Genomic DNA, 72089 nt, shown 5'->3' on the forward strand with positions numbered 1-72089 from the left:
CATTCTCCCTGCAAAACAAGTTCAACTCTTCTCCACAAAACTCTAAACCATTGTTAGTTCTCAAGTGTTTAATGTGTTTAGAGGTTTGTTTTTCAATCAAGGTTTTCCATTCTTTAAATCTTCCAAACACTTCATCTTTGGTTTTTAGAAAATAAACCCAACTCTTTCTTGAGTAATCATCAACAAAAGAAAGGAATCCCTCGTTTTGAAAGAATTTGCAGCCCTTTCACACTAATATGAGATATCCTCTTGTGCCATAGCTCATCTTCTGTGGGTTCTTCATCTGTGGCCATCAAGGTTGAATGTGCCATTTGCACATCTTTAATGATATACAAGTCATTAACTTTAGTAGCCACCAACACCACTTTTGAGTCTTTAATTATCTCAAAGGTGCCTCCAACTCCTCTGTATTCACAACCAATGGAGTCAAAAATCCCCAATGATAGGAGATTTCTCTTCAATGTAGGAACATGCCTCACATTTCTGATTAAGTTCACTGAACCATCTTGTAACTTCAAAGAAATAGACCCAATTCCAACCTTTCTGCATGTATTATTATTTTCCATGTAGATCAGTCCTCCATTCCACTTCTTGTAGGAACAAAACCACCCTTTAGATGGTGTCATATGGACTGAACAGCCAGAATCTATCACCCAGTCTTGAGTGCCCATAGAATTCTACTCACCACACTCTTTAGTTGCTACCAAGGCATCTAAATACACAAGGGAATTTTCCCCATAGCTGCCTCTGTCTGTTTTCCTCCTGTTGGTTCAGCTTCCTCTTCAAGGCATAACAGTCTTTCTTCATGTGTCCAAGTTTGTGGCAAAAATGACACTTGATTTTAGACTTGTCACCTCCATTTTGCTTGCCCTTTCCATTGTTCTTTGTTTTCCCCTTTGAAAATAAACCTTCTCCTCCTTGCTGCTCTTTCTTGCTCATCTATAACTCTAGTTCTCTGACTCTTATTGCTGAAATTATTGCTTCTGTAGTGATTTTTTCTCTTCCATACTTCATGGCTATTTTGACATCTTTAAATGATTCTGGTAGAGAGTTAAGTAAGATAAAAGCCTCATTTTCTTCCCCAATGTTGTCTCCTATTGATCTGAATTCTGATGATAGTCTCTTGAATTCGTTCAAATTGTCAGTGAGGGATTTTGCAACATCCATCTTATATGTGAAGAATCTTTCCCTCAAGAAAGCTTTATTAGGCAAGTCTTTTTTGAGATAAATCTCGTTTAACTTGTTCTAGAGATCATAAGCAGTTGGCTGGTCAACTATCTGCCTTAAAACATTATCTGTAACATTCAAGACAATAGTTCCATAGGCAGTTACCTCTATTGTCTTTTTTTCTGCATCTGTGAGTGTTTCAGGGTATTTTGCTAGGTCTGTGATGGCTAGAAGTGCCTTCTGTTGTCTCAATACTACCTTGATCTTCGCTTTCCACAATTCAAAGTTTTTCTTTCCATCAAACTTCTCGATTTCATACCTAATTGTAGTCATTCTTAAACTTCAAGATTGACTTGTCTGAATCTTTGTATGTAAGAATTCAAATCTTGGATTTGTCTTAAGTTGTTCTCTGAGTTCTGATACCATTTGTTGCCCCAAATAACTATGATTCTTTTGATTGTAGGCTCAAACTACTCAACATTAACGGTCAACTTCACTTCAAGACTCAGGGAAGATTGTATACTTTAAGCTTCAAAACTCTTCAATCGTTTACCTGAATGCAGCTCAATCGTGTAGACGAAGCTCTGAGGAACTAGACAATAATTCAATTATGTAAACGATATTAAGAAGCACTAGACGATTTTGTAGACGATAGTTGAATGGAACTAAATGAACGTATAGACGACAGTTGAGAAACTAAACGATCATATAGAAAATGCAATGCGCAGCTAGATGATCGTCTAAACGATACAAGAGGAACTAAGTGATCGTGTACATGATACTTAAGTAAAAGCTAAATGATCGTAGAGAAAGAAAGAAAGAACACAAGTATTTAAGTGGTTCAGCCAAAGGCCTATGTCCACTGTGCAAATTGGGAGGGTCTCTTATGTTACTTCTTTAAACTTCTTTACAAAATGAATGTCTTGCTCTCTCTCGTTCTCGTTATTCTCTTATTCGTTTTCTTTTTATATAGACGCTCATTTTCAACGAAGAAGCTCTAGTGGTTACAACAAAGAAAATAGAAAGAGACGACAACAATCAACTGACTGCAACTTCTTTGACTCGGTTCTTTCTATAACAATATCTTATAGAGTCATTTCAGCTTAATTTAAGTTGACGATATCATAATATCCTTAAAAATATGAAGATGGTCATTGTCTTAATACATGTTTATAATGAAAGCTTGAATTTAAAGCCCTAGACCAATTAATAAAAGAAGTAAGAACTACTCATGTTTCAAATCATGTGAAAGAGGGTAGAGAAATCAATGATTAACATGGAGTTTACATATCAGGTAACTAAAGTGAAATATTGAGGTGGCATACTAGATAAAGGTAGCAACGAGATTGCTTACATATTAGGTAACTAAAGTGAAATATTAGTGGGATAGTGCTGGAGGTGTTGGTGGGACGTAAATTTGAAATTTATGCTTAATTTGACATTATGCAATTTAGAGTGTGATTTCAATGTATACTTGTATGAAATGGATATTTTTGAAAGGTAGGGTTTTGCAAAGAGACTTTAGGAACTGGTCATACAAGGACTGCTTCTTCTTTATGTGGCTTACCATTCTCTTTTAGGTTTGTTTACTTTTGTTTTTATTGATTATTGTTGTTGTGATGATGATTTTTTCCTAATTGCTATCCCATTAGTGCAATTGGTTTCCTCTGTACTCACTTTTGTGACATCAGTTACTTTCGGTTTGTGTTAATACAGAAAGGTGAAAACAACTTCAAAGTTATTACAAATCTGTTACATTCAAGCTACCTTTATATACACTTTATAACTAATTATAAGAATAAGAGAGAAATATTGTACAGAGTGTGCAAGAAAGCTTGAGACTTATCTTGTAGCGATCTTGTAATATTCCCTAATAAAAACTCCCGTCAACTTTTCCGTGGACATAGGCTATCCTTGGCCGAATCACGTAAACCATCGTGTTCATCTTCTTCTCCGATCGTCTTGTTCTATCGTGTACCTTTTAGCCATCGATCGTGTAGCATTTAGCCATCGATCATGTAGCTTTTAGCCATCAATCGTTTACCTCGGTGCCTCTATCATGTAGACCGTCGTTGTCTTGAACCTCATCGTCTAGACGACCTTCAGTAAAGCCTTCATCGTCTAGACAACTTCCTACTTTACCTTCAATCGGCTAGACGATTGCAGCCTCATCGTCCAGGCGATTTCCGGCAGCATCTCCCACCGGTTCTCTCTTTTCTTTTCTCTCTTATTTCTCTGCAACAAAGAAAAGAAAATAATAGACATTAGAGTTCTACAATCAACAGTAGTGCCTTTCTCTAATCTTAGCCATCAAGGTGCAGGATGGAGATTTCTCATCATACGGAATGTGCTTTTAGCACATTGTTTTGTGTTTGTGTGATTATCAAAGGTGGTATCCGGTATTCAGAATAGGGCCTGAGTTTTATTAAGCCCAAAAACATAAATGTAGTGTGTATATTCAGCCCATATTTCCTTCTCAAGCTTAACAGTTTGAAGTTAGGCTTGTGGCATATGGAAATTTTGATAATCATTGTTTTTCTTTATCCATTTGAAAGTTTCTCTCATTCGCAAAATATTTTCCTGAACTCTAGATAGCTTGGGAATATAATTTTTGGGTTCTGTACTAGAGTCATATTGACAACTTTCGCATTATAACCAAGTAAGGTTAAAAATATACTCTAGTAACACAGATGGAAGATTTCATTTTCAAGCCATTGTCCTGCATGATGAGAATAGGAATGTATAATTTCAATGTGAATGCATTTGTTGAACTCGTGTGCACATGAATTATAGAACATTTACTAACTAGGATTTCAAATTCTTTTTATATTTTAGATGCTTTAGTGTATGCTTATTCTTTCCTTTTGCTTCGGTACCATACTGAAATTCAACCTTTTTCTTGACATGTTTTCAAGAAAGTGCAGTATTTTTAATTTGATTCTTACCAAAAGAACAAGGATCATCCACATTATCTATGTGTGTTTAGATTCTTTTATCTCTATTTGGCCTTTTTATCTACTTCTCTTTGAGACCCAGTTTCTATATTATGTTTTAATTATTTTCTAGATCTTCAATGTCAGAAATTCATAAATTCAAGATTCAAATCTGGAGCTATCCCACTATCTTGCTGTAATATAAAAAATAATGTGTACAATGTACTTGCCCATTTTATTTTCTATATTTGTTCATATATTTTGGTTTTCTTGTCAACAGTTTGAGAAATTGTGGCGAGCCGACCAAGAGCTGAAAAGAGGGTGTTAAAGCTGGAATTCTATTTGCAAGAAGTTCACAGAAACTTCAGAGTAAACACACATTTGATAAAAATAGAGAGTTGAGTTGAGTTAAGTTGAGTTGATAACTATTATCACATTGTCTGTGTTTAGTGCGCAAACTTGAATTGAATTGGTAATTATTGTTTGTGTTTGGATGCAGAGTTGAATTGGGTACCTGATGTTGTTTTTGTAAATGAAATTGATTTTGTCTTTTTTTGTTTTTGTTTTTTTTTCTATTGTTGATTTTCAACTATACACATATTTTTCTAACTTTTCTAAGATAAAAACAAAAAACTTTCAATTCTTTTTCATTCTCAAAACATAACAAATTCTCTACAAAGTATTCATATACAAAACACAAAATTTTGAACTCAGTTTTTTAAACACTCAAATAGAAGTGAAAAATCCAACTTAATCATTAATTACCGTAAAAAATTTTAAAAAAATTGAAAGGATTAGTGTCATCAAATGAAACTATTGACATTGTTTTAGATAGACGGGATGACACTTAAATGTTAATCTTAAAAAAATCAAAATCTTACAATGTAAATTATAAAACAAACTATTAGATAGTCTTTTTTTACCAATTTGTGGAATATGGATTTACCTTTACCTATAACCTATGAAATGATTTTAGAAATATTGATGTCTATTTTTTCTACTATTATGTTGTATCAGTGTACAAACTATCTTTTTTCTTTTAAAAAAAAAAAAGCGAGTCATAATTTTATATTCCACTAATCATTAGAATTATGTAATATTTGAAAACATCATGGGATAAGTTGTTTAAAACATATCATTGAACCTTTGTTTAGTGAAACAATAATAGGACGCCGTATATAATATTTTTTAGATCTAAGAAAAAAATGAAATAGAAGAAGAATAACTAGATCTAAAAGAGCAGCCATAGAAAGAAAATTAAAAAAGCAAAAGGAAAATAAAACCCATACGAGCCAGACAAAGAAAAGGAGAGAAAATGAGAAAGACGAATTGGACAGCGAAAGAAGAGAGAAGATGAGAGAAGGGGAGTAAATGTGAAGAGAGCATGAGAGAGAGAAACGACTAAGTAATTGAGGGAATTGGGAGATTAATGAAAACATGTGGGAAAACGGGTGAGAGTGAGAGTGATAAAATGGTGGAAAATTAAACCCACTATTTTATTTTTATCAATTGTCGTCGAAGTTGGGCACACGAAGGTGGTAAGCAGAGTATGTCACCGAAGTTGCTTGTGCAAAGGTATTCGTTGGAGTTAGTCGCTAGAGTTGTCATCGAAGGTGGTTGGTGGAGCCTGGAGTCCTTCGGCGAAGTTGGTCGTGTGAATGTAGAAAGTTTTTTTTACTAATATGGTTGTCGGAGTGTCGTCGGAGGTGGTTGTCAAAGCTCGGAGTTAGTCGTTGGAGTTGGCCACCTGAAGGTGGTCCTCGGAGTATGTTGCTAAAGTGTGGTAGCAGTAATCACCAACTGAGACCGATAGGTGAAACTATTAAAAACATTGGAGGGAGAGAGAATTGGGGAGAGTTGGGGTGAGTTGGTAAAATAACCAACTCAATCCTACCAACATTTAAAGTTGGTTATCAAACATTGAGTTGATAAAAAATACCAACTCAGCTCAATTCTCCTGGGTTGTCAAACACCCCAAACTTGAATTAGATGGTTTATTAGCTGTAGTGTAGAAAAGACTTACACTAAACTTGTTTCCTCACCCTTTTTGAAGCCACCTGCCTCTCATGACCCAAACCATAAGACCAATGCTGGAAAACTGGCTTCCTCACCCTCTTCCAAAGATAATGTTTAAGTTTCTATTGTTGATTTAGGGCCTTATAGATGAAACTAAACTGCATTTGGTTCATTACAGGAGAGCGACAGGTGAAAGCCATAAAGGAGCTTAGAGATTATTTGGCAGGAAAACAAGGAGGAGATTCCTAAAAACAAAACTATTATGTTTCATGGGTGAATATCAAAGTAATTGTAGGTACGTTTCCTTTCTTTTCTTACACAATTTCATAATGCCTTTTACTAAAAGCAACCTTGAAATTTTTTTATGCATTTTGGCTTGGTTTTAAATCTAATATCTTATTCTGACTTATTTGGTTAGTTTTTCAATAGATTATTCTATTGTGCTAAGTGATCTACTCTTTATAAGTTTCATGCATGACTTCTCTTCAACATATACTTAATGCATTTTCTTACTAAATTTTTGAGCTTGATATTGCTAGTAGATGAAGGATGCCAACTCTATGTATTTAATTCAACCAGGGCAAGCTGGAAAACTACGTATGTAAGGTATTGATTTCAATTTGAGTTTTTTTTTCCATATCTACCTTTTTCGATTAATTGCTTGATGTTTGCTTGTTTTATGAAAAATTAAGAATAGTTATCTAGACGCTCTTGTTTCTTTCTAAACAATTGGAACTCAAATTTAAAGTTAACGTACTTAATTAGGTTATTTATCATTTGTGGATTTTTTTTATCAAATTTAATCTTTATAATCTCTAGATTTTACCTTTTATAGTGGTAAGAAGTTTTGGACTTCCACTTTTTTCTTCTCAGCCAATATGTTATTTTAATCTTTGTTACATTGGTGTTTGGATGTTCTTTTTAGTTTTGTGTGTGTATGTAGAATGTCAATTTTTTGAACCCTTGATATTATAACTTTCTTGAATCAAAAGGGAAGCTTGTGATATCTCTATTTTTTAACTTTGTATATGATATATGTTTAGTTGATTGTTGTACTTTTTCTCATATTTGTGTTCTACATTTTTAGTTTTGCATCATGATCATTGTACTCTATATTTTAGGGGAAAAAATTGTCCATTTGATGAATGAGTTTTAAGGTGAATTTGATGGTAAATTTGTTTTTCTTTTTGCAGCAAGCAAGGATAAGAGATTTATCAGATTTTTGGACGTGAATATTAAAGGATGCATCCATTTAAAAAGTTGAAGACTAAAGGATACTTATTTGTCTTAAGGAAACTAGAAAATGAAGGTTTTTTTTTTTTTTTTTTTAGGTTCATTTGTCACAATATAATTTGAATAACGTGGTGAGCCTACAAAAAAATATGGTTATTTATGTATGTGGAGTGTTTTATTGATTGAAGCATTTGATAACAAACAATGTTTATAGTATTGAATATTTATTTTGATGTAAATGTACTTGAATATAATATTAAACGTTTATATGATACCATTGATTTTATAGTTACATTTCTAATAATTTATTATGGGTATAAAGTGTTACATAAATGACATACAACTTGATCAAAATCGACTAGTGATTAATAATGTAATATGATTTTTATAGCATTTTTATTTTACTATGATAAAAATTGCTATCAAAATTCAATAATAGTATTTTTCTATTGCGATGAAAAAGTTTTCATAACATTAAAATTATGCAATCAAAAATGAACTTTTTATAGCTTTTTTTATAGTAAACCGCTATAGAAAGTCAGAGACTTTTAGTAATATCGGCTATAACAGCATCTTAAAAATGCTATATAAAGTCTTTTATAACATTTTTTTTATCGCTATAAAAGACATTTTATAGCTTTTTTTATAGCAAACCGCTATAGAAAGTCAGAGACTTTTAGTAATATCGACTATAACAGCATCTTAAAAATGCTATATAAAGTTTTTTATAACATTTTTTATTGCTATAAATAACGCTATAAAAGACATTTTACAGTCTTTTTTGCCAATGCTATGAAAAGTTTTCATAACATTAAATATATGCTAAAAGTTGATATTCTATAGTATTTTTTATAGCGTTAAAAAAACTCTATGGAAAGTAGATGATTTTCAATAACATGTACTACCACAGTATTCTAAAATCGCTGTGAAAAGTCAATGATAGCATTTTTTTTATGCTATCGTATGTGATATTTGTGGTAGGAATTCAACTTAGATTTTGGGGTGTTATCTCCAAACTCCTACTAGAGGATGTCGTCTTTGGACTCCGACTCAACAAGATCCTCATATTTGAACGTTCAAAGTACTAAATAATAGATGAAAGCTCATGATTTCTAGCCAAGATTGTGGCCGGAAGTCTTGATTTTTCCCACCGCAATCTCAGCCAAAAATCGGAACTTTGACTGAACATCATGATTTTCAATCACAACCTCAATGTGAAATCGTGAATTCTAGCTAAAATCTCGAGCAGAATTCATTATCTCCTAAACTTCTACCTTTTTCTATAATGTTTTTTAATATTCTTTCTTTTATACATTATTTATATAATTCTTTTGTTAAAAAAGAAAAAGAAAAAAACCTATTATCTGAATTAAATTAAAAATATATATGACTTTTATGTTTAGTATCTTAAAAGACCGAATATCCTATCTCCCATCGCTCCATATGTCTTGGTGCATGTTGTTCGTTTGTCCAATGTCAAAATATTCATATGTCTACATATGTTTAATGTCCAAATGGTTCCTCCTATTTGTTAAATTTTCTATAAACAGTGGGTTTTTGTGGATTTTGTAGATTTATCGTGAGAAATAATCCAATTTTATCCACCTTTATTTTCTTAACTTTATTTATTTAATTTAAAATATTATAATTTATCAATGTTCGTATTCTCATGGTGCCTCCTTTTGCTCTTCAATTTTTAGAAAATACGCTATAAGCATGAACCCCTGTCATTTCTCCTACTAAAGGTAATCTTAAAGGTAGGTCATTTTTTTCCTCTTCGTTATAATTAGTAAATTAAACGTTGTTTTTTTTTTGTTTGATATATATTAAATTTCTAATATAAATACAATTTTTTGTGTTATTGTTAGTATGACAAATCTTGCAAAATTAGAATTTGCAATCCTTAACATTAATGCTAATTATTTGTCATGGGTGATGATGCCACAATAGACCTAGATGTTATGAATTTTCATGAAATCATTAAAGAAGAGAATACGACATCCAGTCAGAAAAAGGCAAAAGTCATGATTTTCGTTTGTCATCATTTCCCCGCAATAAATTAACAAACCCCCGTATCCTGTGAAAGAGTTTGAAAGAAAGATATGATCATCGGAAATTTATTCTTCCTAAAGCTCATTATGAATGGATACACTTGAGGCTCCAACATTTCAAATTAGTAAATGATTACAACTTTGCATTATTTAAAATCAATTCAAAATTGTTGTTATGCTGAGAGAAAATTACTAATGCATATATGTTAGAGAAAATATTTTTGTACCTTTTATGTTTTAAATATACTTCTGCAATAGCAATAAGGAGAGAAATGTATTAAAAAGTATTTTAAACTCATTTCATGTCTTCTCATGGATGAAAAAAATAACAAGTTATTGATGAAAAATCATGAATCTCGTCTAACTAGAGCAAATTTCTTGAAGTGAATGTTATGAAATTTAACAATCATGGTCAAGGTCGAGGTTGAGGTGAAGGTTGTGACCACGGTAGAGGAATAAATAATTATTTTTTTGTGATGGTAGTTATAAATCATCCAAATTTCAAGAGAATTACCACATGAAATAATGATTATAAAGGAAAATCTCCACAAGATCAGAGTTCAAGAAGTATTGGGCATAAATGATTCCAATGCGAAATGACTGCGTATTGGACACATATCTATCATACGTCAAAATACTTAATTGACCTCTATCAAGCTTCCCTTGAGAAAAAATGGGAAAATGTGGAAGCAAATTTTGTCTACTAGGATAATGATATATTTGAGCCATCTAGTATGATAAATATGGATGTAGCAAACTTCTTCGAATCTCTTGAAGAGAAAATCGGTACAATTGATGGAATAACAAGTGTTGCTTTTGAGTTTAAGAATATGCAGAATTAATGTTGTTTTTTTAGAATCTATCTTTCATGTTCTTTATAGATAAAGTTAATTAAATTTTAATATTCTAAGTTTTGTTTCTCTTCTTGTAATTATTTTGTTTAATGAAGAAGCATGGAAAATTTTCATATATGTTGGGAGACTAAAAAATGAGCGATAAAGATTAATGTCTAGCAAACTATACAACAACGCACACAATACTTACAAGTAAAAAATATTTTTCCAAATTAACCATGCTGGAAACAAAAGTCAATACAATATTAAGTTCTGCAAACTTATTTGAAGGTTTTGGAAAAGCAAATGTTATTGGGACAATTGCAACTTTAATTAAAAAAAATAAATTAAAAATTGGGTGTGTGTCCCTAGGTTTTGCTTTTTTTGCAAACATGGCAAAAAACTTCCACCTAGAAATTTGATTATTATCTGATTTCTATGTGATTGTTATGTGATTGCTATCTAATTTGTATGTGATTGCTATGTGATTGTTATTGGGGTTGATGCCTTAAATCTCGTAGGGTCCTATAGTTTGTAAATACCTGTATGAACAAACTCTTAGTGATGTAATAATATGGGATATTTTATTCACTACAGTCTATGAAATATAAGATATTTTAGTTACATTAACCACAAACCAATAAACTAAGATCCCTGGTTGTTATTGTAACTTAAGCATGTATGTGGACATATACAAGTGGATCGTGCTTTAAGTGATAACCTAAATGGTCTGTAGTATATGGATAAAAGAGGGAAACCTTATCCTAGTGACACTACGAGTGTGGCCTACTTTGTAGGTATTACAAGTGTTGTAAAGTGCTACAAATGGTCTAATCCTAACCATTTATGTATTAGACATGCGAGCGGGGATGTTCTATACAAAGGAGTTTGTATAAGACCTGACCACGAAATGTTTAGTCTTGTTATATAACGTCGTTCATGATAGAGACTTTCATTTTACTAGGATGACCATAGATAACATGATCTTAATCCTGAATGAGTTGTGAACTCCTGCCTATGAGAGCGGTCCTTTGATTTGCATAGGTGCGAGTGGCCAGATTTCCAACTCAAACCTACCACTTTGGGGATTCGTCTGATTGGGGAGCTGGGAACTCAGCTACACAAGACGAATTTCACTCCTTCCCATGAAGTAGGGGTAAGTAGATAAATTGCTCTCTTAAGGGCTGATTCCGAGGCTTGAACAATGTGGCACCACACCTTCTCTTGGCCCGAGAAGGGTTTACTCATAGTGAGACTATGACATATTATTCATTAGAGGAATCAATGGTAATTAAGGGGTTAAATGTAACTAAAGGGACAAAACGGTAAATTGGCCCAAATATACTTACGAGCAATTTGTGAAGGGTCATCGTACTATTGATTGGTTATATCCAATGGACACAAAAATATATATGTAGTGCGAAGAGTGCAGCTGTCGGTCTTTAGTGGAATGCCCAGTGTCACGGTCATGCTTGTCCAGGGCCTGTTGCCCATGGCCGCATGCCCGATCCAACCCCCTTCTAGCATACTTTCATATCTTGTATTGTATTAGCTTAGTTAGCTTGTTTTCTTTACATTTTCATTATAAGTGACCACTCGCCTTTGGCATATACAAGGGTGTCAGTTGGCTTTTTGTTCAGAATGCACTATATGAGGATAAGACTAATCATCACTTCCCCATACCCGGAATAGTACTCTATAAAGCTGTTGTTGTTGCTTATTAATTTCTAGCCTACTACAATCTTTATTTCTTTATTCACACTCACAAAAACTTCTTACGAAAACCTTTTCTTCAAACCCGTTTTCTAAAACCGTTTTCCCTAAAACGGGGGTGGAGGTTGCGAGAGACACTCGGTGTGCCACCGGCAGTTCGTATTCGAGTTGGCTGACTTGTTCATGAGCGGGAATAAGTGCCGCACAATCGCTAAGAGAAGCTTCCGAAAGATCGATTGTAACAGTTGGTATCAGAGCCAAGTCGGCTCATAGAAGGAAGATCAGTGATCATGTCGGCGACGAAGAACCTGAACAAGTCCCATGTGGATAGGTTGGTAGAGATGGAAGAGCAAATACTCTACCTGAGAGAGGTCCCGGATAATGTTCGTTTCCTAGAGAATCGGCTACAAGAAGTTGCTGAGAAAGCCGATGGAATTGATGCGGTAGTGGGCCGCCTAGACGGATTACCCGTCAGAGAATTGATGATGAGGGTAGAGACCCTCGAGACCAAAATAGCACGGTCTGGCAGCTTTGAACGTGGCGATAGATCATCGGGCTCTGTTGCCCACATAGAGGAGCACGTCGAAGAGCTAGACGGCTCCCAAAAAGCAATACTTCAGATGGTAATCGATTTGTCTGAAGACTTTCGGTCGGCCCTTGACGTCGTCAGAGCCGAGATAGCGGATGTGAGTGCTAGGGTGAATCTCACCATCCGAGCGGTAGGGAACCAAGCCCCATCTAGCAGAGCAATGGCAGTAAGCATAATAAAAATCCCAAAACTGAAACCCTTCTGTGGGGTGCGAGAAGCGAAAGCCCTGGAAAATTTTATCTTCGACCTTGAGCAATACTTCAAGGCGACGAACATAGTGACTGAAGAGTTGAAAGTCACACTAGAAACGATGCATCTGGCTGAAGATGCAAAACTATGGTGGAGATCACGATTTACAGACATACAGGAAGGACGTTGCACTATTGATACTTGGGATAGATTGAAACAAGAACTTCGCTCGCAATTCTTCCCTAAAAATGTCAAGATCTTGGCTCGATGAAAACTCCGAGAGCTGAAGAAAACAGGTAACATCAGGGACTACGTAAAATAGTTTGCAGGACTCATGTTGGACATACGAGATATGTCTGAAAAAGACAAGGTCTTTTGCTTTGTTGAAGGGCTGAAACCGTGGGCGAAATCAAAACTATATGAACAGAGAGTACAGGATCTCCCCTCTGCCTATGCGACAGCTGAACGGCTATACAACCTTAGCACTGACTCGCAAGATGTGAGGAAACAGTCAACTTCCTCAAATGGGGGAAACAGAAACAGCCGTTCCAGTCCTCCCAGACCTGAGGGAGGAGACAAGAATACAGGGGGGGACCGTAAATCATCCCAACCGAGATCAGAAAACAACTGGCGGGGGCCGCCACAACAGCATAACAATTACAATCGCCTCCTGTCTTGTTTCATATGTAGAGGGCCACATAGGGTGGGCGAATATCCAAATTGAACCGCGTTCAATGCTTTTCAAGCCACATTAGCCTCTACCTCCGAAGACAAGGCTGAACTAGAGGAAACGGTAATCGAGCCAGCTGCAGAAATTGAGAATCTCAGGATGGGAGCATTGAAATTCTTATCTGCGCTCCAGAAGAAAATGGGAAAGGCGACGGAGCCACTAGAGAAAGGACTCATGTATGTGGACGCTTGGATCAACCAAAGATCGGCCAAGAACATTATGGTTGACTCCGGGGCCACCCATAACTTCCTGGCTGAAACGGAAGCCCGCCACCTGAACTTGACTTGGGAAAGAGATGCAGGGAAGATGAAAACTGTGAATTCTGCAGCCCTACCAATTACGGGGATAGCGAAGAGAACTCTGGTGAAGTTAGGAGACTGGAAGGGCCTCGTTGACTTCGTGATTGTCAAGATGGATGATTTCGACGTGGTATTGGGGATGGAGTTCCTACTTGAACATAAAGTCATACCAATGCCCCTCGCCAAATGTCCAGTCATTACCGGATCTACACCCACCGTAGTTCAAGCCAGTATCAAGCAGCCAAATGGGGTGAGAATGATCTCAGCCCTTCAATTGAAGAGAGGCCTGACCCACGACGAACCCACGTTCATGGCCATCCCGATAGAATCAGTTGAATCCACTGAAGAGGAGATCCTCCAAGACGTTCTATTTGTCTTGGAAGAGTATCGGGATGTCATGCCTAAAAGCTTGCCCAAGGCCTTACCCCCACGAAGGGGGATTGACCATGACATTGAGTTGTTACCAGGGGCAAAGCCGCCTACCAAGAATGCATATCGGATGGCCCCGCCAAAATTGGCCGAACTCCGAAAACAGTTAGACAAATTGTTAGATGCAGGATTTATCAGACCGGCGAAGGCCCCTTACGGAGCCCCAGTACTGTTCCAGAAGAAAAAGGATGGGAGCCTCTGGTTGTGCATCGACTATCGGGCCTTGAATAAGCTCACAGTCCGCAACAAATATCCCCTTTCTATCATTACTAACTTATTTGATCGGTTTCACGGCACTAAGTATTTCTCGAAGCTGGACCTACGGTCGGGATATTATCAGGTCCAAATTGCTGAAGGAGATGAACCTAAGACGACCTGTGTCACGAGATATGGAGCCTTCGAATTTCTCGTGATGCCCTTTGGCCTCACTAATGCTCCAGCAACTTTCTGTACCTTAATGAACCAAGTGTTTCACGAATACCTCGACAAATTCGTCGTAGTGTATCTCGATGACATTGTGGTCTATAGTGCCTCGCTGAAGAACCATCGACATCACCTCCAACTAGTCTTCGAAAAGCTGAGGAAAAATCAGTTGTATGTAAAGAGAGAGAAGTGCTCCTTTGCCCAAGAGCGCATAAATTTCCTCGGCCACGTGATTGAGTGTGGTCGGATTGGTATGGAAGAGGGCAAGGTGGCCGCGATCAGAGACTGGAGGGTACCATCATCCGTGACAGAATACGATCCTTCCTCGGACTAGCCAACTACTATAGGCAATTCGTAGAAGGATTCTCGAGAAGAACAGGGCCATTAACCGAACTGTTGAAGAAAGATAGCCAATGGAGCTGGACTCCTGAATGTCAAGCCGCCTTTGAGAGCTTGAAGAAAGTGATGATTGAGGGGCCGGTCCTCGGAATTGCCGACTTGACCAAGCCATTTGAAGTAGAGACTAATGCTTCTGACTTCGCGTTGGGCGGTGTCCTCCTCCAAGACAGACACCCCATCGCATATGAGAGTAGGAAACTAAATGATGCCGAACGGAGGTATGTCGCCTCTGAGAAAGAGATGTTAGCAGTAGTTCACTGCTTGAGGGCCTGGAGATAGTATCTCTTGGGGGCCAAGTTCGTGGTCAAGACGATAACAACTCCATTTGCCACTTCTTCAACCAACTGAAGTTGTCGTCGAAATAGGCACGGTGGCAGGAGTGTCTAGTGGAGTTCAACTTTCAATTCGATCATAGACTGGGGAAAAGTAACCAAACGGCTGATGCTCTTAGCCAAAAGAGCGAACATGCGGCCCTGTGCATGTTCGCCCATCTACAAGCAAGTACGTTGAGTGCAACAGTACGAGAAGCTGTCAAAACTCACTTGACAAATGACACAGCGGCGCAAGCCATCATACAGTTGGCCAAAGGGGGGAAGACACGCCAGTTTTGGGTGGAAGACGATCTACTATACACCAAGGGCAATCGCCTCTACATCTCCAGATCCGGGGAGTTACGAAGGTCGCTGATGAAAGAGTATCACGAAACACCGTGGGCAGGACATAATGGTTGGCAGAGGACTTATGCCCTTCTGAAACAAGGCTACTATTGGCCAAGCCTTCGAGACGATGTCATGCAATTCACCAAGACTTGCCTTGTCTGCCAACAAGACAAGGTCGAAAGGGCGAAATTAGCGGGTCTGCTGGAACCCTTACCTGTGCCCTCTAGACCATGGGAGAGCGTGTCTCTCGACTTCATCACCCATTTTCTCAAGATGGGAGAGTTTGAATCGATCCTTGTTATCATCAATCGATTCTCAAAATATGCCACTTTCATCCCGACGTCAAAAATGTGCACAGCCGTGATGACTGCCCAGCTGTTCTTCAAACACATCGTGAAATTATGGGGCGTCCCCGCGAGCATTGTTAGCGTTCGGGACGGAAGATTCACTGGGACATTCTGGACAGAATTGTTCAAAATATTGGGGTCAACACTGAATATCTTCTCTAGCTATCATCCCCAAACCGACGGCCAGACTGAACGCTTCAACAGTATGCTCGAGGAATATCTGCGTCACTTTATCGATGCTAGGCAGAAGAACTGGGTCCAGTTGTTAGATGTGGCTCAATTCAGCTTCAATAGCCAGCAGAGTTCCACGACCGAAAAAACGCCCTTCGAAATGGTGTGCGGTAGATAGCCATTCATGCCACACTTGGTGGACCACCCTTATGCAGGCAAAAGTCCTCAGGCACATAACTTCACTAAAGAGTGGAGCAAAACCTCTGAGATAGCTCGCGCCTACCTAGAAAGAGCATCAAGAAGAATGAAGAAGTGGGTTGATAAGAAGCGGAGGGCCCTCGAGTTTCAAGCCGGGGACAAGGTCCTGATCAAGCTACGATCGGAACAGTTTCATTTCCGAGGCCAAAGAGACCAACGGCTAGTAAGAAAATATGAAGGTCCAGTGGAGGTAATTGAGAAGGTCGAAAGAACCTCATATAAGGTTCAGTTACCCTCATGGATGAAGATTCATCCTGTCATCCATGTGAGTATCCTGAAGCCCTATCATCCCGATCCCGAGGATGAACAACGAAACATGCTAAGGCGCCCACCGGTCACGATGAAGAATTCCGCTGAGAAAGAAGTTGTACAAATCCTGAATAAACGTACGCGCCATATTGGAAGACCCAGACGAGAACTGACAGAGTTCTTAGTGAAATGGAAGGATCTCCCCAACGAAGAGATCAGTTGGGAGCGGGCCGAAGATTTGAAGAATGCAGCTCCAGCCATCGCAGATTTTGAACAAGGTCAGTTGACGGGGACGTCAACCAAATAAGTGGGGGAGAATGTCACGGTCATGCTTGTCCAGGGCCTGTTGCCCATGGCCGCATGCCTGATCCAACCCCCTTCTAGCATACTTTCATATCTTGTATAGTATTAGCTTAGTTAGCTTACTTTCTTTACATTTTCATTGTAAGTGACCGCTCGCCCTTTGGCATATGCAAGGGCGCCAGTTGGCTTTTTGTTCAGAATGCACTATATGGGGATAAGACTAATCATCACTTCCCCATACCCGGAGTAGTACTCTATAAAGCTGTTGTTGTTGCTTATTGCTTTCTAGCCTACTACAATCTTTCTTTCTTTATTCACACTCACAAAAACTTCTTACGAAAACCTTTTCTCCAAACCCGTTTTCTAAAACTTTTTCCCTAAAACGGGGGTGGAGGTTGCAAGAGGCACTAGTGTGCCACCGGCAGTCCGTATTCGAGTTGGCTGACTTGTTCGTGAGTGGGAACAAGTGCCGCACAATCGCTAAGAGAAGTTTCCGAAAGAGCGATTGTGACACCCAGCAGTTAACGGATGGTGGATATCGTGATTAAAGAGTTTAGTCAGTTATTCACGTACCTTTGAGCTTCAAGCTACAGGTCCATAAGGTCCCCTTGGTAGCTCAATGGATTCATGTTGAGAATCAGTTTTTGGATTAGTTTGAAATGTTCAGATTAACAAGAGGGAATTTGATTATATATGATATAATTAAATTGATTCAATTATATGTGATATAATTGATTTGATGTATTAGATACATTAATTGAAAGAATTAATATAAATATGATTATATTAAATGAAATAAAGGAGAAAAATAACTATGGTTTATATATTATATATGATGTGATATTAAAACTATAGGTTATAAATATAATATGATAAATTAGTTATTATATTTATTCATAAATAAATCAATTATAAGATAATTGATTTCAATTTTTTCTCTTAATAACCGACTTAGTGGGAAGTTGTAACCGGTTATGGTAACTGATGGATAAAAATGAAAATCATTTTCATTTTTAATAATCTAAGGCTCATAAAGAAAAGGTTATGTGATAGTCTTGAGAGAGTAAATGATCAAAGAAAAAGTATACTACACGATAGTCGCTCACTACTAAACAATCGAGAACCTAAGCCTATACGATAGACTTCAGTCTTCTCCCACTTACTCAATCGTCTATACGATCGTTTAGTTCCTCTTTCCCTCTACCAAATCCATACAGAACCCACACTTCCTGGATTCTCACATTGAGAATACCAAGAAAGTCTCGTGGTAGTGTAAAGTTGTTGTTCGAGGGTCAAGGGTCGAGTATTACTCAATTGTGCTCGAGATTCTACCAGTTCGTGCAGTTTGTTGGTTTGTTCGCATTGCGTTCGTGTAGTTGAACACGTTACTGAGTTTGATCGAGGGATACGAGAAGAAAAGTTCTTCAAGGATATGTTTACTTGATCTCTTAGTGTTATTTTTATGAAGCATGTTGTAATTTAGACTTGATGCATTACTGTTCTGTGTTAGATTGTAAATGTTACTGTTCATTCACAATGGGATTTGGAACGATCTGCTTCCGCTCATTGGTTCTCTTGTTTAAGAGTTCCTTCAATTGCCACACCTGCAATTACAAAAAAGTTGAAGTTATGACTTTGGTTTCTTAAAATATATTTGTCATACATTGCAATTTCTCAATATTATTTTTCCTAGAGGAACAAAATATACAATTGGCAACGCATTGTTCTCTAGTCAATCAAAAGAGGATATCTCAGAGATAGAACAGAACATATTTCACCAAAACTTTTCTACACTTATGATCTTGAAGAAAATAGTAACATCATTGAACAACAAATTTATTCGAAGAATAACCAAACAGACTTATTTACAAATACATTACCTACAACAACTTTTGAAATTGGTGCACAACATTGGAATGCGGCAATTTAGAGATCTATAATGATGTTTCCATGAAAGGGAACAAATATATTGTATTCTTTTAAGTTTATTAGATTATATGGAATATGTATTCTTTCTCCTTCACTAGGATTTCTTTTCCCTTCAATTTTTTTTCTTAGTAAGATTTTAACGAGACATATTTCATATATAATGGGCATCTAAAGGGAATTATTATAAATATTATAAGCAAAAATAGTTGTCTATACTTAGTGTCCTAAAAGGCCAAATGTCTTATCTTCCATTGCCTCATGTATCTTAGTGCATATTGTCCATGTGTCTAATGCCCAAATATCCATGTGTCGTGTTATGATTATACATGTTTAATGTCCAAGTAGTCCTATAATCTAATTATCAAATTGCATATAAATAGTGAGTTTTTTCCATAGATTTTGTAGGTATGCAATTTTGTGAGAAATAATCCAATTTTATCCACTTTATTTTCTCATTTTTATTTATTTATTTATTTAAATACTACTTTAGTCCCTATACTTTTGGTTTTTGTTCATTTTTGTTCATTTTGATCCTTATGCTTTCAAATCGTTCGTTTTTGTCCTTGTATTTTCAATTTTAATTCATTTTGGTCACTATACTTTAAAAGTATTCTTTTTAGTTTATGTACTTAATTTTTGTTCATTTTAGTTCTTATACTTTTAAAGGTTGTCATTTTGGTTTCTTCATTTTAACCTTTGAGGGATAAAAATGGTTATTCTTTTAAAAGTTCAAGGATCAAAATGAATCAAAGTTAAAAATACAATAACCAAAATAAACATTTTTAAAGTATAAGGATCAAAATGAACCGATGTTATAAGTATAAGAACCAAAATGAATATTTTCAAAGTAGAGGCACCAAAATGAACAAAAACCAAAATAGTATTTAAGTCTATTTATTTTTAAATATTATAATTATTCAATCTTCAAATTCTCATAGTGTTTAGTTTTGGTCCTCAATTTTTACAACAATCAAAGGAGTTTAAGTTATCATTTTTAAGTTCATGACTAAATCCTTAGTCTTTTAAAGTTGAGGTACCAAATTATTACTTTTCCTAAAGTTCAAAGACTAGTGATTTATTATTACTTCAAAAAATTGTTAAAATATTTACAAATATAGTAAAATTTTATTTTTTATCAATGATAGATTGTGATTGATACAGATAGACATCTATTATGATCTATCACTAAAATGATACATGTTTATCCACATCTATCGTTATCTATCACATATAAAAATTAAAATTTTGCTATATTTATAAATAAGTTTGGTGAATTTGTTAGAAAGGTTGTTATTATTATTATTATTTTGTTTATACACTTTTATAGCCCCGAAGAAAATATCTCTACGAATTTGGAAGAGGGTTTTTCCCGTTGAAGATAAACCCTAATAATTTCCCTTCTGTTAGCTGGATTCAGCTTCATAGCTCGAACTGAGCAGGTGAGTTCGCTCGATCATTCTTCTTCATTTTTTTGTTTTGTTGTTTTTTATCTCACAAAGCAATTGATACCTATGGGTTCCAAGTTACTGCTCTATTGCCCCAAACCTTCGCTATCCATATCCGTACCCTTCATTCTTGGGCACAAATCTTATTGTTCTGTGAAATCGGAATTTTGGGGTAAGAATTTGGAATTTCGAAACAGAAATGATAGTTTAAGAAAACCTCATGTTCCTTTTCAACCCATTAGAGCTGTTGTGAAACGGAGGAAAGAGCTTAAGTTTGATAATGTAATACAGAGGGATAAGAAACTGAAGTTGGTTATGCGAATTAGGAAGATTCTTGTTCAACAGCCTGATAGAGTTATGTCACTTAAGGAATTAGGTAAATTCAGGAGAGATTTGGGTCTGGAGAAAAAGAGGAGGCTAATTGCATTGTTGAAGAAATTCCCTGCAGTATTTGAGGTTGTGGAAGAAGGGGCGTTTTCATTAAAATTCAAATTAACGGCCGAGGCCGAAAGGTTGTATTTGGAGGAGTTGAAGATCAGAAATGAGATGGAAGGTTTGTTGGTTATTAAGCTTAGGAAGCTATTGATGATGTCTGCTGATAAACGAATATTGTTGGAGAAGATTGCACATTTGAGGACTGATTTTGGTCTTCCTTTAGAGTTTCGCGACACGATTTGTCATCGTTATCCTCAGTACTTTAGAGTTGTGGCAACCGAGCGCGGTCCTGCCCTCGAATTGACACACTGGGATCCTGAACTTGCTGTTTCTGCAGCAGAGTTAGCAGAAGAGGAAAATCGAGCTAGAGAATTGGAAGAGAAGAATTTAATTATCGACCGACCCCTGAAGTTTAATCGAGTGAAGCTACCTAAGGGGCTTAATCTTTCAAAGAGTGAGATGAGGAAAATTAGTCAGTTTAGGGACATTCCGTATATTTCTCCTTATTCTGATTTCTCAGGGATTAAGGCAGGTACACCCCAGAAAGAGAAACATGCTTGTGGGGTTGTTCATGAGATTCTAAGCCTTACACTTGAGAAGAGAACTCTAGTGGATCATCTCACTCATTTCCGGGAGGAGTTTAGGTTCTCCCAGCAGCTGAGAGGGATGCTAATAAGGCATCCCGATATGTTTTACGTCTCGTTGAAAGGGGATAGAGATTCGGTCTTCCTCAGAGAAGCGTATCGTGACTCCCAGTTGATCGACAAAGATCGGTTATTAATCATAAAAGAGAAACTTCGATCTCTTGTTGCCGTTCCTCGATTCCAAGGCAGAGGAGCTCCTAAAAGTGACATGGATGGGGAAGATACCGATCAGCCAGATGATATGAGTGGTGAAGAATGGTCTGATGTTGATAATGTTTGGGACGACGATGATGATGAATTTGATGATGGTGATGATGGAGCTTTTGAGGATGACTGGATTGATGAAGATGATACCCCACCAAGTTTCGATGGAGATAGAGATGGAGAATCCATAAATAGTGGATCAAGGAAGCAAAAACAGGTCAATAACTTGCAGAAGGTTGGTCAGAGTCTTCTGTCTCCTGTACTACCTGATGGAAGGCCCCGAGAGAGATGGTGAGAGCTATATACTTGTCTATTTTGTAGTATACTATTGGAGATTGTGCTCTGCTGTGTAGTAACGATGGTTTCCTTGCGAAGTAGCAATGAAAGCTTCTCTCAAATCATCAAATTTATTTTATGCATATTACTTTACTCCTTGCATTTCTCTTCAGCAGGGAAACATTTGGGGGTGTTTGGCTCACCGACTTATAAAGTCGGGTGTTAAATAACTCAACTTTAATATATGGTTACTATTGAAATTTGCACATTTATCGATGATCAGATCTCATAACTTAATTTAGCGTCCCAAACGCCCCCTAGGTTTGATTAGGTAGGCATTAGAGTTTACATTTACCATGGTTTTTAATTGATTATTATTGAATATATGGGGTCAAGCACATAACCATGTTCTTTATGCAGAAAGAAAGAAAAATAAGAAGGTTTTTAGTTGTACATCAAAAGCCAAAAGCCATGTTAGAGGATTACAATCCCCTAATTAAGAGTTTGATGATCAATAAAGCTGTAATGACTATGCAACATGCAAATTGCAAACTACATCAAGGGAGAGACATTTCTAAATACCCTAAAATAAAGTTTAATTATATATATTTAGAAACTCTACTTGTTTGAGGAATGGTAGGAAGTTCAAACTCACAACACAACTGGCTAAACAAAAACAGTAAAATTGCTAAGAGTTGTTTTTAATATAGTATTATGAGGAATAGCTATAAAAACAATGTAATGAGAAATATTTTTGTTTCCATTTATATCCCAAGTATATTAGTGTATTTATTGTCAAACTATCCCAATCGAAAATTCCTGTATTTACTCGTAAATTCCCACATTTAAACAACCATTATTATAATTTTACCTTTATTTATGCATATATGCATCATGATAGTGATCCTCGAGATAAGTTAGAAGCATGTAGACACATTTCAGCAATTGAGGTAGTTGAAAAAACTAGCAGTTGTCATATTTTTATTTACGTTGGACCTTCGGAATTTTATATGTTTTTTTTTTTAAATCTTTATCTTTTGCCCAAACAATGAGTTAGTGGAAAAAATTGAATAATCTTCCTCGGTGTATTTTCGTCAAAATAAAACTATTAAATTCTACTAAAATGTACATTGTGTCATTTTTGCAAGAAACCATTATTTTAGTAATTTTTCAAACACTACTATTTAATTATAGCCATTTCTATTGTAATGGGAATCCGATTTAAAGGATTTTATTCAAATCAGGAGCCAGCCCCTCTAACCTCCCAAATTCTTCCCTTTCCCTAAACCCGACATTCTCTCCCTATATATTCTAACTGTGCTCCCCCCTTCCTTGGAAACTACCCTTTACCTTATTACCTCTTGATGTTGCCCCAATACTCCCTTTAACTGAGACACGTGGAACATTGAATGAATTGCAACTGAAGGAGGAAGTTCCAACTTATATGCCACTGGTCTAATCCTTGCCAAGACCTTATAGAGCCCAAAGAACTTTGGAGATAACTTCTTCTTTCTTTTTTTTTTTTTTTTTTTTTTTTTTTTTTTTTTTCACGCCTGTCTATAAGGCCTAAGTTTCAAAAAAACCAAATCACCAACTTGAAATTCTACATGATGTCATTTACGATCAGCACTCTTCTTCATTCTATCTTGAGCCACACGCATATATTCTTTAAGGGTTTTCAAAGCTACATCCATTTCTTTCAAGTGTTGATCTAAAGTTGAGTTTGTAGGGCAGAAATCACCATAATATATCAGCGGTAAGGGTAACCGCCCATATATCACTTGAAATGGAGTTACTCCTATCGATATCTGATAGGTACTGTGATACTAGTCTTTTGCCCAGTGACGCTAGCTAATCCACTCTCTCGGTCTATCATCACAAAAGCATCGCAAATAAGCCTCAACGCTTCAGTTGACAACCTTTGTTTTTCCATCCGTCTGCGGATGGTAGGCAGTGTTGTGGTTCAATTGAGTTCCTGACAAATGAAAAAGCTCTTGCCAAAAGTGGCTCATAAACACCTTATCCCAATTCGATACAATCGACTTTGGAAATCCATGTAGCTTAACCATCTCTTTTATGAACACATCAACTACCATTTTAGCATTAAAGGGATGCCTCATTGCGATAAAATGTCCATATTTACTAAACTTATCCACCACCATGAATATCACATCGTATCCCCCTGCTTTCGGCAAACCCTATATGAAGTCCATTGAAATATCACTCCAAATAACATCTAGAGGCATTAACAAACCGACCGACGACAAAGCTAAAGTCTTATTCTGTTGGCAAACCATACATTCTTCAACATACTTCTTCATGTCTCCCTTCATTCCCTCCCAATACAACTCGTCGATCAAACGTTTATAAGTTCTCAAATAGCCTGAATGTCCCCCAAAAACCGAGTCATGATAAGTATGCAACACTGTAGGTATCAAAGTAGAAGATTTAGATAGTGCCCGACCCTTGTAATTCAAAATACCTTGCTATAATGAGAACTTTGGAACACTTCCAGCATCATGTTGCAAGCGTGTAATGATCTCCTTCAGCTTAGGATCATTCTCCACTTCCCTTTGAACAATTTGTACATCCAACAACGTAGGAGTTGTTAAGGATGCTAGATGCACGATAGGAGGTATATGGGATAAAGCATCAACTACTTTGTTCTCTAACCTTGATCAATAAACCACATCGAAATCATACCCAAGTAATTTATCAACCCATTTTTGGTGTTGTGGTTGTATGGCGCGTTGCTCCAATAGAAAATTCACTGCGCGTTGATCAGCTTTGACTATAAACCTCCTTCCCAACAAATAAGGTCTTCATCATTGCAACTACTATAACTACCACCAAGAGTTCTCTTTCATAGACTGGTTTAGCTCAATCTCTCATCGATAGTGTATGACTATAGAAGGCAATTGATCCCTTTTGTTGTACTAACACGACCCCTATTCCATATCCTGAGGCATCAGCCTCCACCTCAAATGGTAGATTGAAATCAGGTAATGTCAACACCGGTAGGGACATCATAGCTTGTTTTAGCTTTTCAAACGCGTTTTGAGCTTCATTATTCCACACAAAAGTCCCATCTTTCAGCACTTGACTCAATGGTGCTGCAATACTTTCATAATGTTGAACAAACCGTCAATAATATCCCGTCAATCCAAGGAACCCCCTAACTTCTCTGATACTGACAGGAACTGGCCACTCAAGGATAGCTCAGACCTTCTCGGGGTCAACCTTTACACCTTGCTCTGAAATTATGTGCCCCAAATATTCTATTCTACCACAAGCAAATTGGCACTTGTTTGGATTGGCATATAGCTCATTTTCCCGCAATACAATCAACACCAATTCCAAATGTTGTAGATGTTATTCTAGCTTCTTGTTGTATACTAAAATATCATTGAAGAGTACCAACACAAATTTTCGTAAATAAGGTTTAAAAATAGAATTCATTAAGGCCTGAAAACATCGAAGAAGCATTGGTCATTCCAAATGGCATCACCAAAAACTCGTAGTGGCCTTCATGAGTTCTTAATGATGTCTTCTCTATATCCCCTGAATGCATCCTGATATGATGATAACCAAACTTCATATCTATTTTAGAAAACAGACCAGCCCTGTTTAATTCATCAAACAAATCTTCAACCATCGGAATGGGGAACTTATCCGGTATGTTGAGTGCTCTATAATCCACAAAACCTCCAGCCCTCATCCTTCTTTTGCACCAACAAGACGGAACTCGAATACGCACTAGTGCTTGGCCTGATGATGCCCGAAGATAACATTTCCTCAACCAACTTCTCCACTTCCTCCTTTTACTAATGAGCATAACGATATGGTCTAACATTTACTAGATTGCTTCCCTCCAAATGTATGTGGTGTTCAATATTCCTTCTTGGAGGTAACTTTGCTGGCTAATCAAAGATATCTCCCAATGTATATAATAACGTTGGTATAGATTCTGATAATGTATATATCTCATCAATCCCATATCATTCCGCCAATGACACTCCACCTTCCATCGCTCGGCACTTTATTAAAACCCTTGGTCAGTATCAGACCATGATTTCATCATGCTCTTCAGACTTATGCAAGCCTTCGTCAAGCTTGGATCTCTCCTCATCACAGCCCTCCTCTCCCCTTAAACAAAGGTCATCATCAACTTCCGCCAATCAACTTCAATCAACCCCAGTGAATGCAACCACTGCATTCTTAAAATCACATCCATTCCTCCTAACTCCAAAGGAAGGAAACTATCCCTCAACATCCACTCCCTAATCGACAACTCCACCGACTTACAAACTCTTTTCCCCTTACTACCGAACTAGAACCCAGAATCACGCCATAATTCAAAGTCTCAACTATTGGTAATTGTAGACGAGTCACTAACCTTTCAGAGATGAAATTATGAGTAGCTTTGTAATCGATCAAGACTACCACCTACTCGCCTTTAATTTTCCCTTTTAGCTTCATCGTTCCTGGATTTGTTAACCTTACTACCGAAATTATCGATAATTTCGCTACCGTTTGTAGATTTTCGTCTACATTCAACATCTTCAATTCCACTTGTTTCTCCTCTATGTGTTTTTCGTCAATCAACAACTTCTTCTCCATTCGCCTAAACCACCAAAAGTTGCAACTCTCGTTGTTCACACCCTTTACAATGATGCCCCGCAGAATATCGTTCATCACATCTGAAGCACAATCTCTTCTTCTTCCTTGCTTGAAATTCCGCATCAATTAACCTCTTAGACAACACTTCTCACTGATTATCACTTGCCGCCACATCTCGTAAAGTAATCGTCCTCATCGGAGTAGATTCGTGTGACTTCACCCCTTCTTTCGCAACAACAGGAACAATAGGTTTACTATTATTATTATTAGCTAGAGATTGGGCCTTACCTTCATTCGGTTTGCGGTGGCTTGCTTCTAGACGCGAGAGTTCGTGATTCTCCACTCATTGGGCCAACTTCATCATCTGTGTGAGCCCAACAGGCTCCCAACACTCCACTTCTACTTTAACCCAAGGAGCCAGTCCATTCATGAATGTATCCTCTATAACTTCATTTGGAAAATGTGGTAAAGGTGCTACCAATTTATCGAAATCGTATTAGCAATCTCTATTTCAAATCCTTACAATCCTTAAACGGCTTTAAACAAACACGAATTAGGATCCGTACCACTCAATATTGGCATTTCCACCTTCATGAACTTATTCCGATCACTTACCACCTCTTCTATGCCTGATTTCACAACATTCAATAACACGCACTCTTCAACCTACTCTATAACTTCATTTGGAAAATGTGGTAAAGGTGCTACCAATTTATCGAAATCGTACTAGCAATCTCTGTTTCAAATCCTTACAATCCTTAAACGGCTCTAAACAAACACGAATCAAGATCCGTACCACTCAATATTGACATTTCCACCTTTATGAACTTATTACATTCAATAACACGCACTCTTCAGCCTACTCCCACCCCATTCTCTCCCTATATATTCTATTTTCAGACTTTCTAACTGTCCCTTATTACCCTTGCCCCTCCTACTATATTGAAATATAATTTGATAGGTACTTAAGCATGCATCATTTTGCTCCAATTCAAAATTGAAGCTTTTATGTATCTAATACATGCAAGCACTAAGCTATAATGCGCACAGCAAAATCCACTAACCAAGTGGGATAATCTCAAATTTCAAAACCCTAAAAAGGAAATTTATACACACCAATCAACTCTAATACCATTATTAGGTACTTAAGCACCTTGGAGAACCATACCCCAAAAGCTAGATATTGGTGAAAGAGAGCCAAGCCACTTAAGTACCACATTGGTCATCCCATTCTAACCAATGTGGAACAAAAGCATCCCATACTACCTTGGTTCTTAATATATTGTTGGCCCTAATTCAAATCAAGCAAATAAGATTAACTCCATTTCAATCCAATTATGGATTTTAAAACCAAAATTAATAGAAAATAACAAATAATTAGAGAAAATGCCTTAAGCTCACCTAGAGCTTAGACGTTACACTATCTTTATATACTTAGCATGCTCTAGAGGTGTACATGGATTGAATTGGGTTTGGTTGAGGGTGTCTTTTAGACCAACCTGAAATTTTGGATTGGTTGATTTGATAACCCAAAAGACCCAAAAAAAAAAAAAAAAATTAACCCAACCCAACCCAACCCTTAAAATTTAGGTTGAGTTGAGTTGAGTTGTCGGGTTATAACTTTTTTTTTTTCATTTTAGTAAAAATATATAAATTTATCTACAACGCTTACTAATAACTAAAATCTCATAGAATCCAAACGTTAAATATTAAATATCAATGATATTTATTACAAACTTTAAAAAAGATGAATAGCATAACAATTTTAAAATATATATATTAAAAATTCACAAAGCAATTAATACAAAATAATCAAACTTTAAATAAGAAATATCTTTTTTTATTAATATATATAATTTGGATCGGATTGGGTCAACCCGATACTTTTTTAACCAACCCACGACTCAACCCAAACCCAACAAAAATAGAAAAAGTTTAACTCAACCCGACCTAGAAACAAAACTAACCTAACCCAACCCAACCCTTACATTTTGGATTGGGTTAAGTTGGATTGGGTAGTTCAAATTGTTCGGTTGTCAGATCTTTTGAACACCCCTAACATAACTAACTTACCCAACCTTAAAATTGCATTTTTCAAATTCTTGAAATTTTGCTTGGAACCTATTTTTAAATTTTTAATGGATAAAATTCAAAGAATTTAACCATATAAGTCGATTTTGAGATATTTTTACATTATAAAAAATGTTCTTAACTCATACTTCAAAAAATACAAGTTTACCTCTAATCCCCATCACATGATATACTATTAAATCATAGAAAAATAAAAGTAAAATAACAGATGGAATGCATATCAAATTTATGTGGGAATTAAAATTAAGATACTAATTATGCAAATTCTAGCTTAGGATAAGATAGATTTCTATCAAAAACTAAAGGGGACTTGAGCAAAAGTAAAAACAGAGTGATTGTCATACCATCTCAAAGTTCATATTATATACATAACACCTCAAGTATCCACACACGGATCAAAGCATCTCTATACTACAATACATATATAACAAATGAAAGCAAAAAAAAGAACTCCACATTTCCCAGTTTTGAGGAGTTCCATAGATCCAAAGGGACAATGCTGAAACAAAGAGTATCAACATAAGACACCATCCTAGCACATTCAGAAAATATATGAAAACAAAATCAGAAGAGGATACTGGGTGAGTCTCCAATGAGATGGCAAATCTGCAGCGACGTAGAAAAATCTATAGAAAACGCTTCCTTTGCTCTGGTTGTACACCTGTTCTGGCTATACCCGGTATGGATGAATCGGTTTGACTGCATCCTGCAGCACGGCCATCCTCTCGGAGACATCAGCCAGTGATTTGAGGTTGCAGTTTATAAGGGAATGGACAAAGAAACACGTCTCCTCCTTGGTGTTCCCCTCAGGCACATCCACAATAAATGACTCGACCACCAGTGTCCCCGGTCTTCCATCGATAACTTCGGGATGGACAGTGATGATCGAAGAGTAGTTCTGCAAAGAATTCAGGACGTCAAAGAAATCAATTCTAAAATGCTTTCAAATTGTTCTACAACTTGCATTAGTATTCAAGACAATCAAGTTCCTATCATAGAATCAACATTTGCATCATTTTACAACTCTATTGGGAAAATTCACACGTTCTGATATCAACTTAAGTTTTTGAGTTTAATAGTAGTAGAACATGATATGGAGAAGAAGATCCGATGTTCAAACCTTGTAACATCATCCTCCCATTAACATTAACAATCATTTGAATTTTTTGGTGACCTATCTGGTTGAACTTTTGAATTTAGTTAGAAGGTGTAATATTAAATTTAACATAGTATCAACGCAGGTTGCCTAGAGGTCTTGTGTTCAAACTCTTGCAATATTATTTCCTTCTCATTTAATATTGATTTCCATTTGAGAGGAGTATTAGATGATATGATATTAAATTTATTTCATCCATTAGTTAAACTTTTTGGTCAACCGGTGATTCAACCACCCACCGTGGTTTAACAAAGTATCAAGGAAGAAAATCTCGAGATTGTCATTAGACCTCAAACCTCACAACCAATGTGATGAAATTTACATAACCTATGAACTTAAACTTTAGAGCTATAAATAGTAGTTGAATAGGGGCAAGTTTGAAATATTTATGAAGCAAATTTATGAAGAGCAAATCCCTGAAAGAGAAACCAAGAAAGAGCGTTAAAAGAAAAGGGGATAACAATACCCTGAGCCTGTGATCACCACCAACAATCTTGACACCAAGTATATGTTCATCATCATCAAGAAGCTCCAATCTCTCAGTGCTGGTAGTAGCAGGAAGCCCAGATTTAACATCAACTTCTCTAAGACTCCCAATTCCAAGGCTATCTCCTCTCACCACACACCGACTAACAAAAGGCTTGTACCTCTGTGGGCGATCGAAGCTCCTAACCAAAGACCATACCTAAAAAATCAACATCAAAATTTCAATTCACAACAAAATTCATTTCAGAGAGCGAATTGATGCCTGATCATTAGGGGAAGTGCTGAATCTATGACCCAAAATACAAGTAGTATAGGAAAAAGGATTTGAATAGAGTGAAGCAATCTGAAATTGAAAAGGAAAAGAGAAAGATGAGAGAGAGACGTACGAGGTGAACGGGAGCTTTGATGTGCTTGAAAATGGCGGAGGAGCACTGGTTATCTGTGGGATTGTGGCTGTGGTGCCTCTGAATGTATTGGGACTCCATGGATTTGGGTTGAAGAAGAAGAAGAAGAAGAAGAAGAAAATTGGTGAGGGATAAGGAGTTGGATGAAAGGCTATATGGAGTGAGTTGGAGCAGAGAAAACTGAGTGCCACAAATTCACATTCATATTCTCATGCTTTAAACTTTCTCTCCCCTATTGCCCCACCGACGATTTTACTTTTTTTTTAATTAAATTTTAAATATTATTTTGTTTTCTCTACTTCTCACCTTCGTTTATTTTGGGTCGTGATACAATTACGTTTATTTTGATTTCTATATTTTTAATTTGGATTTATTTTTGTCTTATTTTTTCAAAACATTTATTTTGGTTCTCGTGTTATTTAAGTTATCATGTTAATCCTTTCGTTTTTATTTTTGTTTTATTTTTAAGGGACCAAAATGATTAGTTTTTTAAAATTCAAGTATCAAAATGAACAAAAGTTACATGTCAAAATGAACATTTTAGAAATACAATGACTAAAAGAAACCAAATCCAAATACCAGAGATTAAAGTAGTATTTAAACCAAAATTATACCTGACCTAAACCAAAATTATACCTAAACTTTGTCCATTATTTCAAAAGTATCATACTCTTTCAAAAATTATCTTGTGACTCTTAATTTCTCATAATCATTTCAAAAATCTTTTTGGAAAAAAAAAATTCTGTTAAGATGAAAATTGAGACTAGAAAAGTTGGACGACTAACACTATCACACTACTCTAGGTCACCCACATCTCTTCCAAGTCTTAATTTTTATTTAAAACTCTAACAAATGTCTACTCTGAAGATAGTTTTGAGACATTTATAAAAGATCAAAAGTAACCGTATATACCAACTTTTGAAAGAAATTGGGAGAGAGGTGGGGGGAGGGAACTCTTGAAAGAAGATGAGTTGTTCTTAAAAAAAATTACATAGCCTTTTATATTTATTTGTGTAATCACTATATGATAGTAAAAGCTTGTTGAGGTCCTTCTGATCAAATACAATTCATAATACCAAACTCTATTACTACTACAAAGGTATAGCAATAGTGGCAAGTTCAGGTTGATATACAAGAAGCATAAGAATAAGTTTAGTAAAGTCAATTTCCTAGTTATAGTGGTAAATTAGGGAGGGTAGATGTTGGAGTGAAATAGAGATAAATGAGTATAAATAAATAAAGCGGGTAAGTGTAACCTAGGATCGTAAATTCTAGTTCCAAGAGCAAGAAAGGATTCCAATGCAATTTCAATCATCAAATTCTCTCCATTAAACATCCGCTTGATTTTATGGTTGCACAATGACTTTACTTGGTCTAACCAAACTCATTGACGCAAAAAGCAGTCAACTCGTCGATTTAAACCAAGCAAGCACCCTCGTTATCAATTAAAGTCTAAGTCATAATTAAACTAGATACTTCAATCCTATTAGCTTGATAGTGTCCATATATATTTGCATTAAGCTTAAGGGTTTCATTGTGTGATTAACTCAATTGGATAGCCTAATTAACATACCAAATTTTCTTTGAACCTAGGTTTAGCATGCATCTTAAGGTCTATGGATAATCTATATTCCTTAGCATACATACATTGAACCTTTGCTACTCGTGGTTTTAGCTAGACGAACAAGAAAGAACGTGCAAGCTATAAATCCCAGCAAAAGCATACATTTATAGGTAAGGGCGTCAATCCATACATGAACATATATCTAAATCAAACAAGATTCAAAGTAAATCAAGATGCAGTTTAATAAAGAAAAACTGGTTCTTACTCCCAAAAACTAGAAAAATCCTTACCTCAACATTTCATAGACAAGATGTAAAGTGGGAGCATCCGATCCATAATTACAATCCAAAGTGAAAGAGAAATCTAGAGAAGTTTGAGAGAACTTCTCGGCCTTCATAGTTTCTAACATGATAAACCCTAGAAAAATGAAGAGAATATATAAGGAATCACGAGCATAGTGTCACAACGTCAAGGTGGTGTAGTTCGTGAAAATTCAAATCATTGCGGCTCTGCAATGCTTCATCGCCTCTGGAAATAACGTTGCTGCAACAAGCCTCCTTGGGGTATTATCATCTTTTTGCATCATTTGAAGCCTCGAATGCTCAACATCACTCCGAATATCTCCAAATTAACCCCGAATGGCCAACAAATCTTTGAAATTTATGATTTGCTTGAATTCATACAAAAATAAGTAATTAAAAACATTAAACATAACAAGCAATTGTGATTAGAGGCATAAAATTAGTTCTTTTCAAAAGCTAACACTATGCTAAACTGTATATCATCAATCAAGAGGTCAAAGTTCGTGCCCCTATCTCCACATGTTACTGAACTAAAAAAAGCCTTTCAATTTATGTCTTATAGGTTCTTTATCTTTCAATTTTGTGCCTAATGGATTCTTTAACTTATTAAAAAAAAAATTAAAATCAATTAAATTAATTAAAATCCTAAACCAATTGTTTCAAAAAGGAAAAAGAAAACTGATAGATGTATCGATTAAAATCTTAAACTTACATATAAGTGAATCAAAATTTACATGTAAGTGAATCAATCTAGATACTAAGTAAAGATTTTGTTTTAAAATTGTTAATCCACAATATCTACACATATAAGACTTCATTTGAATGTAGAGATAACAATGATATTAAAGAGAAATGTCGTAATGAAATGGAAAGCGGTAGATTTTCATTATTATGAATGATTTTTCATCTTCTTGTATTTATCTTCTTCTATTTTCCATATTTATTTGGAAAAAATTACATGAAATTTTTTTTTGTCACTTTGGTAAGATTTTGAGGGAAAAGTAACTAATTTAGGTCCAAATTGATGTCCATTTATCTAGAGAAATGGAGTGAGATGTCCACAGTAGGCAAAAAAAATTATATGTTTTGACAAAAATAATTTAGGTCCCACGACATTATGTCTTTAATATTCAATATTTTTCTAAATTTATTTCATAGGTAAATTTAAAATTTATGCTAAAGAGTGACAAAATGTTTGTTGGTTGTGTCGTGGTGTCAATGTCAACATTTTGTACACTCATTTTAATTCATGTTTTAATGTTTTTACTCTAGAAATTATGTTACGATATTGTCTCAATTAATTAGATCCATTGTATTTAGGTTATTCTTTTCAATAACATTTTCATTGGACTCCCAAATAAAGGATTTTGATTTTTTTAAAAAAGAAAATATTTCTCTCCATGGATTTGTAAATTTCACAAGCAGTCTAAATCAAAATTTGGGTCGTTACAAATATAGTCACTATATACAAGTAACTATAATACAAGTTGATACCCTTTTTGAGTTGTTTTGTAATTACAATTGAGTTAAAAGATCATTTTCTCTAAGTGACTAATGTCTTATATTTTAAATATGATATTTTTAATGAACAATTTGGTTATGATTCAATTACCATTGAACTAAAATAAATTATTAGATTTATCCAAATCAACAATTCCTTTCTTCTCATGAACAAAAATATTAGATATTCTAAAAATTGATATTATTTTTTTTTATTAGTAAGAGAGAAAAGGCGATTTATTGGAGTTGTATTTATTTAGTATTTGACATATTTCTTAGGTGGTTTGTGTTGTGCAATAACACGAAGACACGTCACAATTTAAATACCCTCTTCTATACTCCACTTTGTGCCACGTGTATCACCCATGCACCAGCCAATGAAAACTACAAATCATATAAAATCTAAAATATAAGAATTTATAGCTAAAAAGCCTAATGACATGGACACTCCTATTCAATGTATATATATTAAACACATTTGACCCTATTGGAGAAATCAAACCTCTAATTTCGATATTGATAATATAAGAATTATATATATTGAATTAGATTCATTTCAACTATATTTTTTTATTTAGAAATTTTGTAAATTGTTTAAAAAAATTATTACAAAAATGGTAAACAGCTACCAACTTTAATCTACTCAAAATTGTCAAACAATTCTCTTATTATTTATACCCTTAAATTTTAGGGATTATATCAATTTAAAACCTCAATTGATAATTATCTCAATTTAAATTCTGAACTTTTATAAATATATCAATTTACATCTTCTACTACATTTCGTTTGAAAAAAATTCATGTGAAACTTACCATTGTTTTAGTTAAACTCGTAAATTTTCATAAATGAATCAATTAGACATTTAGACAAAGTTTCCTTTAAAATTTATTTGTGCATTTACTTTAGTCGTCTATTTTGTTAACCCAACATTTGATGAAATCTACACATATTGAGATTTATGTATAAATGATTTTTAAAGGTAACCATAATGAAGGATCTAAATTGATTGACTTATGAAAAGTTAAGAATTTAGTGGATTGTAATTATAAGTTTCATACGATATTTGTCGATTGAAATTTGGAGGAGAGTATAAATTGGTATAATTATAAAAGTTATGATATAAAATTATTAATGCAGAATTTTAATTGATATGATCTTGAAATTTAAGGGTCTAAATTAATATTTACCCTAACTTATATATAGAATTTTGGATTGTCACTAGAATTGTTTTGAGAAATAACTTCTTTATTATTGTAAATTGGTTTTTAAGAATTTTGATGAATAAATTATAAAAGGCTAAAGACTATAGTGAATGATGAAACCATTAAGAAATACCAAAAGTAGTTGAGAATATTTGTTTAAAGAATAGAGAACTTGGAAGAAAATTTCCAAATTAACCCTTATATATATATATGGTAATTAAAGTGATAAATTGTTTTGATAGTTAATTAAAGTTTATATATGGTAATTAAAGTGATAAATTGTTTTGATAGTTAACTAAAGTTCAGAAATATGGATGTAACTTATATATTCTCTTATGTCTTCTTATATATTTCGAACGTTTGAATGAATTGAGTGATCTTTTACGTTATTTTAATTACTTGTGGAAAATTATCTCCCAAGTCAAAGACTTTTTTTTCAAAGTAGAGATAAATAAAACTAGAAACCACTGACCAAAGAGACCAAACATCAAAACATCAATCCCTCTCAAGAATAAGAGATAAAACGATAGGAGAAAAGACTCTTTTTTTCAAGATCCAAATGACCCAGAAAAAGATATAAAGCTACTTGATAATGGACAGTTTTGTTCTCCTCTCTAGGAATTTTACGAAAGTCGAAAGAGTAATTTTGTTTTCGACATGTTTAGTTATTGCTCTCATATCCTTTTAAGTTCTTTTTTTTCTTTAAGAATCTATTCAATACAAACTCCAAACTAAACACGTTTATAGTACGTTTTTACTAAGCATGGTAGGATGAGAGTTACATTTTTTTTTTATTTGAATAAATGATTAAGTGGTATTGAGTTTGATGCTTTTGTGAATTTGTTTGTACACTACATAATAAATTTGACATATTGACCTAAAAATTAAAATATTTTCAAAATATACCATGTAAATACTAATAGATAGTAAAAAAAAAAAAAAAAAAGAAAAATCAACAATACAAAAACAAGTTTAAGTTTTTATTGAAAATAAAAAGACTAAAATTAGAGACCGAAAGTATAGAAACTAGGGTTGAACAAGTGTCAAAATATAGTGGCCAAAATCGTATCTTAATATATTTTTTATTCATTTTTACTTTTACTAAACAAAGTCAAATTTGAAAAAGGAATTAAAACATATAAATTATAGTGTTATAAATTTATTAGTTTCTCACTTTTTTATATATGTTATAGCATCTTATCTTAGTAGGGTTGTAATGTGGTTGGTTTAGAATGAGTTTGGAGTCGAAAGCTATGTTTTTTAATGTTTGTTGGGTTAAGGGTTGGTTTGGAATCTTCAACTCATTATAACAACACATTCATTACAAACCCAACCACCCCACTACAACCTTAATTCATTACAACACATCTTTCTCTCTCCTACCCTTTCAAGTTCATCAAGTTTTTCTTTCATATATCCTCTTTCTCTCTCTTCCATCAACTCATTTTCTTTTCATTAGAACTAGAGTGTTAATGGATTGGATTGGATTGAGTTCAAAGACTTTTTAGATTCATCCAATTGTTCGGGTTATAAATTTCTTCAACCCAAATAACCCTTATCAAAAAATGAACCCAACTTAACTCAGCCATGAAATATTTGGATTGAGTTGGTCAGGGTTAATCGGATCAATTGTTTAAGATTTTGTTCCAAAAAAAAGCAAAACGTAGATATATAAAAATTTAATTTAATTATTTTCATATATTAAATTAAGATTAACTACTCAATTTTAATTTATATAGTGAAAATTTTCTTTTTAAAGTACAAAGAAACTACTTTTAATAGTGGTTGAAAAATAAATTATTCAAAAAATATTATAATTAAATAAAATTAAAATCGATTTAAATAATTATGTTATAAGTAACCAGAAATATATATTTCAAAGTTAATAATAAATTCGGGTTGGTTTTGATTATATTAGGTGAACCTATGAACCAACCCAACCTATAAAATTTTCATTTATTTGAACTCAACCCAATCCAAATGAGTTGATAACCCAACCCAAACCGTACGGATTGGGTGGGGTTAATCGATTTTTTCAAGTCATCGAGTTTTTTGAATACCCCTATTCATTATATTGAAAAAATCACGAAACAACTAATATTGACAGATTATAGATGTATCATTGATATACTTTCTTCAATAGTGGAATCAAGATTGAAAAAAAAAAAGTCAAGAAATGTACTTATGGTAGTTTTTTATTATCCTTTTTATATTTTCATTTTTTAAAATTAATTAATTTTTTTTTATGTATCCCCCGTTCTCTCCACTCTCGTTTTCTTACTTTTTTTTTTTGGCATTTTAAAAAATATAAAAATAAGGAAAAACATTTACACGTATAACAAATTTTAATTATAGTTGTGATAGATAATATTATCAATGTCTATCAGCGTCTACCAGTGATAAAAACTTTTAGAAGTCTATCATTGATAGAAGCTGATAGAAGTCTATTAGTATCTATCAGTGAAAGAAACTTATATAAGTCTATCATTGATAATATCAGTATTGAAATAGATAAAAGTCTATCATTGATAGAGGTTGATAGAAGTCTATCAATGTCTATCCGTTTTTTTTTTTTTTTTTGTTATTTCTAGTTTGACATTATTTTCCTGTATGTGAAAATTTCTCTACTTTTTTTATCATTTTTATTTTTTTCTTTTCATTAACAAGTTTTTTCGTTATTTTTAAAATTTTAAATATCTATTATTTTTCATCAATTTTGGTATAAACAAATACATTAATAAGATGTTCATGTTAACTATTTATTAAAGAAAAATTTTCTCAGTCCCTTTTTTATTTATTTTTTTTTTTAAAAAAATATTTTATATGTGATATGATTGGCTAATATGAAACATTTTTAAAGGAAAAAAAAGATTGCTACTCAAATAAATAGATGCGGATATATATGATTAATTCTTTCCTAAATATTTGCACAAATATATGTATCATGTTGGGCAATTAAAAATTGATCGTTAAAATTTATTATAATTATTTATTTATTGTTTTTTTGGTTTATAATGGTTTTCTATTCGTTTTAATCCATCTTATATATTTCATTATATTATGTGTGACAAATTTTATTTCACTAGAACCACAAAAAATATATATATATATATATATATATATCAAACACGTTTATGTTTCTAATTATTAGAAAGAGTAAAAATAAAAAATAAAAAACAAGAAACAAGATCGTTATCAAATAGATTATGATTAGAATTGGATATCACGATTTTCTAATTTAAAATGTAACCAAGTAGTAAACTTAAAAGTTATATAATATCACAAATTCAAGTAATATGAATATTTTTTTTAAAAAAATAAAAGTTTAAAATAGTAATAAAAAAGTAACTTAGGACAAAAACGAATATAACTCAACTGACATATAAATGTGTTGACTAAGAAGTTTGTAGTTTGATTCTCCTATCATCAATGTACTTTAAAAAAAAAAAAAATCTAACCCTACCCAATCAATAATCTTGATTCCAAATCAATGTTCAAAACAGTTCTTTTCATTGCCTTCTTCAACACGATTCAAATGTTCACCATCTTCCACTTTGTTAGCCCATAAATCACATCGTATCACGAGAAATCTCATCCCTACATCGTTTGTAAGGTTGAAATCTAAATTTTAGTCCAAATCAAGGGCCAATAATAAAGTCATTTTCAATTATTCCATAGATTTATGGAAAGCTTTTCTTTACCAATTTTTAGATATTTATTTGTTTGTTTCATAATCTCCTTTAAAAAAAAAAAGACAAGAAAAGAAAAGAAAAGCGAAAGTAAAAGAAAAAAGAAAAAAAAAAAAAAAAAAAAAGGAGAGTTGTTCTCATAATTTTCACCTCATTTTGGCATTGGATAGATTCCCAAAATTTGGCACTTTCGGCCAAAACTTTCTCTTCCTTTTTGATGTGCTTTCCCTTTCCTTTTTCCCTTTTTAAAGATTTTTCCGCTATCTAATCCACTATTCCTTTTCACAAGTTTAAACCTCCTTTCACAACTACTTAGCTTATCCATTTGATTTTTTATTTTTTATTTTTTAAAATTAAACTTATAATTTATAAACACTACTTTCACTCGTAAATTTTTAGGTATTTTTATCCATTTTCTATTCATGTTCTTAAAACCATGTCAAATTTTAAAAATTAAAAAAGTAAGTTATATTTGACAACTATTTGATTTTTTAAAATTAAACCTATAAACACCCATTTCACCAGTAAGTTGCTATGTTCTTCACATTTTATGAGTATTTTCAAAATTGAAGACAATTTTTGAAGTAGTAAGTAGTTTTGTTTTTTTAGTCTGTGAGAATTCAAATTGTTTAGTTACGAAAGATGAAAACCATGATCAAGAATCTGTGAGAAAGTAAGCTCAAAAATAATTTTCAACAACCAAAAACAAAACTCGAATGGTTATTAAATGAGGTTGTAGTTTTCAAATGCTTATTTTTCGTTTATAGAATTTGATTATAAATTCAAGTGTTTCTTTAAGATACGTAAAATACATATTAGAGATAGATGGAAATAAACATAAATATCAAAAACGAAAAACGAAATCGGTACAAAATGAGATTTTAATTTTTTTTAATATAATTAAGTTCGTTAGCACCACTTTTACCAATTCGTTTATTTGTTCTATTATCTACCTTTTAATGGAATTTTCAAAATTCAAACTAAATTTTGAAATTAATTTTTTTTTTCTAAATATTTGCGTTTTGTTTTTTAATTTGACTAGAAAGTCAAATGTAAATTATGAGATAAACTAGTACATTTTCAAGAAATTAAAAAGAAAAAAAAAATCAAATAGTTATAAAAAAAAAATCATCCAAAAATCCACTCATATTTTCCAACATTATCATTCTCATAATGAAATACATTTCTATGGAAACTTAAGCAAGTATCATTTTTTTTTATTAGTCAAATTTTTAATTCAGTCAATAATATTTGAACAATTATTAGATACACTTGTCTCCATTTATCCCTCATTTTTTACGTGACAATTCAATTTTCTTAAAAAAAAAAAAAAAAAAAAAAAAAGAAAAAGAAAAAGAAAATTACAATGTTTGAGAGTCAAATTAGAAAGATTCTAATTTGATTCAAATATTCTTCATCATCCGTAGTTTAACTTCACATATATTATATTATATTATTAATTAGACAAAAAGTAACGATTTGACATCATGTAACATGATATGATTATATGTGACCGAAAAAAGCAGATAGTTGGATAAAATAAAAGTGATGGAGTAGAAGTTTTGGTCTAAATTGTACTCTAACCCTTTAAAAAATAAATATTTATAAATCCATAATTTTTTAAGATTGATTTCACCATAATCGTCCATATTGATGTATTTTATATTTACAATAATTTTCAAGTATTAAATATATAGTTTTTATTTCTTTTTAAGTTCAACGACTATAATATAGAAGATTAGATCGTATAATTGTAATAGATGAAATTTATTAAAATTATTTTTTAATATCATAGAACTGTGAAGATTTAAACGAAATATCTTGTAGTTATTAACATTCGTACCATTTGAAATATGTTCGAAGTGACAAATCTACGTAAATGAATAAATAGAATAAATTAATTGTAAAGGATCATTTTCATGTCAAAAGTAATTTCTGGTTTGTTTCATAATATTTTATTATTAATAACTCATTAAATATTGATATTATCGGTTATCCTCTTTGGAACAAATTGTTTTGCCCACAAGAAAACATGACAGAAAAGACACGTGGAGGTGCTTGATTGGGCTCCAAATGGATAAGGACACAATTCAAAAGGAAAGAAGGAAATTGAAATCATCTTTTTCTTTTTCTTTTTCTCTTTTTTTTTCTTCTTTTCTTTTTCCTTGGATTTGTTCAATGTCTCTTCTCTGTCGCTCTCATTTCAGAATTCTCTACAAATTTCATCTTTTTATAATTGTATTAACTTCTTCAATTTTTAGTTTTATATTTAAGGTACGTTTGAAATACTTTTTGTAAGTCTTTAATTTAAAAAATAGATTATATTAAGAAAAATTAATTATTTAACAACTATTCCCAATAGAATTTAAAAAATAAATTTATATAATAAGTTGATTAGGATAAACCAGTGATAAAAAAAATGATTTTTAGATATTTAATTGTTAATCTTTCCCTAATTTATATAATTCTTAAAATTACTAAAACGTCAAACAATTATTTACCTCACTTTCATTCTACTATGTTGTTGTGGCTATCACCACCTTCCATCAGTCATCATTACCACCGACCAATTCTAGCAACCAACTTCTTCCACCAATGTTAAGACAACTTCGCGGCCACCTTCCCTCAACTCTGGTCATTTGCAACCAACTCTAGTCACTACCATCGCCGTTGGCGATCACTTCCACCAACTTCTACCACCATTATTTTAAATTATTAGTTTATAATATTTCGTAGTCGTTATTTATAGATATTACTAAAAATATTTTTAGTATATATCAAACTAAAAAAATTTATAATAAAGACATTTTTGAGAGAAGTTGTCAAACATATGATTCTTTTTATTTTTAATAGTTTTTATTAAAAGTATTTAAATGAAATATAACTTTTTTTAAAATATATTTTTTTTTCTAAGATAATCCAAAATACGCCTTAATTAGTCATTAAATTTTTATTTCATATCTACGACTTTAAATCTTTTTGCCTAATAATTTTTTGACAAATTCTGACCGCTTTTAAACTTCACATGTTTATTAACACCAAATGAAAAGTTTATTGATTATAATTTTATGTTATATTAAATTCCTTAATTTAAAAAATATTTAATCTATTAGATATATAATTGATAATTTCAACCTCAAATACAACCATTTTTTTATCAATAAATAAATATATATATATATATATATATATATATATATATATATATATATATTAAATATGGCCTCTATGATTTTGAGAATTTAATTTCTATAATTTTAAAAGTTAGAATTGAATTTATATGGATCAAATTTATAATTTAACCAACTAATTAATTTTGAATTCACCTCAAAATCGTCATAATTTTTAAAATATTACAAAAACTACAATATTTATTTTATTTTATTTTAAAAAGCTACATGGTTCTTATTCAATAATATTGCTTTTGTTTTGAGGTTAATAATTATGTGTAGACTTTGTTAAGAATCTCATATTGAAAAAATTAAGGGATCTCATACTTCTGATAAGATAGTTGAGTTATTCCTCCTATTACTAATTGATTTTGAAATGAAACTTCATACTATTAAAAAATAATAATAATAATAAACTTCATTAATTAAAATTCCTTGAAAAGATAATTAATACAACTCTAATGTAGGTTCGACTATATTTTATTTGTAAATCTTAGTGTCTTAAAAGTTTTTTTTTTTTTTTCCTTCCGTGTGGCTTCCAAATCTTAAATGCTTATGTTAGGGTTAGTTTTATTAAAAAAAAAAAAAAAGTTTTCACTTGATAATCATTTTGATTCTTGAGTTTGGTTTGATGAACTTTTTATTTTCAATTTTTTATCTTTAGAAGTTGTGCTTATTTTCTTTTACAGCTTCTTTACCATGGTGGGGTAATAAAAAGTTCATAGGGTCGAATAGTATATGTTAAGGATGCAGAGTATTTTAATTTAGGTTCAAAATGTCTGTGTTTGAGGTGCACAATATTTCAATTTGAGTTCAAGAGGTCTCTGTTTGTTGTCAAAGTGAGTTGTGATGCAACGGCAGTATCGCTGACAGTAATTATGTTGTTGTTGAAGTTGATCGTTGGTTGTGGAGTCATTGGAAACATAGAAGGAGAGAGAATTGATTATTTTAATTACTAAGAGTTGTAAATAGTGTTGTTGTAGCAAAATAGGCGGTTAAAAAAACTTTTACCCCTATTTTTTTAATACACTCCTAGTGTTGAGTGGACTATAATCCATTCCAAATTGGAGGGCTCAAACGACCCTTTAAATTCTTGGGCTTTTTCTACACTAATAACCTAATTAAATAGACCAAATTACAAAAATGTCTTAAATCCATCTTTTTTTTTTTATGAACAACCTAATAGGTTACAATATTACATAAAAAAAAATTAAGTCCAAAATTCTATAACACCCCTATTAATCTTCGATCATTAAAAACAAAAAAATAAAAAATACACAAATATGAAAATCATGTGCATTAAATTGTTTTTTTTTTCTTTTCTAAAATTGTTTTTTTTTCTCACTCCTCCTTAATTACCCCATTTTTTCTCTCCTTCACTCACCACCTACGACACATTCCCCATTTTAAAGAGAAATATGTTAGAGACGTGTAAATAAATGTACTAAACTTTAATTTTTGGGTATGTACAGTGAATTTAGAGAGAATAATCAAGGAAAAAAAAAACAAAACAAACATAATTTATACATACCAACAATTAAAAGATTTGAGGTTTGAATCGTCATATTAAACACACAAAAAGAGAGTCTAATCAAATAATCATTCCTTATGGGACTTTTTACTATTTCCAATTAAAATATGTAGATGGTTTTTTTAGTTTTTTGTTTTCATTTCTGTCCTTTGGAGCACAAAATTCAAATATTAAGACCTCGTTTGGTAATCATTTTGGTTTTTGTTTTTGTTTTTTAAAATTAAGCCTACCAACACTACTTCCACATCCAAATTTCTTTCTTTGTTATCTACCTTTCAACAATGATTTGAAAAATCAAGCCAAATTTTGGGAACTAAAAAAAATAACTTTCAAAAAGTTATTATTGTTTTTGGAATTTGACTGAGAATTCTATCATTGTACTTAAGAATGATGCAAATATGGTAAGAAATGTGGATAAAATAAACTTAATTTTCAACAACAAAAAACTAAATGATTATCAAATGAGGTCTAAACTTTCAATTTTTGATATAATAAATTATTGCAATATTTTAAATTTTAAGAAATTCATAGATTTGTTAGGCATGAAATGTGTTTTTCTCTATATAAAACACAAAATTCAGTTTTTGTTTGTCTAAAAATAATAGTGAATTTAAAAAAAATGTGAATATGATAGAAAATTATTAAATACACAATTAAAGTTGAAGAAAGTAACAAATGTATTAAATACTATTGGCACAAAGTTTTCGAAGAAACGTGTTTCGTAGAGTTGAATTTGTGTTTGTGTTGATTTCTCCTATTTAGTTAGTCCATAGACCTAGCCTTTGAGTCAAACTAATTGGATTCAAACCATATTTGACATGTGGGTCAAATTAAACATGTTCTTTAGCTGAATTGGATTTTAGCCCAAATAATAATATCAAATTGGATCAAATTAATTTGATCTAATCCAACTGTCATAATAAAAACACGTGACATCATCAGGATTTGTCAATTTATGTCTTCAATTTCAATTTGGAACACATGACAACCTTTAATTGGTCCCAAATTTAATGATTTATTTAGTCATAATTTGAGAAATGACATAATAATTTATCGATTTATTTAATCATAATTTGAGAAATGGCACAACAATTTATGATTGATTCAAAATTTCAAATTTAATAAATACAAAATTAAAAATTTAAAGTTCAACACACTTTTGAAAAACTTATCAACACAATCATAGAAAAGAACTTGTAATCAAACCAATATTTAAAGACTATTAAATGTATTCCACCTTCCTTCTCACCCATTGAACATTACTTGTAAAAATGGAGTTTTGTCCTCAGTCAAAAAGCTACCTATCTCCTATTTTCAAAAAGAAAAAAAAAAGAGAGAAAAAACTACTTATTTCCACCAGTACTTTTTCTAATTTATTATTAATTATTATATATTGGGATCAAAATCTATTGTAGCGTAAAATATATGCATTGTGTAAAATCTTTCACAATTCTAAAGAGATTCGGCATCTTTTTCTCGCACCTAAGAGGAGAGAGAAAAAAACAAAAGAGAATAATGTTGAATTTCAAGAACTGCCCAACTTGAAGATAGTTAAAACTTCATATTTGGTGTACTAAAAAATATTGTTTTCGGTTTTTAATACTTTAAAACTTATTTAATTTTAGTTTTTTATGTTCGAGTTTTAATTATCTACTTTCAATAAATCTTAAATTTAATCATTTAAAGTTATGTAATTGATTAAATAATAATAATAATAATAATAATAATTTTCATATAAGAAAATAGACTACGTGATTTTGTATTCAAAATTTATTGTGAAATTGTTAATAACTATTTTTTTAGAAAAATTTAACAACAAATTAATAACATGGACTAAATTTAAAATTTATTGAAAGTACAAGTATTAAAATTAAATATTTGAAAATATAGAAATAAAAATTTAACAATTATCAAAGTAAAGGACCAATCGTATGGGAGGACCACAAGAGGCGCACTCATGCCCTAAAATATGCCATTGAATTTGTATACCAATCTTTTTTTTAGATAATTACAATGGGTAACATTTTTAAGGATAGTAATTAAGTGCATAACAACATTTTTAAAAAATTGTAAATATAGCAAAGTCTATCGGTTATAAACTTCTACTACTGATAAAATTTTGCTAGCGATATGCTCTGATAGAATCCTACTAGCAATATGGTATATCACTGATAAACTATCTAAATTTTGTTATATTTGTATTTTTTTATATATATTATGCTATATCTACTAATATTTTGAGCAAAATTGCTATAAATGCAATTGTTCCTATTTTTTTCTTCCTTTTTATCCAATCAAACATTAGATAATTTTTCGGAGGTGTTTGTTTCAAGGGTTTGGCTTAAGTCCACCGCTTGTTTAGGGACAAGAGTCTAGGAAACTATACATTTTTCTCATGGATTTGAATAGTAAGCACTATTCAAATCCATGAGTTACATTTTCTTAAAATAAAATAATAATTTATTTAATTTTAGTCAAATCTCTATTCCAAAATTTAAATAAAATATATTATTCTAAATTTTTTAATTGAATTGAGTTGATTTTGAATTATAAATTACTAAACTAATGTTAATAAAATAAATAATATTTAATTTTAGATTAGTCGTTTAAAAAATATTTTATTTACAAATTAAATTTATTCAAGGCAAGAAAAAAAATACGTGTATGATATTCAATTTGTACAAATGAAATATATATATTTCATTTTTCACACAGTCATTTTTTTTTAAAAAAAAAAACTACCCCAACATATTTTCTTTACATTAGTAATTTTTTCATATATTTAAGTTAGTCAATTTAAAATAATAAAAATATAAGAAACACAATTTTAAATTTAAATTTAGTTATATTTGAAAAATATGAAAATTAGTTTATTTTAAACTTAACTATATTAAAATAATTAATATGACAAATTTAAAGTAATCTAAAATCTAACCACTTATTAAATACAAGAAAATATTTCACAAACTCAAGATTTATAAATTCGTTGTTCATCCCAGACTTCCAAAGCTTGCACTCCAAATACATACTTCTTAAACCTAGACTCCAAATATAATTTTCTTAAACCCAGCTACCTAAAACCCCTAGCTTAAACCCTCAAACTTAACATTCTCATACTTAAGATTCCAAACTTGCGCGTCAAACGCCCTCTTTTGTTAGTGTAATCAATTAAAACTTTAAATTAAGAATTTCTTTGTTTAAAACTTTGAATGTACAAAAGTGACTCAACTTGTATGGTTGATAAATCTTTTCAGTCGTTGTTAGTTAAATTAAGCATGTACTCGAATGAGCTTAATAAGAAGCAAGGTAAAGAAAAGTTAACCGACTTTGATAATACCATTAAAGTGTGTCTAATTCTAGATTAGATGACTAATTAGCTTAAAGTGATTATTGGGTAGACATTGAGTAAATACAAAGCTAAATTGGGCCCGTGTGTCAAAATCGTGCTTAAACAAAGTATTTGGAGTCCCAAAACACCAACTGTATCAAGGATAAGACTAAAAAACCATTTTGCTCTTGGGTGAATGTTTTAACTGTTGTGAAATTCGGAAGCACAACAAGAACATGGATATGAAGAAAATATAATATAATAATAATAAATGAATAAAAATAAAATAAAATAAAATAACTAAAATTATAAAATTGGATAAAATGAAAATTCATGGAATTTTGAAGTGGATTTTAACACTATGCATTCTTTTGAGATCCACAAAATGCCACTATTTATAGGTAAAGTGACAAGTAGGATATGGATCTACAGGACACCAAGCATGAATTATTACAAGGCACATGGACAATATGAAAAATGATACATGACTTTTAGGACACTAAACATTGGGCATCTACTTTTATGATATTCATAATACCCCCTTAGATGCCCATATACATATATGAAATATGCCTCGTTAAAACCTTACTAGGACAAACCCAATGGGAAAAAACCTAGTGAAGGAAAAAGAGTACATATTTCATACAATACATATTCCTAAAAGAATACGATATATTTACTCCCCTCATAAAAAGATCACTTAAGATCTGAGTCACTTCATTCCAATGTTGTGCACCAATTTTTCAAAATTCACGATTGGTAATGTCTTTGTAAATAAGTCCGTCAGGTTATCATTCGAACAAATTTGTTGTACAGTGATGTCGCAATTTTCTTTAAGATCATGAGGATAGAAAAGCTTCGGTGAAATATGCTTTATTCTATCTCCTTTAATATATCCTCCTTTCATTTGGGCTACGCAAGTTGTATTGTATTCATATAATTTTGTTGGAAAATTTTATTAGAAGACAAGCCACACGTTTCATGAATGTGCTGAGTTATTGACCTTAGCCATACACATTCTCGACTAGCCTCGTGAATTGCAAGAATTTCAACATGATTTGAGGAAGTGGCCGTTATGGTTTGTTTCACTGATCGCCATGATACAGTAGTTCCTCCACATGTGAACAGATAACATGTTTGAGATCTAGCTTTGTGTGGATCAAATAAATATCTAGAATTTGCATAACCAACTAGATCAAATTTTATTTTATTTGAATAAAACAAATCCATATCAATTGTTCCTCGGAGATAATGGAGTATATGCTTAATTCCGTTCCAATGTTTTTTTGTAGTTGAAGACCTATATCTACCAATAAATTTACTGAAAATGCAATATCTGGTCTTGTATTATTAGCAAGATATATAAGTGCACTAATTGCACTAAGATACGGTACTTCAGGACCAAAAAGTTTTTCATTATCTTCTTGAGATCGAAATATATCTTTCTTTATATCCAATGAATAGACTTCCATTGGAATATTTAATGGATGTGCTTTGTTCATATAAAATCTTTTCAAAATTTTTCCTGTATAAGTTGACTGATGTGCTAAATGCTCACTTTGCAAACTAAGGCAAAATTTTGTTTTTTTGAGATCTTTCATCTTAAACTCTTTCTTAAGATATTTTATTGCCTTTGAAAGCTCTTCAGGAGTTTCAATTATATTCAAGTCATCAACATATACAGTTATAATAGCAAATAATTTTGATTGTGATTTCTTTATTAAAACATACTGACATATTGAATTATTTTGATATCTTTCTTTCAATAAATATCCACTCAAGCGATTGTACCACATCCATCTTGATTGTTTCAATCCATATAGTGATCTCTATAACTTTATTGAATACCATTCCCAGGAATTTGATGTATATGGTTCAAGTACCTTAAATCCTTCTAGGATTCTCATATAAATATCATTATTAAGAGATTCATATGAATATGTTGTGACTACATTTATAAGATGCATATCCAAACTTTTATACACAGTCAAGCCAATTAAATATCTTAGTGTAATTGCGTCCACCACTGGAGAATATGTCTCCTCATAATCAATACCAGGTCTTTGTGAAAAATCTTGTGCAACTAGTTTTTCTTTGTATCTTGCGACCTCATTATTTTCATTTCTTTTTCTCACAAATACCCATTTATATCCCACAGGTTTGACACCTTCTGGTGTTCGGACTATTGGTCCAAAAACCTGTCGTTTCGAAAGTGAGTTTAATTCTGCCTCGATTGCTTCTTTCCACTGAAGCCATTTTTTCTATGTCAACATTCTTCAACAAATTTTGGTTCAGGATCCTCATTTTCAGATATAATATCAAGAGCAACATTATACGCAAAAATGTTGTCAATAACTACATTAGTTCGATTCCATCTTTTTCCTGTCATGACATAGTTTATTGAAATCTCATTATTATCTTTAGGTATTCCACTTTCCTCACTAGTCATGTCAAGGATTTCTTCATGGGTATTTACATCCTCAACCAAGTCTTTTTTTTTTACTATTAATTATTTTTTATTTTCGAGGATTTTTATCTTTGGAACCCACTGGTCTACCACGCTTCTGACGTGTTCCAGACTCATTAGCAACAACTTGTTATGTTGGGATATCAATTTTTTATGGAACATTTGCAGTTGGTATATATGTCTTAGTTACTTTGTTTGCATTTATAAATGCATCTAGTAATTGATTTGCTATATTTTGTAAATGAATTATTTTCTGAACTTCAAGTTCACATTGATCTGTACGAGGATCTAAATAAGGTAATAATGATGCATTCCATATAATTTCTTTTTCCAATTTCTTAATTCATCCCCCTAATGTTGGAAAATTGGTCTTATTAAAATGAAAATCAACAAATCGTACAGTAAATACATCACTCGTTAGGGGTTCAAGATATTTAATAATTGATGGGGAATCATATCCAACATATATTCCTAACTTTCTTTGAGGATCCGTCTTAAAAATTCTTAGATGAAAAATATTTGGCTCATGACCATAAGCTAATTGTAATGGCAAATATTTATGATAAGCTACTGGCTTAATGCGTACAAGTGATGCTGCATGCAAAATAGCATGTCCCCATACAAATAAAGGAAGCTTACATCTCATAAGTAATGGTCTTGCAATTAATTACAAACGTTTTATGAATGATTCTGCTAAACCATTTTGTGTATGAACATGAGCTACAAGATGTTCAACACTTATCCCAATTGACATACAATAATTATCAAAAGCTTGAGGTGTAAATTCACTAGCATTATCAAGACAAATGGTCTTAATTATATAATTAGGAAATTGTGCTCTTAACTTAATTATTTGAGCAAGTTATCTTACAAATGCAAGATTTCGACTTTATAACAAGCACACGAGTGACTATCTACTGGATGCATCTATTAATAACATTAAATATCTAAATGGTCCACCTTGGTGGGTTAATAGGTCCACATATGTCATCAAGAATTCATTTTAAAAATGCAGGTGATTCAATCCACACTTTAGCTAGTGATGGTCTAATTATTAATTTGCCTTGAGAGCAAGCATCACATGATAATTCATTAGATTGAAAAATCTTCTGGTTCTTCAATGGGTGTCCATTTGAATTCTCAATAATTATCCTTATCATTATAGATCCTTGTTTGTGGTTTCGTGATGTGTGCTAGGAGTGTATTATGAGTAGAGATGGAAGATAAGATTGATGTAAATGAAGATGAATGGTGAATGACTTCTCTAGGTGAGAAGAATGGATGATGAAAGAACTTATCAAAAAGAACCTATGAGCGGAAGCAAGATCGTTTCAAATTCATTGTGATAGAAACACAAACATTCACAAATATACATACAAGTTATGCATCATAGAATAAATTACGACATGCTTTCAACAAATTAAATACAAAAGAACAAGAGACTCACCTTTGAAGAACTTTTCTTCTCTTTATCTCTCACTCTCGTCAAGAACAACCCCTCTCATTGTCGCTGCAACGCCAAACCAATCGTCTACCAAATCTCGCTGTCGCTTAACAAACCAACAGTCTTATCCACGAACAAGCAGCAACTAGGACACCACTTAGTGACCTTGGTATTCTCGAAGTGAGAATCCAGGAGATGTGGGCTCTGTTGGATTTGGTAGAGGGAATGAGGAAACACAATCGTATTCAACGACCAAGCAAGTGAGAGAGTTTAGAGTCTATCGTATAGACGAGTGCTTGATCCTTTAGAAAAGGTGCACGATCGTTTAGGTAAGCAGGTATGATCGTTTAGAGAATCTCACTCTCGCACGCGATCGTTTAGTAAAAGCTATACGATCATTTAGGTCGACTGCGCGTGTACACGATCGTTTAGGAAAACTTGAGCTATCGTGTAGGCTCTCGTTAGCTAAATGAAAGATAGTGAACAATTTTATGAAGCGATTATTCGATCCATTTGCAAAATGAAATTTTGTTTCATTTTATCCTTTCAGTTATGGAAACTGAATGCAACCTCCCACTTTCTTGTATGGTTATGGAGAAAACCACCAACAATTATCTCATAATTGTTTAATTATAAATAAATTTAATAACTAACTTATCATATTATATTTATAACCTATACTTTTAATATCATATCATATGGAACATTTAAACCATAGTCATTTTCTCCTCCACTAGATGTAAATCATATTTATATCTTTTTCCTCCATTTAATATATCTCATACATCATGTCAATTATATCATATATAACTAACAAGTTTAATCATATCATATATAATCAAACTCCCTCTTGTCAATTTGAACACTTCAAACTGACCCAAAAACTGATTCTCAACTTGAATCCATTAAGCTACCAAGGGGACCTTATGGACCTGTAGCTTGAACCTCCAATGGTACGTGAATAGCTAACTAAACTCTTTAGCCACGAGATCTAACATCCGTTAACTGACAGACACTCCACTAAAGACTGACAGCTGCACTCTTATCACCACAGATATATTTTTGTGTCCATCATATATAACCAATCAATAGTACGATAACCCTTCACAGATGTTTGTAAGTACAGTTGGGCTAATTTACCGTTTTGCTCCTATAGTTACATCTAACTCCTTAAGTACCACTAATCCCTCTAATGAACAATATCTCATAGTTCTACTATGAGTGGGTACCTCTCGAGCCATGAGAAGGTGTGTGGCACCACATCGTTCAAGCCCTAGAATCAGCCCTTAAGAAAGCAATCTATCTACTTACCCCTGCTTCGAGGAAGGGGTGAATTCCATCTTGTGTAGTTCCCAACTTCCAAATCAGAAAAATCCCAAAAGTGGTAGGTTTGAGTCGATAATCTAGTCACTCACACCTATGAAAAAGGACCACCCTCAAAGGCAGGAGTTCCCAATTCACTCAGGATTGAGGTCATGTTACCTATGATCATCCTAGTGAAGTGAAGTCTCTGTCATAAACGGCGTTATATAACAAGACTATAACACTTTGTGGTCCAGTATTATACAAACTCCTTTGTATAGAAGACCTCCGCTCGCATGTCTCCACATGAATGATCAGGACCAGACCATCTGTAGCACGTCACAACACTTGTAACAATCTACAAAGTGGGCCACATCTGTAGTGTCACTAGAATAAGGTTTCCCTCCTATATCCATATATTATAGACCATTTTGGTTATTACTTAAGACATGATCCACCTATATGTCTCCACATACATGCTTAAGTTACAACGATAACCAGGGATCTTAGTTTATTGGTTTATGGTAAAGCAAGTAAAACATCTCATGTTTCATAAACAACAGTGAAGAAAATATCTCATATTATTACATGACAAGCATTTGTTCAATACAGTATTTACAAACTACAGGACCCAACGAGAGTTTAGGGCATCATCCCCTACAATCTCCCACTTGTCCTAAAGTGAGTGGGGTGTACAATACAGTAAGTACAAAAAAATAAACTAGGGCACTAAGGCCCAGTACAAAAATCTCCCATTTGCCCTAGTCCAGCTGCAGACGGTCCCATAGACCCATGCTCTGAAGGTGACCCTAAAAAATTTTAGTCGTGAGAGCCTTCGTAAACAGGTCAGCAACGTTGTGCTCCGAAGCGATCTTTGTGACTATCATGTCCTCTCAATGCACTATCTCGCGAATAAGATGATACTTTCGCTCTATATGTTTGTCGCGCTTGTGACTCCTGTGCTCCTTGGAGTTCGCAACAACACCACTATTGTCATAATAGAGGGTGATGGGTTGAGACATGTTTGGAACAACTTCCAGATCAGTCAGGAACTTCCTGAGCCAAACGACCTTCTTAACAGCTTCACAACCCGCTACATACTCGGCCTCCATCGTGGAGTCGGCGATGCACCCCTGCTTAGTGCTTCGCCACACTACTGCTCCTCCGTTAAGAGTGAACACTGACCCTGAAGTGGATTTCCGAAAATCCTTATCAGTCTGAAAGTTAGAGTCTGTGTATCCAGTAAGGATCAAATTTTTAGTTCCATACACGAGCATGTAGTACCTCGTTCTCCAAAGATACTTGAGGATGTTCTTGACTGCGGTTTAGTGACCCTGTCCTGGATTAGGCTGATACCTACTGACAATCCCCACAACGTAGCGAATGTCTGGTCTAGTACAGAGCATCACATACATCAAACTGCCAACGACAGATGCATAGGGGACCCATCTCATCTCCTCAACCTCTTGAGGTGTCTTAGGATACATTTTCTTAGACAATGTAACTCCATGCCTGAAAGGCAGTAGACCCCTTTTGGAGTTCTGCATCAAGTACTTAAGCAAAATCTTGTCAATGTACGATGCCTGAGGCAACATTAGCACTTTGTTCTGTCAATCCCCAAAAATCTGAATACTAAGAACAAACTAAGCCTCTCCATAATCTTTCATTTGGAATTGTGTCACTAGCCAGTTCTTAACTTTAGTCAGTAGACTTACATCATTCCCAATGAGCAGGATATCGTCTACATATAACACTAGGAAAACTACTGAACTGTTGATGATTTTCTTGTAGACACAAAGCTCATCAATGTTTTGGTCAAAGCTGTAAGAATTGATCGTGGTATCAAACCGAATATTCCAAGATCGAGACACCTGTTTCAGCCCATAAATGGACCGATTCAGTTTGCAAACTTTTTTCTCTTGACTTTGGGTTATGAATCCCTCAGGCTGCACCATATAAATGGTCTCCTCAAGACTACCATTCAGAAAGGCAGTCTTGACATCCATTTGCCATATCTCATAGTCATAAAATGCGGCAATGGACAGGAGGATGCGGATAGACTTTATTATGGCAACAGGCGAGAAAGTCTCCTCATAGTCGACTCCCTCCACCTGGGTATAACCCTTTGCCACAAGTCTAGCCTTGAAGGTTTGCACCTTCCCATTGACACGCCGTTTCCTCTTATAGATCCATTTGCAACCTATAGGTTTTACCCCATCAGGTTGAACTACAAGATCCCATACTGAGTTGATGTACATCGATTCCATCTCGAGGTCCATGGCTTTGACCCATTCATCCCAGTCAACATCCTCATTGCCTTTTGATAAAACAATGGATCCTCAACCTCGCCATCGACTACCATAGCCAGGATTTCAGTGAAACCCATATAGTGATCAGGTGGGTTCGTAACCCTTCCACTACGTTGAGATTTCCTCAACTCTTAAGGTGGAACTGACCTACCAGATGAACTACCATCAACAACTTTTACTGATGGAGCAAGCCCTTCAGTAACTCTTGTTGAAGTATAAGTAGTTTCGCTAGAAAGTTCACGCAACACGATCTTACTACGTGGACTATGCTCCCTAATATGATCCTACTCTAGGAAGGTAGCGTTCGTAGACACAAACATTTTTTTTTTGTAAGATCATAAAAGTAACCCCCTCGTGTACCTTTGGGGTAGCCTACAAAGAGGCACAACTTCGACCGTGGTTCCAATTTCTTTGGATTAGCCTCAAGCACATATGCTGGGCAACCCCATATGTGGAAGTGACGCAAACTAGCTTTATGCCCATTCCACAACTCCAAAGGTGTTCCCGCAATACTCTTGGAAGGAACACATTTGAGGATATACACTGCAGTCTCCACTGCAAAACCCCAAAATGAATCCGGTAAGGAAGCATAACTCATCATTGACTGAACCATGTCCACCAAGGTTCTGTTACTCCTCTTCGCTACACCATTTTGCTGAGGTGTACCTGGCGCTGAGAGTTGGAAAACGATTCCATGTTCTATCAAATAGTTCTAGAAACCCGAATCCAAAAACTCTCCACCCTGATCCGATCGAAGTTTCTTAATCCATCTATTTAATGCATTTTCAACTTCAGTCTTAAACTCTCTGAACTTTTCAAAGGATTCAAACTTCCATTGCATCAAATAAACATACCCATACCTAGAGTAATCATCAGTAAAAGTGATGAAATACTCATAGCCTCCACTGGCTCGCACATTCATCGAACCACAAAGGCCAGAATGCACTAACTCTAGAGGCTCTTTGGCTCGATAACCTTTTCCAGTAAAAGGTATTTTAGTCATCTTGCCTTGCCTTCGCACACCGATAAAGAATTTTCCTCTAACTCACTTAGAAGTCCATTCTTCACCAATCTCTCAATCCTATTGAGATTGATGTGCCTTAATCGAAGGTGCCAAAGTTGGGTATTTTCCTTAGGAGAAACATTTTGTCGTTTATTTTGAGTTACGACAGTTTTAAACATCTCTATGTTATGGAGGGAACTCGTTGCTAACGGCCTTAGCACATACAAGTTGTTTTCCAGATTTGCTGATTTCAACTCCATCTTTATGAATAAACACTTTATTCAAATCAAAATTTAGAGTATATTTACACTGAATCAGACGTTTTATAGAAATCATGTTCCTCTTTAACTTGGGAACTATATAAACATCATTTAGAATGATAAACTTCTTCTTTAAAGTCAATTGGAGCTCTCCCACTGCCACAGCTGAGACGACCTACCCGGTGCCTACTTACATCATCATCTCTCCAGCCTCAAGCTGCTGCCAGGATCTAATCCCCTGAATAGAAGAACAAACATGATTAGTGGCCCCAGAGTCAATAACTCAGGCAGAATCATCATTCTCCACTAAACAAGTTTCCAAAACCAGTAACTCATATTTACCTTGTTTTGCCTTGGCCTTAGCCTTCTTCTTCTTCTTCTCCTTGATCCAGCGTAGACAATTACACTTCTAGTGCCCATCCTGGTTACAATGGAAACACTTTCCTTTGTCACTGGGTGCAGATCGCCTTCTCCGCTGGGCGAAAAGTTGTGGGTTAGTAGGTGCCTTCCCCTTCCCCTTATCACCCTTCTTCTTCTTTCACTTGGTAGTGTTAGAAGTAGAAGGTGCAGACTTTGTTCCTGAGATCGAACCCTATAGAACTTCTTTGAAGACGAGGCAACATTTTCCTTACCCACCTTCTTCTCCTTACTTTTCAGCAATAATTGGAATGTCTGCAACTTGTTGAGGAGAGTGTTAAGGGTATAGTTCACTTTGTTCAGAATCGCATTACTGACAAAGTGCAGGAAGCTATCCGGCAACGAATGCAAGATCATGAATGGAAAAAGTAAAAAGAAAAGAGTCAAGCCATATAGTTCTGTTGAGATTGTTATCCTAATTCTCCCCGAGTCTCATTGTTTTGTAAATATACACATTGTTTAATGAATAAAATAAGTGTTATTTAATTTTGGTATTTACTCATATCAAATAAACAAAGCTCCTTGGTTATCTTATGTGAACTTAAGCATGTATATGTGATATACAAGTGAATCATGCCTTAAGTGATAACCTAAATAGATCTGTAGTATAAAGATTAAGGTGGGATACCTGATTCTGGTGACACTATGGATACGGCCCACTTTGTAGAGGTTTACAAGTGTTGTAAACTACTACAAATGGTAGAACTTAACCATTCATGTGGAGCCGTGCGAACGGGGGTGTCTGAAGGATCTCATATCTAAAAGTTTCATGAGCGCATTCAGATCGCTCCGATCTCACCGTGACCGAAATTCATACAATATACATTCGACATACAGTTATGCAAACAAAAATTAATTAACAGCATGCTATGAACAAGATAAATAACAAGGGAGAGAGTTCCATACCAGTTAAAGAAAGTCTTCACACTTCGAAACTCCAACATAGCGGAACCCTCCAAGCGGTCTACCAACGCCCAATAGCAGCACGAACAACCACGAACACGAACGCCGCAGGGACGACACCACCACCAAAGAACCCCGAGTATTCTCGTATTGAAAACCCAAAGGGTGGACTTTGGTGCATTTGGTAGAGGAAGGAGGAAACACAAATCGTGTAGGCGATAAGCAAGTGGGAGGGTAAACAACGCTATCGCATAGCAGAAGTGCTTATCGTTAGGAGGAGTTACACGATCGTGTAGGATTTACTAAACGATCGTTTAGGAAAAGGTACACGATCATTTAGTAAAAATGGCACACTATACGATTGTTTAGAGAAGCTATACGATCATGTAGGAAATAGCGTGTGATCGTTTAGGTGCGAGGTAGACAATCGTTTGTGTGGAGAGGAGCTATCGTATAGTCTATCGATTCTTTAAGCGATCGTTTACAATCACCAGCACTCTCACACTATCTTTTTGGGCGATTGAACGACGGACGACTCAAAATGAAAACATTTTTCATTTTAACTCATTGGTTACAATAACCGGCGTTGCCCACTAACCCACGTCCGAACGTGAATTTCGGATTACTTATCATATAATTAACTAATTAATTAATTAATAAATATAATCATATTATATTTTTACTTTATAGTTTGATATCACATATCTATTATAGTATTTTCTCCTCTAATTGATATAAATCATATTTATATCTAATTTTCTCGAAAATAATGTAACTCACACATTTAGCCAATTATATCATATATAATTAACTAGTCCAATTATATCATATATAATCGAACTTCCTTTTGTCAATTTGAACATTTCAAATTAACCCAAATACTGGTTCTCGACTTTATCCAAGCTACCTAGGGAACCTAATGGAATTTTGGCTCGAAGCTCCAACGATACGTGAATAGCTGACTAAACTCTTTAGCCACGAGATCCACCATCCATTAACTGTCAGACATTCCACTAAAGACCAACAGCTGAACTCTTCTTACCACAGATATATTTCTATGTCCATCGGATATAACCACTCATGAGTACGATGACCCTTCAAAGATCTATATACCTAGAATAAACTGAGCCTTTCCCAACTCTAGCATTTGGAAGTGGGTCGCTAGCCAGTTCTTAACTACAGTCAGTAGACTTACATTATTCCCAATGAGTAGGGTAACGTCTACATACAACAATAAGAAAACTATTGAAGCGTGGATTATCTTCTTCTAAACACAAGGTTCATCAACGTCGCCATCCCGGTAAACTTCTTCCATTGCCTTTTTATAAGATAACGGATACTCAACGTCACCTTATGCTACCATAGTAAGGATTTTCATAAAATCCAGATAGCGAACGGGTGGGTTCGCAACCCTCCCACTACTGGATGAAATCCCATAAAAAACTCTTGTTGATGTAGCAGGCTCTTCAACAACTCTTGTTGAAGTTTCAGTAGTTGCATTGGAAAGCTTACGCAACACGACTTTGCTTTGTGGACTATACTCCCTTATATGATCCTCCTCTAGGAAAGTAGCGTTTGTTGAAACAAACACCCTATTTTCTGTCGGATCATAAAAATAACCCCCTAATGTACCTTTGGGGTAGCCTACAAAGAGGCATAACCTTGACCGTGGTTCTAACTTCTTGGGATTAGCCTCTAGCACATGTGCAGGGCAACCCCAAATGTAGAAGTGATGTAAACTAGCTTTACGCCCATTCCACAACTCCAGAGGTGTTTTTGCAACACTCTTGGAGGGAACACAGTTAAGTATCTATACCACAGTCTCCACTACGAAACCCCAAAACGAGTCTGGTAAGGAAGCGTAACTCATCATCGAGCGAACCATATCTAACAAGGTCCTATTTCTCCTCTCCGCTACACCATTTTGCTGAGGTGTACCCGGCGTTGAGAGTTAGGAAACGATTTCATGTTCTACCAAATAGTCCTGGAATGTCGAGTTCAAAAACTCTCTACCTCGATTCGATCGAAGTGTTTTAATTCGTCTATCTATTGCGTTTTCAACTTCAGTCGTGAACTCTTTGAACTTTTCAAAGGATTCAGACTTTCGTTGCATAAGATAAACATACCTGTACCTTGAGTAATCATCATTAAAACTGATAAAATACTCATAGCCACCTCGAGCTCGCACATTCATAGGACCACAAAGGTCAAAATGTACTAACTCAAGAGTCTCCTTGGATCTATAACCTTTTCTAGTAAAAGGTCGTTTAGCCATCTTACCCTCAAGGCAAGATTTGCACACTGGTAAAGAATTTTCTTCTAACTCACTTAGAAGTCCATTCTTTGCCAATCTCTCAATTCTATTGAGATTGATGTGCCTGAAACGAAGATGCTAAAGTTGGGCATTTTCTTTTGGAGAAATTCGTCAACGTGTTGATTAAGTTACAACAGTTCTGAACATTTCAGTATTATGGAGGGAATTAATGGCTAACGGCCTTAGCACACGATTTCAGATTTGTTGTGCAAATAAAAAACATCATCTTTATGAATAAACGCTTTATTCACATTAAAAGAGATAGTATATTTACATTGCAATGAACACTTTACAGAAATGAGGTTCCTCTTTAGTTTAGGAACAATATATACATTATGTAAAACAAGAAACCTATTCTGTAAAGCTAATTGGAGTCCTCTCACTGCCATAGCTGAGACGACATGCCCAATGTCTACTCGTATCGTCATCTCACCAGCCTCCAATTGTCACCAAGTTCTAATCCCCTGAAAAGAAGAACAAGCATGATTAGTGGCACCTGAATCAATTATCCAGGCAGAATCATCATTCTCCACTAAACAAGTTTCAAGCACAAGTAAATCACATTGACCTTTATCCGCCTTGGCTACTTTCTTCTCTTTCAGATACTGAGGACAGTTTCTCTTCCAGTGTTCATCTTGGTTACAGTGGAAACACTCTCCTTTAGCAACTTGTGGATGCCTACTTGGGGCGACATGCGGTGGGTTAGCATGTGCCTTCCCTTTTCCCTTACCACTCTTCTTCTTCGTCCCCTTTGCAGAGATAGAAGTAGAAGATGCAGACTTTGTTCCTGAGGTTGAACCTCTATGGAATGTCCTGGAGGATGAAGCAACATTTGCCTCACCATTCTGCCTCTCCTTAATTTTCAGTAAAGATTGGTATGTCTGCAACTCGTTGAAGAGAGTTGTAAGGTTATACTTCATTTTGTTAAGAATCACATTACTAACAAAGTGCAGAAAGCTCTCCAACAAAGAATGTAGGATTATGCTAACCTGGCTGCCCTCATCGATGGTAAACCCATTCAACTCCGCCACATTAAAGTGGACCATCATGCTAAGCACATGTTCACGAACAGAGGTGCCTTCTTCCATTTTGGAGTTGAATACGTATTTAAGAGCCTCATGCATAAGCTATTCAGACGGTTGTCCAAACATCCCCCGTAGGGACTCCATGACCTCGCCACGCCGTCCTCCGAATTGTCTTGCAGTCTGGATCATCTGCAGCATCACCAGTTTCATTTCGAATCGGCTTCTGTCAAGGGTAGGACTCATGATTCCTAGAGAGAAATCATAGAGGTTTGGCGATGCATAGTCTCTAATGGGCCTATTACGATCGTTTGCCAGTAGGATTGGATTCGCCATGATGTTGTTTTCATTTGGTGCTCTGTTTCTAGGCTTCTCTGTCATATATTCTTTATCCGACTGTTGTTGTTGGCGGCCTCTTAATCTTTGTCTGGACGTCTTCTCAATCTCCAGGTCCTAATTCGCCAGAGATAGAGAGTCTGCAAAGAAATCAGAAAAAATTATCGTTAGCACACTATTTTGCCAAAGTCCCAGGAAACGGCGCCAAAAACTTGATGCGTTATTTTATGATGTGAAATTATGGAGGAAACGGTGATGGAATTGCATTGAGCAATCAAGTTTTCTCAATGGAATCCAAGTATAAACCCCACTGAGTTTCCTGGTAAGTCCAGGGTCGAACTCAGGGACTTGGAAAACAATATGCGGTGGTAATTTCTCAGAAGACTTTGCGGTAACCGATAACTCAAATAGTTGTTTGATTTTGTTGATTGCAGTAATGAGAAATAAACAAATGAGGTGGATTTGAGGAAAGTTTGATTGTATGATAGATGCACTGAGTATGCGGATGAATGGGTTGAGAAGGTCTTTAGCTAGCGTTACTTGGAAATGCATCAGACTATGTGATCATGCTACACCCATGCACAACAAGCCATTTTCCAATGCGAATGCGGTGCTCCTAAGTCTAGGACGCATGTGTTGAATGTAAAAGTGTCCATAGAGCTTATTCCTAAGTCTCTACTTTTTTCCTATGCGATGATGCAAGATGCACAAAGGCAAGGTGACCGCATACAATCATATCCTATCTCTAGGATGCATGCGATGCGTTAATAGCAAACAGTGCTTATTCCTAAGCTCTTATCTCTTGATTATGTGTTGTAATCTAACTCTCTCGAGCCTAGATTCTAACCTGATTTTTACAAGCCTAGATCCTGTCCTTAGACTACCCTCCCGAGTATCTCTAATGGACGAATGAAGCATACATAATACAAGATAATCGCATAGAATGAAGATCCCCAGTTGTGCTAGCTAAATGCTTCTCAACCCATTCAATAGATTTAGCTACTCATGCGTGATAAATAGAGAGTGAACAGATATAGAGAAGTAAATTCCATTTCTATAAAAGAGTTTGAATACACAATAACAATGGAAGATAAAGGTAAAGAGCCTGGTAGTAATCCCTTGCTGCCCAAGGCTTTTACACTGGCAACTCTATTCGGTTCAAAAGATATTCTTGCTTCCATAAGAGTTGGCCTTCTCTCTGGTCTTGAAGCTTTTAGCACTCTCCCGAGCTCACCGGAACGATCTATCGGCACAACTTCCTTCTCTTGTTTTTGCCTTAAAATAAAAGAAAATCTAAGAACAACGCTAAACTATCCAAGGAAAAATTCTCTAACTCTTTGAACTTCTTTTCTAAAGGTTGCCTTCGGTATTTATAGAGCTTCTAGGGTGAATGGCGGCTTCTTTCTTATGATTGCACAGATGGGATGGAATTAATTCTCCGACTGATGCGCCGAATATTTGTCACTGAAAAGCTGAGTGTACTTGTGATCGTTAGCGGCTGTCAACTTAATTCAGATTCGACCGTCATCAGCTTTCTGTCCCATCGTGATTAATTATGTCTTTCACCCAGATGTGGCCACCAAGTTGTACCGGCTCTATGAGGCAATCCTTCTTGAGTAGATGTTGGTGAACACAAATCACCGCAAAGCTTTGCGGTAATGCGGCGCTCGTCCATTGATTTCTTGTGATCGCTCTTTCCGCCTTGCGTCAACGCATATTCTTCATAAAAATACAAAAATAAACTATTTCTATGCAATGAACGCATGCGACCGCAATGTTGTGAATTTAGTACTTTTTGGACGCAATCTAACATATTTTATCAGTGCAATCCAACATTGTTTAAGAACTTAGCACTGTAATAACGTGCATTTCTGCCCCTTATCACACCCCCAAGTTTAAACAATGCTTGTCCTCAAGCATAAGCTACAAATTTCCTTTAGTGAGTCGACCGCAAATCTCTTTTCCTAGATTTCTCAAGGATACTTCATTCGAATCCTATATACCAAAATTTCCTTAAGTCTTATTTAAGTCTCCTCTTAAAATATTTCTAAGACCTAGAGACCGCAAGCTTAACCTTCAAAAGGACTTTACTAAATTCCGGGACATCGCATGATTTATTTAAAAAAGAAAACTTTTCTAACGGGGTGTCAAATGATTTTTATCCTTGCATATTTCATGACATTGTTATTTTTTCTGACCTTGCATTGATCCAAGTGCCTTGCCTTCATTTTGGCTTGCCCCCACGTGTGTCATGCGGACATCCAATTACGAGCAATGCGCTCTTTCTCAGACTAAACTCATATCTACTTGGCAGCAGAGTTGCAGTTTTTTTATTTAGGCGTTGATCCTGACGACTTACTTTCATTTTGGCTTGCCCCCACGTGTGTCATGTGGACATCCAACTACGGGTAAGTGCCCTTCATAACTTAACTCTTATCAACATGGGTTTCCCATTGCGTTGACAGTAGAGTTTTTATTCTCAAAATTTTCCTCTTTTCTTCTTCTCTCTTTTTTTTTTCAAAATAGCAAGGTCGAAAATAAATACCTCACCCTCAAATTCCAAATGCGGCAATGTCCACATTGCCAAAAGATTGAAAGAAGTCATGCGATGTTCTTAGAAGGCTTCGTAAAGAGAGTTTGAAAGAAAACTAGTAGACTCCTAACTTCTAGAAATATTTCATGAGGTGACTATCTTAAGATTAAGTTGACTCTAGTATATACGAAAGAAATAGAAGCATGTTTTTCATCATTGAAATCATAATTGGCAAAGAGATAGCATGCAGTAACTTATTAAATTTATCCATGTCAAATGATTGCGGTAATCAAAGAGGATGCGCTGATAAAATTTTTAAAACTAAAATGCAATGCGATAGTGCAAAATTGGAAATAAAGTTAAGGAAGAATACAACCCCCAAATTTACGTTGTCGCCCGCATTTTTTGTTGATGTATCCTGCTTTGCAGCGATCTTCTATCTTTGGATTACGGTGACGACGTGAAATTTCATCTTCGTATAGTGTCTCCGCAATCGTGTACCTTGATCATTTGCAAAGAAATATCGAGAGGGTCAAATGATAAAAAAAGTTAACAAAATTTTTTGCCTTTTTTTTAGAAGTAATAATAAGTAAAATGCAAAAAGATAAATGATGATTAAAGTGTCGAAGAAATGAGAGTTCAAGAACCAAACAAAGGATACTCTAGAAGGCTTGCGCCCCAGATGATGTTGCTTGCAAGTGCAGGGGCCACTCTATTTTTCTTTATTCCAGGTTTTTTAGATCCATGGAGGTCTTTTCTTGCTGAAAATCATCCCCGCAATATGCCTTAACTCGCTATCCATTAACCTTAAATGTACGGCTTCTATCCTAAGTGATCAACTCCACCGCACCATGTTGGAATATTTCTTTAATGATGAAGGGTCTGAACTAGCGCGATTTTAATTTTTTAGGGAAAAGTCGTAGTCGTGAGTTGAATAGTAAGACCTTCTGCCTGACTTGGAGGTTCTTGCCACATATGTGTTTGTCGTGCCAGCGCTTTGTGCGCTCCTTGTAAATCTTTGCGTTCTCATATGCGTTGATCCTCCATTCCTCCATCTCGACCAGTTGAAGTTTTCTCACTTCTTCTGATTTCTTCAAATCAAAGTTTAGTTTCTTTACCGCCCACAGTGCCTTGTATTCCAGTTCTAGAGGAAAATGACACGCCTTACCGAATATCAACGCATATGGGGATATACTTAGGGGGTTTTAATTGTAGTCCAACATGCCCAAAACGTATCGTCGAGCTTTGTTGCCCAATCCTTCCACGAAGGCCTTACTACCTTCACAAATATTAGCTTGATCTCTCGATTGGACATCTCGGCCTGACCATTCATCTGCGGATGGTATGCGGTGGCCACTTTGTGGAGAATGTTATATTTGTGCAGCAGCTCCTTAACAGTATGATTGACAAAGTGGGACCCTTCATCACTTATGATGGCATGCGGAGTGCCAAAACGAGTGAAGATGTTTTTCTTCAAGAATTGAGAGACTACCGCCGCATCGCTTGCGGCGCATGCTACTGCCTCTACCCACTTGGATACATAGTCGACGGCTAATAAAATATAACTTTTACCATTCAAGGGAATGGTCCCATGAAGTCAATACCCCATACGTCGAACAACTCAAGCTCCAAGATGATGTTCATCGGCATTGCAAGTTTTCATGAAATGTTACCTGTGCATTGGCACCGATCACACTTCATGGCGTAGTCAGCTGCATCTTTAAACAATGTTGGCCAAAAGAATCCACTCTGTAAAACCTTGGCTGCGGTGCGCTGTCCTCCAAAGTGCCCACCATATGGTGAGTCGTGACGTTACGATAATATGCGTTGTTGAGCAGCATTTGTACGCATAGTCGCAGAATCTGGTCTATTCCCTTTTTATATAGATTCAGCTCATCCCAATAATAATATCTGCATTCATGTTGGAGCTTCCTCTGTTGATGGTAGGTATAATCTTCAGGAAATTGCTCGCAAACTAGATAGTTGACTATGGCTGCATACCATGGTAGTTCTTCAATCTGAAATAGTTGCTCATCTGGGAACACCGCACTCACCTCTGACTCATTGCGGTCAACCTCAGGGTTTTCTAATCTAGACAAATGATCCGCAACTTGGTTCTCTGTCTCCTTTCGATTAATTATTTCTATGTCAAATTCCTGGAGGAGGAGAACCCATCTGATCAACCTCGGCTTCGCATCCTTTTTTGTCATTAAATACTTTATTGCCGAATGATCAATGTGGATGAATACCTTTGTTCCCAGTAGATATGCTCTGAATTTTTCCAACGCAAAAATTACCGCAAGAAGCTCTTTCTCTATGGTGGTGTAATTAGTCTGAGCAGGATTTAATGTCTTACTCGCATATGCGATGGGATGTAAGATTTTTTTTCTCTTCTATGCCAAATCTGCTCCCATTGCATACCCGCTTGCATCGTGCATTAATTCAAAAGGAAATGTCTAATCAGGTGCAATTAACACGGGTGCAGTAGTCAGTACATTCTTCAAAATTCTGAATGCGTGAGGCAATTGTCATCAAAATCAAATTTTCTGCCAGCCTTCAACAACGCACTCAGTGGTCATGCTATTTTCGAAAAGTCTTTGACAAAGCGTCTATAAAATCCAGCATGCCCCAAGAAACTTCGTACAACCTTCACGTTGTTAGAGGTGGAAGTTTTTCAATTTCTTCTATTTTTGTTTTATCCACCTCCAACCCGTCTCGAGAAACCTTGTGCCTCAACACGATGCCCTTCTTTACCATAAAATGGCATTTTCCCAGTTAAGAACGAGATTCGTCTCCTTACATCTCTTCAGTATCTTCTCTAGGTTGGCCAGATAGACTTCATAGGTGTGCCAATAGACAGAGAAGTCGTCCATAAAGATTTCAACAGAGTTCTCAAGATAGTCTGAAAAGATGGCCATCATGTACCTTTGAAATGTGCTTGGCGCATTGCAGAGGCTGAATGGCATGTGGCGAAAAGCAAAGGTCCCATATAGGCAGGTGAATGTGGTCTTCTCCTGGTCTTCTAGAGCAGTCATAATCTAGTTATACTCGGCATATCCATCCAGAAAGCAGTAAAAGTCATTTCCGGCTAAACGGTCTAGCATTTGGTCAATGAACGATAGAAGGAAATGATCTTTCTTTTGGGTCACATTCAGCTTGCGGTAGTCCATGCAAATGCACCACCTAGTGACAGTTCTTTGCGGTATTAGTTCATTATTTTCGTTCGGGACTATCGTCATGCCACCCTTTTTAGGCACACACTACACGGGGCTGACCCACGTGCTATCTACTATCGGATAAATAATGCCCGCATCTAACCACTTAATGATCTTCTTTTTAACGACCTCTTTCATTACAGGGTTGAGTCTGTGCTGATGTTCGATCATTGCTTTGTGGTTTTCTTCAAGATGAATTCGGTGCATACAGTACGCTGGGCTAATTCCTGGAATTTCGGCGAGCGTCCAGCCAATTCCTTGCACATGTTTCCTCAGAATGCTCATCAACGCATTCTCCTGGTCTTCGTTAAGTTCGGAGGAAATAATTACTGGCAGCTTCTCATTCTGCCCTAAAAATGCGTACTTTAAGTGGTTCGACAGGGTCTTTAATTCCTTTGTTAGTGATTCTACTAGGGACGGTTGTGTTATTTTTCTTTATTCTTTTTCTGTTGGCTTTTCTTCTTGGGTTGCGATCATCTCTTCTTCCTTGCTTGTTTTTGTTATGATCGCATTATAGGCAACAATGGATGTGCTTGTATCCTCTTCTTCATTCACTTCGTCAAAATTTTCTTCTTCAACCGAATTCTGGTCGCCGTTTGAGTCATGCAGGTCTTTTTCGCCAGGAAACTTCATGGCATGGATGATGTTGAACTTGAGCTTCTGTCCATTTATGCTCAAAGTGATTTCCTCTTTATGCACATCAATCTGGGCATGACCTGTTGATAAAAATGGTCACCCCATATGATGGGCACATCTTTGTCGGCTTCGTAATCTAAAATGATGAAGTCAGCTGGTAGGATAAATTTGTCGATGGTGATCAGCACGTACTTCAACTTCCTCTCTGGATGCACTAGAGATCTATCTGCAAGTTTGAGAGTCACGATCGTGGGTGCAAGTTGCCCCACATTCAGCTGCTTAAAGATCGACAGAGGCATCGAGTTGATACTGGCTCCAAGGTCACACAAGGCTTACCCGATGTACAGTCCTCCTATGGAGCAAGGTATAGTAAAGCTCCCAAAATTGCTCATCTTCGGCGGAATTATTGATTTTGAACTTTGGGTTAAAGCCACCGTGGCAAACTTACCAGTACCTCTCTTCTTGGTTATCATTTCCTTCAGAAACTTCGCGTATGCAGGCATCTCCTCAATCGCTTCACTGAATGGAATATTAATAAGTAATTGTTTTAACATAGACAGAAAGTGTTGGTATTATACCTTTTCATTCTTTTTCTTTTTGAGTCTCTGCGGAAAAGGTGATAACTGCACTCTCACGGTCCCCTTCCCTACTGGCTTTGAAGTGGACACAACTTCTGGCTCTATTGCTTCTTTTTCTTCTTCTTCTTCTTGTGTCACCGCAATTTCATGTTCCAACGCAATGGGAGCAGTGCGGCTAAGCTCCTTCTTTTCTCTCTCCACAGTTTTTCCATTCCGCAATGTCACAACCTGACATTACTCTTTACCTGATTCCCCCGGGTTGCGTGGGAGTTCTGTTGAACTCGGCAAAGCCCCTTGCGATTTGTTCTTTAGCTCACTTGCAATCTGGTTCATCTGTAATTCTAGATTACTGATGGACGTAGCCTGATTTTGAAGCACAGTTTCGTTTTTCTCTATATACTGCTTCAATAGTCTTTCCAGGGAGGAGGATTGTGGCGGTAGCGAGCTACTTACTTGATTGCTTGTCTGACCGTTATTGCGCGAGAAGAATCTAGATGGCCCTTCTTTCTATGCCACAGGTTGGAAATTCTGCTGCTGATTCTTCCATGCAAAATTGGGGTGGTTTCTCCACCCGGGGTTGTAGGTATTAGCAAATGGATTATTTTTCACAAAGTAAACAGATTGTGGATTCTGTGGGCATTCTTCCATTGCGTGCCCATCACTGCAAGTCGCACACCTTCCGGTGTTTTGACTAATTGCATTTACTTGCCCATTTTGCGGTGTTGCACTACTGATCGCAATTCCCTGAATTAAGTTCATCATTGCGGTCATCTGATTCTGTAGTGAAGTAATAGCACTATTACTTGCGTCGTTATCCTTGATTCTTAGTCTCTGATCACTCTCTCTCCAATCCTCGTGGTTCTTGGAGATGCGATCCAAGATATTCTTAGCCTCGTCATACATTTTATCAAGCAGACCACCAGCGGCTGCCGCATTGGTAGCGGTCTGCGAAGTGGGATTTAAACCATGATAAAAAATTTTCATCTGAAGGCAGTCTGACAATCCATTGTGTGGACAGTCCCTGACCAACATCTTAAACCACGCCCATGCATCGCTGAGCGATTCGTCCATGTTTTGTTCAAAATTAGTTACGAGTTCCCTTCGTCTAGCATTCTTAGTAGGTGGAAAATATTTCTTCATAAATTTCTCTACGACCTGTTCCTATGAAGTAATCTCTCCCGGCTTGAGGGAATGTGCCCATTTTCTTTCCTGATCACACAGAGAAAATGGAAACAAAGTTAGTCGAACTTCTTCGACAGAGATTTTCGGGAACACAAAAGTATTGCAGATTTCTATAAAGCTACGAAGGTGGGCATGCAGATCCTCGCCACACCGTCCTCTGAATTGTCCTGCAGTTTGGATCATCTGCAGCATCACTGGTTTCATTTCGAATCGGCTTCCGTCGAGGGTAGGCCACATGATTCCTGGAGAGAAATCATAGAGGTTTGGCGATGCATAGTCCTTAATGGGCCTATTGCGATCGTTTGCCAGCAGGATTGGATTCGCCATGACGTTGTTTTCGTTTAGTGCTCCGTTTCCAGGCTGCTCCGCCATATCTTCTTTATCCAACTGTTGTTGTTGGCAGTCTCTTAATCTTTGTCTGAACGTCCTCTCAATCTCTGGGTCGTAATTGGCCAGAGATTGAGAGTCTGCAAAGAAATCAGAAAAATTACCGTTAGCACACTATTTTGCCAAAGTCTCCGGCAACAGCGCCAAAAACTTGATGCGTTATTTTATGATGTGAAATTATGGAGGAAATGCGGTTATGGAATTGCGTTGAGCAATCAAGTTTTCTTAGTGGAATCCAAGTGTAAACCCCACTGAGTTTCTTGGTAAGTCCAGGGTTAAATTCAGGGACTTGAAAAACAATATGCGGTGGTAATTTCTTGGAAGACTTTGTGGTAACTGGTAACTCAAATATTTGTTTGGTTTTGTTGATTGCAGTAATGAAAAATAAACAAATGCGGCAGATTTGAGGAAAGTTTGATTGTATGATAGATGTACTGAGTATGCGTATGAATGAGTTGAGAAGGTCTTTAGCTAGCGTTACTTGGGTCAGACTATGCGATCATGCTACACCCATGCACAGCAAGCCATTTTCCAATGCAAATGCAGTGCTCCTAAGTGTAGGACGCATGTGTTGAATGCAAAAGTGTCCATAGAGCTTATTCCTAAGTCTCTACTTTTTTCCTATGCGATGATGCAAGATGCACAAAGGCGAGGTGACTGCACACAATCATATTCTATCTCTAGGATGCATGCGATGCGTTAATAGCAAACAGTGCTTATCATAAGCTCCTATATCTTGATTATCCGTTCTAATCTAACTCTTCTGAGCCTAGATTCTAACCTGACTTTTCCAAGGCTAGATCCTGTCCTTAGACTACCCTCCTGAGTATCTCTAATGGACAAATGAAGCATACATAATACAAGATAATCGCATAGAATGAAGATCCCCAGTTGTGCTAGCTAAATGCTTCTCAACCCAATTAACAGATTTAGCAACTCATGCGTGATAAACAGAGAGTGAATAGTTATAGAGAAGTAAATTCCATTTCTATAAAAGAGTTTGAATACACAATAACAATGGAAGATAAAGGTAGAGAGCCTGGTAGCAATCCCTTGCTGTCCAAGGCTTTTACACTGGCAACTCTATTCGATTCAAAAGATATTCCTACTTCCACAGGAGTTGGCCCTCTCTCTGGTCTTGAAGCTTCTGGCACTCTCCCGAGCTTACCGGAACAATCTATCGGCTCAACTTCCTTCTCTTGCTTCCGCCTTAAAATAAAATAAAATCTAAGAACAAGGCTAAACTATCCAAGGAAAAATTCTCTAACTCTCCGAACTCCTTTCTTGAAGGCTGCTTTCAATATTTATAGGGCTTCTGGGGGTGAAAGGAAAATTCTCTCTTATGATTGCACAGATGGGATGGATTTAATTCTCCGACTGATGCGTCGAATATTTGTCACCGAAAAGCTGAGTGTACTTGTTATCGTTAGCAGCTGTCAACTTAATTCGGATTCGACCGTCATCAGCTTTCTGTCCCATCGTGATTAATTATGCCTTTCACCTAGATGCGGCCACCAAGTTGTACCGGCTCTATGAGGCAATCCTTCTTGAGTAGATGTTGGTGAACACAAATCACTGCAAAACTTTGCGGTAATGCGGCGCTTGTTCATTGATTTCTTGTGATCGCTCTTCCCACCTTGCTTCAATGCATATTCTGCATAAAAATACAAAAATCAAATGTTTCTATGCGATGAACGCATGTGGCCGCAATGTTATGAATTTAATGCTTTTTGGATGCAATCGAACATATTTTATCAGCACAATCCAACATTGTTTAAGAACAAAGCACTGTAATAACGTGTTTGGGTTTCCTTATAGGTTATAAATATATTTATAACCTATAATTCAACTTTCAGGTTTATATGTTCTAGGATGTGGTTTCCTTCTGTGTCTGGGTTATGATAACCAACTTACCATATTATATTTATAACCTATAATTTTAATATTTCATCTCATGAAACATATAAACCATAGTTCTTTTTCTATTTCATGGTACTTAATGTAAATCATATTTACATTAATCCTCTACTTGATGTATCTCATATATCATACCAATTATATCATATATAATTGAATTCCCTCTTGTTAATTTGAACATTTCAAACTAACACCAAGAACTGATTCTCAACTCGAATCCATTGAGCTACCAAGGGGACCTTATAGACCTATAGCTTGAAGCTCCAACGGTACGTGAATAGCTGACTAAAGTCTTTAGTCATAAGATCCACCATCTGTTAACTATCGGGCACTCCATTAAAGATCGATAGCTGCACTTTCCTCACTGCAGATATATTTGTGTCCATATCAACCAATCAACAGTGCGATAACCCTTCATAGATCACTCATAAGTATAGCTAGGTCAATTTACCGTCGTGCCCCTGTAATTACATCTAACTCCTTAAGTACTACTGATTCCTCTAATGAACATAAGTCATAATCCTACTTATGAGATAAATGCCAAATAAAATAACTCTTATTTTATCCATAACAATGTGTACAGATTACAAACTACGAGACTCTAGGAGAATTAGGACACCAATCCCAACAATAATATGAGATATTTTAGTTGCATTAACCACAAACCAATGAAATAAGATCCCTGGTTGTCGTTGTAACTTAAGCATATATGTGGAGACATACAAGTGGATCGTGCTTTAAGTGATAACCTAAATGGTTTGTAATATATGGATAAAGGAAGGAAGCCTTATCCTTGTGACACTATGAGTGTGGCCCGCTTTATAGGTGTTACAAGTGTTGTAAATTGCTACAAATGGTCTGATCCTAACCATTCATGTATTAGACATGCGAGCGGG

General features: G+C 35.0%; 3 protein-coding genes and 1 pseudogene across 3 annotated transcripts; 1 reads left to right on the forward strand and 3 right to left on the reverse strand.

Moving 5' to 3' along the window:
- Window positions 1-20209: 20209 nt before the first annotated feature.
- WTF1 (Ubiquitin carboxyl-terminal hydrolase family protein) lies at window positions 20210-22054 on the forward strand. Its single transcript, XM_039044084.2, has one exon. It carries the CDS (start codon window positions 20432-20434, stop codon window positions 21941-21943), a length of 1512 nt encoding a protein of 503 aa, XP_038900012.1. The 5' UTR covers window positions 20210-20431; the 3' UTR covers window positions 21944-22054.
- Window positions 22055-23427: 1373 nt separating this feature from the next.
- LOC150033802 (uncharacterized) lies at window positions 23428-26974 on the reverse strand (annotated as a pseudogene).
- Window positions 23832-25759, reverse strand: LOC150033803 (uncharacterized). The gene is made up of 5 exons (XM_090317079.1): window positions 25398-25759; window positions 24866-25045; window positions 24434-24597; window positions 24219-24307; window positions 23832-24122 (listed from the first exon to the last, which is right to left on the reverse strand). The coding sequence occupies exons 1-5, from the start codon at window positions 25757-25759 to the stop codon at window positions 23832-23834; spliced, it is 1086 nt and encodes a 361-aa protein (XP_090173205.1).
- Window positions 26975-28945: 1971 nt separating the features above from the next.
- LOC120087267 (abscisic acid receptor PYL5-like) lies at window positions 28946-30924 on the reverse strand. Its single transcript, XM_039044210.2, has 3 exons — window positions 30664-30924; window positions 30258-30476; window positions 28946-29533 (listed from the first exon to the last, which is right to left on the reverse strand). Exons 1-3 carry the CDS (start codon window positions 30760-30762, stop codon window positions 29306-29308), a joined length of 546 nt encoding a protein of 181 aa, XP_038900138.1. The 5' UTR covers window positions 30763-30924; the 3' UTR covers window positions 28946-29305.
- Between the last annotated feature and the right edge of the window lie 41165 nt (window positions 30925-72089).

Source organism: Benincasa hispida, chromosome 9 (genome assembly GCF_027475165.1).
Source record: "Benincasa hispida cultivar pf3 chromosome 9, pf3_genome.v1.1, whole genome shotgun sequence".
NCBI lineage: Eukaryota > Viridiplantae > Streptophyta > Magnoliopsida > Cucurbitales > Cucurbitaceae > Benincasa > Benincasa hispida.

Excerpts from the sequence above, each read along its gene's own strand:
- WTF1 (XM_039044084.2), top strand. The coding sequence starts at position 20,432 with ATGGGTTCCAAGTTACTGCTCTATTGCCCCAAACCTTCGCTATCCATA.
- LOC150033803 (XM_090317079.1), bottom strand. The coding sequence starts at position 25,759 with ATGCTCATTAGTAAAAGGAGGAAGTGGAGAAGTTGGTTGAGGAAATGT. Across the intron at positions 24,598-24,865 it reads GGATATGGAATAGGGGTCGT|GTTAGAGAACAAAGTAGTTG; the intron begins GTTAGTACAACA and ends TTATTGATCAAG. Across the intron at positions 24,123-24,218 it reads AGTATGTTGAAGAATGTATG|GGTTTGCCGAAAGCAGGGGG; the intron begins GTTTGCCAACAG and ends GACTTCATATAG.
- LOC120087267 (XM_039044210.2), bottom strand. The coding sequence starts at position 30,762 with ATGGAGTCCCAATACATTCAGAGGCACCACAGCCACAATCCCACAGAT. Across the intron at positions 30,477-30,663 it reads TCAAAGCTCCCGTTCACCTC|GTATGGTCTTTGGTTAGGAG; the intron begins GTACGTCTCTCT and ends TTGATTTTTTAG. Across the intron at positions 29,534-30,257 it reads GTGGTGATCACAGGCTCAGG|AACTACTCTTCGATCATCAC; the intron begins GTATTGTTATCC and ends AATTCTTTGCAG.